This window comes from Papaver somniferum, chromosome 3 (assembly GCF_003573695.1).
Source record: "Papaver somniferum cultivar HN1 chromosome 3, ASM357369v1, whole genome shotgun sequence".
Classification (NCBI taxonomy): domain Eukaryota; kingdom Viridiplantae; phylum Streptophyta; class Magnoliopsida; order Ranunculales; family Papaveraceae; genus Papaver; species Papaver somniferum.
The window spans coordinates 92,212,054-92,284,142 of record NC_039360.1 but is presented as its reverse complement, the minus strand read 5'-3'; the positions used below and the strand labels follow the sequence as shown (position 1 = coordinate 92,284,142).

At 38.9% G+C, this 72,089-nt stretch overlaps 1 protein-coding gene and 4 long non-coding RNA genes across 6 annotated transcripts; all 5 read left to right on the top strand.

Annotated features, from left to right (window-relative positions):
* The first annotated feature begins 6,261 nt into the window (after positions 1-6,261).
* Positions 6,262-8,580, top strand: LOC113356825. Of its 2 annotated transcripts, XR_003363232.1 has the most exons (3): positions 6,262-6,996; positions 7,130-7,653; positions 8,349-8,580. It is a non-coding gene; the product is annotated as an uncharacterized LOC113356825 (long non-coding RNA). The 2 variants fall into 2 exon arrangements; XR_003363231.1 differs by lacking the exon at positions 8,349-8,580 and having other exon boundaries at positions 7,130-7,764.
* Positions 8,581-13,123: 4,543 nt separating this feature from the next.
* Positions 13,124-14,602, top strand: LOC113356824. Its single transcript, XR_003363230.1, has 2 exons — positions 13,124-13,890; positions 13,985-14,602. It is a non-coding gene; the product is annotated as an uncharacterized LOC113356824 (long non-coding RNA).
* Positions 14,603-19,593: 4,991 nt separating this feature from the next.
* Positions 19,594-22,540, top strand: LOC113356823. Its single transcript, XR_003363229.1, has 3 exons — positions 19,594-20,997; positions 21,650-21,734; positions 22,280-22,540. It is a non-coding gene; the product is annotated as an uncharacterized LOC113356823 (long non-coding RNA).
* Positions 22,541-46,852: 24,312 nt separating this feature from the next.
* Positions 46,853-49,821, top strand: LOC113356820. Its single transcript, XR_003363228.1, has 3 exons — positions 46,853-48,398; positions 49,009-49,091; positions 49,597-49,821. It is a non-coding gene; the product is annotated as an uncharacterized LOC113356820 (long non-coding RNA).
* Positions 49,822-57,672: 7,851 nt separating this feature from the next.
* On the top strand, positions 57,673-58,716 carry LOC113359738. The gene has a single exon (XM_026603323.1). The coding sequence runs from the start codon at positions 57,673-57,675 to the stop codon at positions 58,714-58,716; it is 1,044 nt and encodes a 347-aa protein (XP_026459108.1).
* Positions 58,717-72,089: the final 13,373 nt, after the last annotated feature.

Sequence of the window (72,089 nt, the reverse complement as noted above, 5' to 3'; positions counted from 1 at the left end):
TATCTAATAATGTTAAAATGGAGGTTTCTAAGATTTTGCAGATTAAAAGATTGGCTTTGAAGGATAAATATTTAGGAGTTCCCCTTCTGTTGCAAAGGAACAAGGTTGAATCCTTCACTTCTTTGCTTGAAAAGGTGAAAGGAAAACTTCCCCCTTGGAAATCGGAATGTTTAAGTCCTCCAGGTAAAACCACTCTAACTCAGTCTGTTTTAGGTACGATGGCATCCCACCAAATGTCTATTTTTCACATGCCTAAGGAAATAATAAATAAACTTGATAGTATTCAGATGCGCTTCTGGTGGAATAAAAAGGCTGGTGAAAGAGGTTTTTTTTCCAAAACCTGGAATGGCATATCCATGCCTAAAGAGGCAAGAGGTTTTAACATTAGGAAGATCATTGTTAGGAGGAAAACTACATTTACTAAAGGGAAAGCCGATATTGGGGTGGATTTAAAAAAATAACATGTTTGAAATGTCGGGAGAATGTTCTTGGAATGTTTATTTCCTGCATGTTAATTTTGATCAGGTATCGGCATCCCATAGGACACACAAATGTATAGTGTTGGATCCATAAGTTTTTCTTTTTTGTTTCGAAAATCACATACTGGATTCTCCCCCCATGAAGTTTGTCTTTCAAAGACGATCTTTCTCTACGGTATAGAATAACAAAACAGAAAAAGCAAGATAATAAATTATTGTTTTTGCAAATTCGGAGATGAATGGATTGCTTTGTTCACATTTTGGTGCTAAACGGCTGATTCTTGTAATCCTTTTCTCCTGGAAATTTAACGAAGGGTTGTAATTTTTGGCATGTAGTCATGAAAGAAGACATGCTAATGCCAGTAGAAGATGCGTTAATAATTTGAAACGAATTGGATGAAGAGGAAGAAGAAGGAGAGGCGTACGTCATACTATACGTCTAGAGTTTTACAAAGTTAAAATCCTAAAAGCATGATCATTGAACACTTATATCTAATTGGGAAGGCAATAAGCATATATACGTGACTACTGTTTGTTGCGATAAAATCCTGCGGAAGCGATTTGCACAGTTACAAACGGTAAGTATTGCCAAGAACACAAACTAAAGAAGAAAAGAGACGAGAATTTAACAAGGTTGAATCCTCCGGAAAAATAAGTGATTTATATATTATCGTAAGGGAGAATACAATAAACCCTAAGAGAAAGAAGAAATTTTAGCGTGTTTTTTTCTAGATTCCCTGCTAGGCTATTTATATACACATAGGTAGGGAATAGGGTTTCCTAACTTAGCTAGAAATTCTCTAAACTTTAGGATTAAGAAACCAATCAAGAGTTCTCAAACTCTTATCACACGGCTGGTTTTTGGTTCTTCCCAAAAACATCCCACCGACCTAGCTAACTTGTAGGATATAACCCACGGTTTGGAGTTCCACACGGACTTGAACTCCTCCAAAAATCAGTGTCCTATAAACTAGCCACCGTCCAACAATTCTCCACCTTGTATCATGCATTCATGCATGAGACGATCAATACACAAAATTTCCTTCGTCCTCCAACGTCGATTGCGCCATAGGATGCCTACGTATCATTTGCAAGGAATCAAACTGACCGTAGTTCACTGAATGGCCTTGCTAGAAGGCCTCCACCAGGTTCCTAAGAACATAGACCCCAAGGGTCTCACCAAACCTGAAGAATGTAGATCAATTTCGAGAAATGATGAAACTTGACCTCGGATACTACTTTAGTTAACATATCAGCTGGATTGTCTTTGGTATCGATCTTCACAAGTAGAATGTCTTCTTCTTCCAGAATTTCTCTAAAAAAATGAAATCGAACATCTATATGTTTGGTTCTGGCATGATGAACTTGATTCTTATCCAAGTAAATTGCACTAAGACTATCACAATGCACATGCAACTGTTCCTGTACAACACCCAAATCATCGAGCAAACCTTGTAACCATAGAACCTCCTTAAATGCCTCTGTCACTGCCATTATATACCCCTCTTAAGTAGCTGGGAGTGCCACAGTAGACTGCAAAATTGATCTCCAACTAACCGATGCTCCAGCCAAGGTAAATACATACCCTGTAGTTGAACGCCTCTTGTCCAAATCACCGGCATAGTCAGAATCCACATAACCAACACACATCTGATTGTTCCCATATTCCTTCACAAACTCCAAGCCAACATCAATAGTACCATAAAGATACCTCAAAATACATTTCGCAGCTTGCCAATGTCCTTTACCAGGATTATGCATATAACGGTTGATCATACTTACTGCATGTGAAATATTCGGCCTTGTACATACCATCGCATACATCAAGCTACCAATAGCACTATCATATGGGACTTGGGACATATACTCACGCTCTTCTTCAGTAGTAGGAGACATATCAGAACTCGACTTAAAATGAGGATCAAGGGGAGTATTTACAGATTTAGTTCCTTCGCAGATACCAAATTTCTGTAACACTTTCTTCAAGTATGCCCTTTGAGACAAACAAACTTTACCCTTCTCTCTGTCACGTTGAATTTCCATGCCAAGAATCTTCTTAGCTTCTCCCAGATCTTTCAACTCAAACTCAGTTGATAATTTTTGCTTCAAATTCTCAATCTCTTTCTTGTTATTCGATCCTATCAACATATCATCGACATACAAGAGCAAATATATGAAAGACCCATCACGTAGCTTCTTGAAGTATACACAATGGTCATAGTGACTTGTTGTGTATGTCTGGACAATCATAAACTGATCAAATCGCTGGTACCACTGTCTTGGAGACTATTTCATCCCATACAACGATTTCTTCAGCTTACATACACAATCTTCTTTTCCAGCAACTTTGAACCCATTCGGCTGAGTCATATATATATATCCTCCTCTAGATCATCATGTAAGAACGTCATCTTGACATCTAGCTGAACTAGGTCTAAATCATATTGTGCTACCAAGGCCAACAAAATTCGGATTGATGAGTGCTTCACAACCGTAGAGAACACCTCATTGTAGTCAATCCCTTCCTTTCGGGCACAACCTTTCGCAACTAACCTTGCCTTGTAGCGTACTTGATTCACCTGAGATCCTTCTTTCTTAGCATATACCCATTTGCATCCAATGGCCTTCTTCCCGTTCGGAAGCTTCGTAAGAATCCACGTGCCATTATTGTAAAGAGACTCCATCTCAGCCTGCATAGCAGCTTCCCATTCTTGATGCTCTATACCATGTATAGCTTCAATATAGGTATTAGGAATGCCTTCTTCAATAACTGGTAATGCATAAGCTATAAAATCATTCATCCAACCAGGTTTCCTTGTTTGTCTTCTTGGTTTGCTAGTTGTTATGGTCTCAGTGACCATAGCTTCTGTATCTTCCACTGCTTCATGTTCCTATTCATAAACATATTCACTATCATTTGGATCTTCAGTAGTTACCTCCCTTGTAGACTCCAAGCCTTCGGAAGTAGTCGTAACAGATACAGACTTAGCTGGAACTAGTGGAGTTGCATCAATCTCCACCTGCTGCAAAGGCTCACTAGTATTGTGCTTCTGTTCTCCACCTGCCGAGAACCCCAAGACTTTACCATAGACGCTTTATCAAATGTAACGTCTCTACTCATGACTATCTTCTTCTCAACTGGATTCCAAATTTTGAACCCTTTAACTCCTTTGTTCATACCCATAAAAATCCCTTTAACAGCACGACTATCGAGCTTGTTTTCATTAACATGATACCAAGCAGGGAAACCAAAGATAGGAATTGAGTCATAGTCATAAGCTGGTTTACCATACCACTTTTTCATTGGAGTTTTACCTTCTAACGCAGCTGATGGCAACCTATTAATGAGGAAGCACGCATATGTAACTTCCTCAACCCAAAACGTTTTACCTAATCCAGCATTAGATAACATACATCGTACCTTCTCCAGTAAAGTACGATTCATGCGTTCAGCTACCCCATTTTGTTGCGGTGTCTTCTTAACTGTGAAGTGCCTCTGTATTCCCTCATCTTGACATACTTGCAAGAATGGATCACTTTTGTACTCTCCACCATTATACGAACGAAGTACCTTGATCTTTATGCCAGTTTGAGTCTCAGTCGCCTTCTTCCACCTCACAAAGACTTCTAGGACTCCATCCTTATGCCTCCTGGTGTACATCCATACGTGCCTAGAATAGTCATCAATAAAAGACACGGACCAATGTTTCCCTCCCAATGATGCATTCTTAGAGGGACCCCAAACATCTGAGTGAACATAATCAAGAACTCCACTAGTGTTGTTGATTGATGTGCCAAAGCTTGTTCTTGTTTTCTTGCCTTTCACATAATGTTCACAAAACTCTAATTTGTAGGCAATAACACCTTTCAATAAATCTTGACGAATTAAAGAATGTAACGACTTATCACCTGGATGTGCAAGCCGCATATGCCATAACTTCGTGGTCTCCATAGCTGCAGTCTCGATGTGTTCAGAAATAGACAATCTCCCGTTATTGTACTCCCAGTTAAGTAGTACAATTTATGATGCCTTGTGCCCTTCATGATTACCAGTGATCCAGAGATTACTTTTAGAATGCCATTTTCAGCGACTAACTTGTAGCCCTTAGCTTCCAAAGTTCCGAGCGAAATTAAATTATTTTTTATAACAGGTACGAACTTTACTTCCTTTAGCTCCCGAACCATACCATCATGCATCTTGATTCGAATACTACCAATCCCAATCACCCTGCATGTGTAATTATTCCCCATACTAACTTCTCCATAAAACTCTTCAAAGCTTGAGAACCAGTCTCGATGAGGACAAATATGATAAGTAGCACCAGAATCTAATACTCACGTACTGTCAGTTACGATAAAAGTTGACGGTATCACAGTCAGCGAGAAATCCGAAGCTTCATCTGAATCTTCACTTGCCTTAGCAATGTTCTCCTTCTCTATCTTTACGCTTGATACAATTCTTAGCCCAATGGCCAAAGTCATGACACCATACACATTAATCCTTCTGTAGATGCGCTCTTGACTTCGAACGCCCTTTACCTTTTCCACGATCACCATTCTTCGTTCTCTTGTCTGTTGAACGACCTCTTGCAAAAAGAAAGTTATTTTTAGCTTCACTTAACAGGTCTTCACGGTCCATCTTCCTGAACTCCTCACCACGTAATGTTGTAGTGACCTCAGCATATGTCTTCTTATCCTTGTCGTGCATTAAATCCTTAATCACGGGTTCATACCTTTCAGGAAGAGAGTTTATCAGACACAAAGCTTGTTCCTCGTCGTTGATCTTCTCATCATAGTTAACTAAATCAGCAAGAAGTTTATTATGTGAATCCAGGTGCTCTGTTAGATTTGCACCTTTCTTCATGTTATAGCGATAAAAATTTCTCTTAAGATGTATCATATTAGCCAAGTTCTTCACAAGGTACTCCTTCTCTAGCTTTTCCCAGAGATCCTTAGCTGAAGACTCATGCTGATAATTAACTCTTACTGACGTTGCTAAACACCCTCGAATTGATCCAAGACATATTTTATTCATCTTGTTCCACTGCTTATCAGAGAGCTCCGCTGGCAGACTTTCTAGAGCTTCCTCTAGGTCAAGATGAACAAGCGCATCCGTTACGTCTGTTCTCCATAAACCAAAATTATTGGTTCCGGTAAACTTATCAACCTTTAGTTGTGATCAATATGAATACAATATTTCTTCTTTTGTTTCCTTATATTTACTTGTGGAATCCGAATGTTGTATCACCTCCTCGTCATCCGGATTAACCATTGTTCACAAACAAACAAATATAGATAAAAAACAAAACTTTGAGATCAGAATTACCTCAAATCACTTCGGAAAAAATAACCCCGCTGCAATATTACGAACACCCAAAATTCCAAGAAAATAACCCGAGCTCTGATACCAATTGTTGCGCTAAAAATTTAAGGACCCTCAAGCTCGTCAACGCTATTAAACTAGTCAAAAGACGTATTAGACGATAATAACTCGATTAGATTACCACAAACGTTAATTAATAAGAATTAATCTAATAGCGATCTAGATACGAAACTCGTACCGTTGAATAAATCTCGAAAGATATGCGTAATGGACTGATCGAACGTGTCATTCGGATATCGTATGGAGAAGATATTATCAGTTTTGTATGAAGGGAAAAATTAGTCATTTTGCTTTAAACCGCCTGACTGCCTTATGATTTGAAGGTGTGCCTTTAGCAATTTTTGTCGGCCTTATGAAGACCAATTCGAGAAGATTTTCTTCTTATATTTTCTTTCTTCTTCTTTCTTCTCCTTCGTCTTTTTTTCTCTGCTCTTTTTCTGCCGACGTTGAGAGATGAGCGTTGAGATTCGGTTTGAAAGAATCAATTGATGTGGGTATGCAGATGTTGAAGGTGATGGTGCTGCTGTGAATTAGGTAGAGAACACTTATGAATCGAATATATAAATCAAGGGAAACCAAGTTAGGGTTTGTGGATTGAGTTTAGGATTCGTGTGGAATTAGTTTGTGGACCGAGTTGTTGGTAGATGAAGATTAAGAGGGTTGTCGTTTATTTACTGAGATGAAGTAGTTTTGAAGATGAATTAAGAGTTAGGGTTTCTGAGAAATCAATTGGAGATCGATTAGGTGGTGATTAAGAGAAGAATTGAAGGTTGGGTTTGCATTAATTGAAGACCTGGATCGAGATTTTGATCTCAGGTGAAGTAGAAGCTCATGCAACCGTAATTAGAATTAGAGTTTTGTTTTGTATTTGAGATTAAGAAGTTAATTAAGGAATTAAGGTTTGATTGAACTGTAAATCGAAGAAGTAAATAGAATTATTGGATGGGTTTAGTCGATTTGAGAACTTGAATTAATGATTGAACATATTCAAGGATTTGGGGATTATTTAGGGGCTTCATCGTTGATATTCTTGGAATTGTTCAGAGGAGGTAATATCAGTTATGATTCTCAAATGAAGAGCTAGGGTTCATGGATTGAAATTACAAGTGAAGAAGGTTCTAAGATTTGTATGAGGTAAATATTCTCAACCAATTTAAGTACTTGTTATGTTGTTTAAAATTTAGAATTAGTATAACTAAATTGAGATAATTGAGTTAAGGTCTGAGTTGGTTATGGAATGATGGTTAGCTGTTGTTTTGAATTACAGGGTCTCTGTGAATTTAATTGCGAATGAGAATTATGAATAATGATGTTGGGGTAAGTGAACTGTATTGGAGTTGAGATGTTATTATTGTTGCCGAGGCTGTGGTGGTATTGATTTGATATTAGATTCATGTATGGAATTGTAGTTCAAACACGGAACTAGTGGTGATAGTAAATTAAGAATGAATGTACAGATCTAGAGTTGGTGTTGTTATTGTTTGTTAGAGTTTAAATGTTGTTGTTGTGACAGTAAAGTCATAATTTCCATGACTCAGAGAGGTTGAACAGAATGGGTTGTGGTGGTTCTGGTATTATGGGTTATTGGAGGTGGTTTGTTGAAGTGAGATTACAGTTGTGGTTCAGGTTGGATTGCAGTGTTGTCTGGATTGAAGTTTAGAGAACTGAGAATTAGAAGAGGTATGAAATGGTATAACAAGAATGAAATGAAGTAGGGTTGCAGAGTGTGTAACTGTCGAGTGATTGGTTGAGATGAATGTAGAAAGAATGTTGCAGCTACTTCTTTTGCAGGTAAGCAGTGTTTGAAGTTGTAATTGAAACTTGAAGTTTGTTTAAGATAAATGTATGGTTATTTGAATTATAGTTAAGAGTTGTGTTGCACAATGATTGTGCTTTAGTGTTCTTTGGCCTGAGCAATGGCTCTGACCTGTGCAAGGGTAAGGCATTGTGCCTTTCAGCCTAGTTAGGTATCTGAGTCAATATGACTGAGTCAATCGTGTGCTGACTCTGTGATTCCGATTTGTTACCTAAGTTGACTCAGTGGACCTTGACCGTTTTGATTACCATGGACTTGACCAGACCTTGGACGTTGACTGTTAATCAACCATGTTGACTGTTAGAGACTGTTAGTTGACCCTAGTGGACCAGGCCTTGTGCTAATGGGCTGAGTTTAGCGGACTTGGGATTAGACCTAGTGTCTTTGATGTATTAGACCCTTATGATATGATTTTGCCTATGGTTCCTTCTGCAAGGTTGTGGATACTCATAAGACTTAGCTAATCGACTATAGAATTAACCTAATTGGATTAGTAAACCTTACCTATGATAAAGATAGAGAATGAGAAGCTATAAATCCATAACGGGCTTAGAACCATTAGATAGACTTGTATGATTCTTGTGTGAGCCATTTTGGCTAGATTCTTAGACTTCTTGTATGGTTAATAGTTAGTCTGTATTAACAACGATCGATTCAAATGATGGACCAGTGGATCGTGGATCTCGAGGTAGGCGTGGCTTGTCATCAAAAGAGATGGGAATACTTTTAACTCTTTTGAAACCATTGTTTGTTTCTTTTACAAAAGTTTATGTTTAACAAACTCATGGATTGTATTTTCGTGCTTTAAATGCATTGTTTAATTTGTGTTATGATTGTTCTGTTGATTCTTTGAATCTTTCCATGAATTGGAAAGGGCTTGTAATGTTTGTCGTCATTATGAATTGTTATGGGAAATGAGAATTTCCACGCGTGGTATATAGGATACGCTCCTTCACATTTATACCTAGAGCTTTTATGATATATTGGTCAACAGTTTGCGAGTTCGGAATTGTCTACATCCATACATACGATTAGGTGTGGATTTGCGAGTTCGGAATTGCACAACCATATTATACATTGTTTGAAGAAGGAGTTTGGTCATATACATGTTTGTGCATTTCCAGTGACTTAGTGATGAGGTGTCAAACTCACAAAAAATATTTCTCTACTTCTCTTTAAACTAACTAGTAGTATACGGATAAGCAAGTTCGTTCCTAAGGGAGAGTTGAGTCTAAGTTGTCGATTCAATTTCTGAAAATATGAAGAATGCAAACAATGAACACAAAAAAAAAATGCAAATATGAGGATGGGAATGATTAGGGGTCTTTCTCCACTAGTGAACATGAATCTTCTTCAAAATACGTTTACTAACAATCTTAGACAAGTTATAAGCTCAACAAGTCTAATAAACTCCAAAGTCACTTCGTGAATAAGTTCTCTACTCGTATCTAGTCAATCAAGCCACTTTGAATAAGCTCTCTAGTGTAACTTAACTAATCGATATGTTCTATGAGTCAGATTGATCCTAACCACATGTTCATAGGCTCGACATGTTAACTTAGGGTTGTCAAATACACATCAAAATCCACAACATTCCATTGCAACGCTGATGCTTTGCTACTTGTGATTATATTACCATAACAATTACAGATTACGGTTCTAAAATCTAGCATTAGTATTGCAAACAAGTCATCTAATTGGCCACTCAAACAACTTGAAAACAATTCATGGTCATAAGCTTGGTAGACGACAAACAATAAAACGATATTTGGAAGAAAGATTGACTTGAATAAATCAACGAAAACTCATGTCACATAGCTTTAAAATATCCCTAACCAAACAAGAATTAGCTAGACATCGCGGTGGAGTTCATGGCAATTATAAACAGAAACAAAACTAAAATTCAATGCAAACCAATGACACAACAGTGTCCAGCTCGTGAAGTGATGTTGGTGAAGTGGTATGTTGTATGCTGTGAATTGTACAGATGCTTGTAACAAACTGGTGCTGATGAATTGTTGCCGTGAGATGGACTGCTGGTACCCAGGATTGCTGCAGCGAATGATAATGGAAGGTAGAGCTCGCGCCGTAGAGAAGCTGGTGATATGGATGCAAACAGGAAACTCCGCAAGCTGCTGACAGTGGTAGTGAACGGACTGTGTGGAGATGGTATGGATGGACTGGTGTGGGTGAAGTGAATGGAATATGATGGTGATGGAAGCGGACTGTTTGCAGTAGTTGCGTAGCTTGCTGCAAATCTGGACAGGACCTGGTGGTGTTGGATGCAGGTGGTAGAACTGGTGGGTATATGAGATGCAGGTGATGATGTATGAATGCAGGTGGTATGCAGATGGTGGTGGTGGTTGTTCAGCGAGCAAAGCTCGCTGAAACTAGGGTTGCGGCAGTTAGAGAGGGGGTATTCGGGATGATTTTTGCTGTAGCTTTTAGGTCTTCTTTTATAGCTCCATTCTTGCCGCGAACTTGTATCCCACGCAGACCCAATTTCCTGAATCATCTCATCTTCTAAAACAAGTCAAAATCTTCACCATTCATTACTTCAATCAGACGGCAGCAAGCTCACTTCTTTCCTGCCTTGTCGGTCATAAACTTTACCAAAACCAAGACAAACTCAGCCGTGTTCTATAGAAAATAAAACTCATTCTGCCCTCCTTTGTCAGTAAGAAAACCTTCCCAAAATTCAGTTCACAATCGATCAGCCTTTTATCGAGTCCTAGCTGCTGTCAGTAATCCTTGTACTCGGTCCTTGAACCATGGTTCGCTGCTACACGAGACCAAGGTAGAACTGCAATGTTTCTCAGACACAATTCTTGCTCATTTGTCGGTTCTGTCCAAACTTCTACTCCATGTTGTTCTGAACCTCTTGGATTTAATCTGCCATACGAGCCATAATAAGCAGCAACAATAATGGCTCAGCAACTCGGTTTCACTCCCTTCTTTCTCGGTTTAAAACTCATTCAAAAACCCTTACAAACTCGAACCAAGCCTAACCCAGTCTTCTACCTGAATTCGTACCACTTCCTGGTTCATTTCAACCGCGAAATCATCTCCCAGCTCTTTGTAAACAACCCATAAAACTCACGACAGAGCTGCAGAGAGACGATGCCAAAACTGAACGCTGAGGCCATTTTGCAAACACCTTGTATACGACTTGTAAACTGGTGAAGGTTATCAACTTGCTGTATATTGGAGATTGCACAATAACTCCTTCCTGAATGGCAGCAAGCATCAGTTTCTTGGCTGGCTTCTCTTGAGCAAATCTTCACTCAATCTTCTCATAACTCGCTGCACACTCAAATCAGAAAGAACCCAACTCATGATTCAACACAGATTCTTCAAAACACCCTCAATCTCATTCATTGATCGTCAGTAATCATCAGCATCGCAGGCACTTCCTCCATTGATTTCTCGGATCAAACCAAAACCCAATCTCCAGTACAGGCTTCTTCTTCATCTCGGTTTCAATAACTGAGCTAACCAACCACAGCCACACGAACCACGCCTAGTAGTGAAAACTTGGTGCAGCGCAAGAAAGTGAACCTTGGCAGAGAACTTGGTTGTTAAACAGAGTTGCTCGACCTGATTTTCACCTGCTAGGTTATAAGGCAAAGGGGATGGTGGCCCTTAACGAGCAGTTGGCTCTCTTTAGTAATTCTTTGGTGAGCAGTAGTGCTTCAGTATTTTTTTTGTTTGACACAATAGAGTGTTGTGTCTTTACACATTCAAATCCGTCAATTCCAAGTACACGATTCTAATCGGTCGATTCCAAGTTTGCCAATGCATAAGATTCTCAAAGGGAAAATTGAGATCCTTTTTCTCTTCTTTCATGTCCATGACTCCAAAATACCTGTAAAATGCAAAACAAGCATAATATCCGAAAGTACAAGAGAAAATAGCTAAGAAAGGCATAAGAAAGTGATACTCAAAAGATATATTTTAGGCAATTATCACTTAGTCACTTTGATGTTAGGGAAAACATGAATTGTTTTCCAAATCTTGCTCATGATTTCTTTAAAGTTAAATGTTATTCCTGCTGGGAAACCCATTTTAGGGATGATGTGCTCACTCATTCCCACTTTCAGTTTCAGAGACAGATCAGAGTTGCGCAGCGAAAGCTTCGAGGATTTGACTCCATTAATTAGTTAACTTCTGCTATGTTTATTACATTGTATATTCTGTTTTGTAAACCAAATGACTATTGTATATGTATCATTTGAGAGGAGTTCTTGTATATATATTTCTGAGCGGGGCTAGTTTTGGGTTAAATTTTGTAGCAGATTTCTAAATTGGAGGTTTATGTAAAGGATTTATATTCTTAGTGCCTCTTTATTTAGTTAATCTCTTGGATTACTCAGCTACTAGCTTAGGGGGCGCTACAATGTTGGTATCAGAGCTCACTATTAGATCTTATATGGGTAATAATAAGACTAGCCAGTGCAAGTTAGTGAACTAGATTTGTTTAGAACTATGTTGGGTAGTGAGATAAATCTTAATCACTAAAAGATATCATTAATTAAAATACTTATTTGATTGATTGATTTGTTTGTTTGTTTGAATGTTTGTATATATAATGAAGTAAATATTGTAGGTTGAAACCAGTTACATTATAATTTAGAAATTTCAATAGAAAACTAGAGAGTAATTAATGTTAATTGAATGACACTTAGATAATCCAGCATTGGGGAATAGTGAGGTTCCAAATTCTGGTGTGTTTGTGTTGTCTTTGTTCGTAGGAAACCATCGTCGAGTCTTGCTAACCTGGACAGGCCAACTACAAGCATGGATTACCATTCATATTAGGAGGACTTGCTTTTATTAGTGGACTGATATATCCCAAATTTTACTTATAAACTTTGTTATAGAGTATTTTACCTCGTAATTAGAACCAGTAACTTATTGAAATGCAAATTAGTATTTTGAACCTAGAGCCACAAATTTTAGTTGTAGAAAGCCATCTATGTTTATGTTTTGTTATGTTGTTTGCGCTTAGACAAGAGACGAGAATATTCTATAAGGTGGGGAGATTTGAAGACCTTAAGGGTGGTTTGATTTTCGAGGAAGAAAATATATAAGGTGGGGAGAATGTAAGGACCCTCAAGCTCGTAAATGCTATTAGACTAGTCAAGAGACGTATTAGACGATGATAACTCGATTAGTTTAACACGAACGTTAATCAATAAGAATTAATCTAACAACGATCTCTATACGAAACTCTTACCGTTGAATAAATCTCGAAAAGTTATGCGGAATGGACTGCTCGAACGAGTCATTCGGATATCATATAGAGAAGATATTATCAATTTTGTATGAAGGGAAAAATTAGTCATTTTTCTTTAAACCGCCTGAATGCCTTATCGTTTGGAGGTCTGCCTTTAGCAATTTTGGTCGGCCTTATCAAGACCAAGTCGAGAAGATTTTGTTCTTATCTTTTCTTTCTTCTTCTCTCTTCTTCTTTCTTCTACTTCGTCTTTACTTCTCTGCTCTTCCTCTGCCGACGTTGAGAGATGAGAGTTGAGATTCGATTTGAAAGAATCAACTGATGTGGGTATGAAGATGTTGAAGGTGATGGTGCTGTTGTAAATTAGGTAGATAACAATTAGGAATCGAAGATATAAATTAAGGGAAACCAAGTTAGGGTTTGTAGATTGAGTTTTGGATTCGTGCGGACTTAATTGTGTGCTGAGTTGTTGGTAGATGAAGATTAAGAGGGTTGTCGTTTGTTTGCTGAGATGAAGTAGTTTTAAAGATGAATTAAGAGTTAGGGTTTCTGAGAAATCGATTGGAGATCGATTAGGTGGTGATTAAGAGAACAATTGAAGGTTGGGTTTGCATTAATTGAAGACATGGATTGAGATTTTGATCTCAGGTGAAGTAGAAGCTCATGCAACCGTAATTGGAATTAGGGTTTTATCTTGTATTTGAGGTTAAAAAGTTAATTAGGGAATTAAGGTTTGATTGAAATGTAAATCGAAGAAGTAAATATAATTATTGGATGGGTTTAGTTGATTTGAGAACTTGAATTAATGATTGAAACAATTCAAGGATTTGGGGATTATTTAGGGGCTTCACAGTTGATGTTCTTGGAATTGATCAGAGGAGGTAGGAAGAGGCAATATCAGTTATGATTCTGAAATGAAGAGCTAGGGTTCGTGGATTGAAATTACAAGTGAAAAAGGTTCTAAGATTTGTATGAGGTAAATCTTCTCTACCAATTTAAGTACTTGAGATAATTGAGCTAAGGTCTGAGTTGGTTACGAAATGAAGGTTAGCTGTTGTTTTGAATTACAGGGTCTCTGTGAATTTAATTGGGAATGGAAATTATGAATAAGGATGTTGGGGTAAGTGAACTATATTGGAGTTGAGATGTTATTATTGTTGTCGAGGCTGGTGGTGGTATTGATTTGATATTAGGTTCATGTATGGAATTGCAGTTCAAACATGGAACTAGTGGTGATAGTAAATTGAGAATGAATGTACAGATCTGGAGTTGGTGTTGTTATTATTTGTTAGAGTTTAGATGTTGTTGTTGTGACAGTAAAGTCAGAATTGTCGTGACTAAGAGAGGTTGAACAGAATAGGTTGTGGTGGTTCTGGTATTATGGGTTATTGGAGGTGGTTTGTTGAATTGAAATTACAGTTGTGGTTCAGGTTGGATTGCAGTGTTGTTTGGATTGAAGTTTAGAGAGTTGAGAATTATAAGAGGTATGAACTGGTATAAAAAGAATGAAATGAAGTAGGGTTGCAGATTGTGTAGCTGTCGAGTGATTGGTTGAGATGAATGTAGAAAGAATGTTGCAGCGACTGCTTTTGCAGGTAAGCAGTGTTTGAAGTTGTAATTGAAACTTGAAGTTTGTTTAAGATAAATGTATGGTTATTTGAATTATAGTTAAGAGTTGTGTTGCACTATGATTGTGCTTTAGTGTTATTTGGCATGAGCAATGGCTCTGACCTGTGCAAGGGTAAGGCATTGTGCCTGTCAGCCTAGTTAGGTATCTGAGTCAATCTGACTGAGTCAATCGTGTGCTGACTTAGTGAATCCGATTTGTTACCTGAGTTGACTCAGTGGACCTTGACCGTTTTGATTACCCTGGACTTGACCAGACCTTGGACGTTGACTGTTAATCGACCATGTTGACTGTTAGAGATTGTTAGTTGACCCTAGTCGACCAGGCATTGTGCTAATGGGTTGAGTTTAGCGGACTTGGGCTTAGACCTAGTGTTCCTACTTTGATGTATTAGACCCTTATGGTCTAATTTTTCCTATGGTTCCTTCTGAAAGGTTGTGGATACTCATAAGACTTAGCTAATGGACTATATAATCAACTTAATTTGATTAGTAAACCTTAGCTATGCTAAAGATAGAGAATGAGAAGCTATAAATCCATAATGGTCTTAGAACCATTAGATAGATTTGTATGATTCTTGTGTGGGCCATTTTGGCTAGGTTCTTAGACTTCTTGTATGGTTAACAGTTAGTCTGTATTAACAACGATCGGTTCAAAGGATGAACCAGTGGATCGTGGATCTCTAGGTAGGCGTGGCTTGTCATCAAAAGAGGTGGGAATACTTTTAACTCTTTTGAATCCATTGTTTGTTTCTTTTACAAAAGTTTATGTTTAACAAACTCATGGATTGTCTGTTCGTGCTTTACATGCATTGTTTAATTTGTGTTATGATTGTTCTGTTGATTCTTTGAATCTTTCCATGAATTGGAAAGGGCTTGTAATGTTTGTCGTCATTATGAATTGTTATGGGAAATGAGAATTTACATGTGTGGTATATAAGATACGCTCCTTCACATTTATACCTAGAGCTTTTATGATATACTGGTCGACAGTTTGCGAGTTCGGAATTGTAGACATCCATACATACGATTAGGTGTGGATTTGCGAGTTTGGAATTGCACAACCATATTATACATGAGAGTTTGGTCATATACATGTTTGTGCATTTCCAGTGACTTAGTTACTTTGATGTTTGGGAAAACATTAATTGTTTTCCAAATCTTGCTCATGATTTCTTTAAAGTTAAATCTTATTCCTGCTGGGCAACCCCTTTTAGGGATGATGTGCTCACTCATTCCCACTTTCAGTTTCAGGGACGGATCAGAGTTACGCAGCGAAAGCTTCGAGGATTTGACTCCGTTAATTAGTTAACTTCTGCTATGTTTATTCTGTTGTATATTTTGTTTTGTAAACCAAATGACTATTGTATATGTATCATTTGAGAAGAGTTCTTGTATATATATTTCCGAGTGGGGCTAGTTTTGGGTTAGGTTTTGTAGCAAATTTCTAAACTGAAGGTTTATGTAAAGGATTTAGATTCTTAGTGCCTCTTTATTTAGTTAATATCTTGGATTACTCAGCTGCTAGATTAGGGGGCGCTACAGTGTTGGTATCAGAGCTCACTATTAGATCTTATATGGGTAATAATAGGACTAGCAAGTGCCAGTTAGTGAACTAGATTTGTTTAGAACTAGGTTGGGTAGTGAGATAAATCTTAATCACTAAAAGATGTCATTAATTAAAAGATTTATTTGATTGGTTGATTTGTTTGTTTGTTTGTTTGAATGTTTGTGTATATAATGAAGTAAAAATTGTAGGTTGAAACCAGTTACATTATAATTTAGAAATTTCAACAGAAAACTAGAGAGTAATTAATGTTAATTGAATGACACTTAGATAATCCAACACTGGGGAATGGTGAGGTTTGAAATTCTGGTGTGTTTGTGTTGTCTTTGTTCGTAGGAAACTATTGTCGGGTCTTGATAACCTGGACATGCCAACTACAAGCATGGATTACCATTCATAATATGAGGACTTGCTTTTATAAGTGGATTGTTAGATCCCAAATTTTACTAACAAACTTTGTTATAGAGTATTTTACCTCGTAATTAGAACCAATAACTTATTGAAATGCAAATTAGTATTTTGAACCTAGAGCCACAAATTTTAGTTGTAGAAAGCCATCTAGGTTTATGTTTTGTTATGTTGTTTGAGCTTAGACAAGAGACGGGAATATTCTATAAGGTGGGGAAATTTGAAGACCTTAAGGGTGGTTTGATTTTCGAGAACGAAAATATATAAGGTGGGGAGTGAAAAAGAGGGGGTCTAACAACACCACCCAATATTTCGCTTAGCAATATATATGGACTAACTCCGAAATACTTTCTAGAGAATCAACTAGACAGTCAGACTCAATCTAAGTAGAAGTATCTCAAGGAGTAAATATCTCTCTCTTGTTTTGATTTACTCGTGCTAATAGAAATCAGCGAGTCGATAATCAAACACAAGGAATAACTTGGACGGTACCAAAGACCAATGTCCAAGGATCAATCAATGACAATCAAACAACCAAAGGTTGGATTATACCAATTGATGATCTCAACGCACAGCTTGTATTATTTCAATTATAAAGATAAACAATATAATGCGGAAAATGAAATAACATAGACACCAGAAATTTTGTTAACGAGGAAACCCCAAATGCAGAAAATCCCCGGGACCTAGTCCAGATTGAATACACACTGTATTAAGCCGCTATAGACACTAGCCTACTCCAAGCTAATTTCGGACTGGAATGTAGTTGAACCCCAATCAGTCTCCCACTGATCCAAGGTACAGTTGCACTCCCTACTCCTCTGATCCCAGCAGGATACTGCACACTTGATTCCCTTAGCTGATCTCACCCATAACTAAGAGTTTCTACTACCCAAAATCGCAGGCTTTAACAATAAAAAAATCTGTCTCACACAGACAAGTCTATCAAAGGATCAATCTTTCTCCCACGGAAAAACCCTAAAGTTTTTGTTCCGTCTTTTGATATATAATCAAGGTGAACAGGAACCAACTGATAATCCGGTCTTATATTCCCGAAGAACCACCTAGATTAATCAATCACCTCACAACAATCTTAATCGTATGGTAGCGAAACAAGATGTTGAGGAATCACAAACAATGAGACGAAGATGTTTGTGATTACTTTTTATATCTTGCCTATCAGAGATATCAATCTCAAGCCAATCAATTTGATTGTACTCGTACGATAGAATATGCAAGATCAGATCACACAACTACGATAAAAGTAGTATCGGTCTGGCTTCACAATCCCAATGAAGTCTTTAAGTCGTTAACCTGGTTTTAAAAGAAGAAAACCAAAGGTTAAAGGAGAAACGACTCTAGCACGCAAAGCGGTATCACACGTAAGGTGTGGGGATTAGTTTTGCATAATACTAGATGTCTCCTTTATATAGTCTTTCAAATCAGGGTTTTGCCTTGGTTACAAAGCAATCAATATCCACTGTTAGATGAAAACCTGATTTAGATTCAAGCTAATATTTCTCAACCGTTAGATCGAAAACTTAGCTTGTTATACACAATTGAAATGCACGTTTCTAGGTTTGTTAATCGTACCCAAACGTATGAACTTGTTGGTTCAACAATAGTTAACCAAAGGTTAGCCATATGAGCATTTCATATCAACTATGTTCTTCTTCACCATAACTAGTTCAAATGACTCAAATGAACTAGTTAGAGAGTTGTTCAATTGCAAGGAAATCTTATGTAACTACACAAGACACAATTGAAGCAAAGATGATTTGATTCACTTGAATCGGTTCATGAACTTTATAGCCACGGTTTGCATATTGCAGTCCTTAGTCTTTATAATTTTAAGTTCAGAAATCATCTTCAGATATATAACCTTCTTAAGTTCGCAGACTAGGTTCGCGGACTTAAGAAACCGGGCAGAGTTCACAAACTCCAGCAGAAAATCTCGGCAAAGACTTTCCGCCGGTTGGCGGACTGGGTTCGCGGACGCATCTAGTTTGTCATCTCCAGCAGAATTTCTCAGGATGAGAAGTTCGGCAATTCGCGGACTGGGTTCGCGGAGTTGGCTCACGCCATTCAACCGGTTTCTCTTGATCAACAAAGTTCGCAAACTTCGGCTCAAGGAATAGAACTTATGCACATATGTGTTTCCACAACAATACTTATGTTCATCATTGTTATGTAATCTAAACTCTCAATCCAATCATTGAAACATTCTTAGAGGACGTTATACAGTTGTTACACCATTTCTCGTCAAAGCAATTTCCAAGATGATTGAAACATACTAGGTAAAGATAAATTTGGTCGAAGCGAAAATCTTACCAACACATATTTCGAGAAATAGATAGGCGAGGTAAACTCGGATCGAAATACCAAATGTGTATAATCTAAGTCTATATATAGCATACGAATTTTTGTCTCAAGAAGTAGGAGATAGAATAGATAGACTTTTGAGTGACAGATAAGTTCAAGTCTTCACATACCTTTTTGTCGAGAAGTTCAACCGGTTCCTTGAGTAGTTCTTCTACTGTATGATGAATCTCCATGAAGTCCTTGAGCTCAACTACACTTTCTATCCTAGTCCGAGACTTAGCTATAGTAGACTAAAAATCAAGACTTATAGTTTTGATCACTAACATTGACAAACATGCTTGAGATAGCAACGCATGCGAGGTCAACCGAGTAGTGCTCTAACAGGGAGAATGTAAGGACCCTCACGCTCGTCAACGCTATTAGACTAGTCAAGAGACCTATTAGACAATAATAACTCGATTAGTTTAACACAAACATTAATTAATAAGAATTAATCTAATAGCAATCTAGATACGAAACGCGTACTGTTAAATAAATCTCGAAAAGTTATGCAGAATGGACTGCTCGAACGTGTCATTCGGATATCGAATGGAGAAGATACTATCAGTTTTTTATGAAGGGAAAAATTAGTCATTTTTTTTTAAACCGCCTGACTTCCTTATCGTTTGGAGGTGTGCCTTTAGAAATTTTGGCCGGCCTTATCAAGACCAAGTCGAGAAGATTTTCTTCTTATCATTTCTTTCTTATTCTCTCTTCTTCTTTCTTCTACTTCGTCTTTACTTCTCTGCTCTTCCTCTGCCGACGTTGAGAGATGAGAGTTGAGATTCGATTTGAAAGAATCAACTGATATGGGTATGCAGATGTTGAAGGTGATGGTGCTGATGTGAATTAGGTAGAGAACAATTAGGAATCGAAGATATAAATCAAAGGAAACCAAGTTAGTGTTTGTGGATTGAGTTTTGGATTCGTGTGGAATTAATTTGTTGACCGAGTTGTTGGTAGATGAAAACAAAGAGGGTTATCATTTGTTTGCTGAGATGAAGTAGTTTTGAAGATGAATTAAGAGTTAGGGTTTCTGAGAAATTAATTGGAGATCGATTAGGTGGTGATTAATAGAAGAATTGAAGGTTGGGTTTGCATTGATTGAAGACCTGGATTGATATTTTGATCTCAGGTGAAGTAGAAGCTCATGCAACCGTAATTAGAATTAGGGTTTTGTCTTGTATTTGAGATTAAGAAGTTAATTAGGGAATTAAGGTTTGATTGAACTGTAAATCTAAGGAGTAAATAGAATTATTGGATGGGTTTAGTCGATTTGAGAACTTGAATTAATGATTGAACAGATTCAAAGATTTGGGGATTATTTAGGGGCTTCACAGTTGATGTTCTTGGAATTGTTCAGAGGAGGTAAGAAGAGGCAATATCAGTTATGATTCTCAAATGAAGACCTAGGGTTCATGGATTGAAATTACAAGTGAGGAAGGTTCTAAGATTTGTATGAGGTAAATCTTCTCAACCAATTTAAGTACTTGTTATGTTGTTTAAAATTTAGAATTAGTATAACTAAATTGAGATAATTGATCTAAGGTGTGAGTTGGTTATGGAAAGAAGGTTAGATGTTTTTTTAAATTACAGGGTCTCTATGAATTTAATTGGGAATGGAAATTATGAATAAGGATGTCGGGGTAAGTGAATTGTATTGGATTTGAGATGTTATTATTGTTGTCGAGGCTGGTGGTGGTATTGATTTGATATTAGGTTCATATATGGAATTGCAGTTCAAACATGAAACTAGTGGTGATAGTAAATTGAGAATGAATGTACAGATATGGAGTTGGTGTTGTTATTATTTGTTAGAGTTTAGATGTTGTTGTTGTGACAGTAAAGTCACAATTGCCGTGACTCTGAGAGGTTGAACAGAATGGGTCGTGGTGGTTCTGGTATTATGGGTTATTGGAGGTGGTTTGTTGAACTGAGATTACAGTTGTGGTTCAGGTTGGATTGCAGTGTTGTTTGGATTGAAGTTTAGAGAGTTTAGAATTAGAATAGGTATGAACTAGTATAACAAGAATGAAATGAAGTAGGGTTGCAGAGTGTGTAGCTGTCGAGTGATTGGTTGAGATGAATGTAGAAAGAATGTTGCAGCTACTTCTTTTGCAGGTAAGCAGTGTTTGAAGTTGTAATTGAAACTTGAAGTTTGTTTAAGATAAATGTATGGTTATTTGAATTGTAGTTAAGAGTTGTGTTGCACAATGATTGTGCTTTAGTGTTCTTTGGCCTGAGCAATGGCTCTGACCTGTGCAAGGGTAAGGCATTGTGCCTTTCAGCCTAGTTAGGTATCTGAGTCAATATGACTGAGTCAATCGTGTGCTGACTCTGTGATTCCGATTTGTTACCTAAGTTGACTCAGTGGACCTTGACCGTTTTGATTACCATGGACTTGACCAGACCTTGGACGTTGACTTTTAATCAACCATGTTGACTGTTAGTTGACCCTAGTGGACCAGGCCTTGTGTTAATGGGCTGAGTTTAGCGGAATTGGGCTTAGAACTAGTGTTCCTACTTTGATGTATTAGACCCTTATGGTCTTATTTTGCCTATGGTTCCTTCTGCAAGGTTGTGGATACTCATAAGACGACTTAGCTAATAGACTATAGAATCAACCTAATTGGATTAGTAAACCTTAGCTATGATAAAGATAGAGAATGAGAAGATATAAATCCACAATGGGCTTAGAACCATTAGATAGACTTGTATGATTCTTGTGTGAGTCATTTTGGATAGATTCTTAGATTTCTTGTATGGTTAACAGTTAGTCTGTATTAACAACGATCGATTCAAAGGATGAACCAGTGGATCGTGGATCTCGAGGTAGGCATGGCTTTTCATCAAAAGAGGTGAGAATACTTTTAACTCTTTTAAAACCATTGTTTGTTTCTTTTACAAAAGTTTATGTTTAGCAAACTCATGGATTGTTTGTTCGTGCTTTACATGCATTGTTTAATTTGTGTTATGATTGTTTTGTTGATTCTTTGAATCTTTCCATGAATTAGAAAGGGCTTGTAATGTTTGTCGTCATTATGAATTGTTATGGGAAATGAGAATTTCCACGTGTGGTATATAGGATACGCTCCTTCACATTTATACCTTGAGGTTTTATGATATGTTGGTCGACAGTTTGCGAGTTCGAAATTGTCGACATCCATACATACGATTAGGTGTGGATTTGCGAGTTCGGAATTGCATAACCATATTATACATTGTTTGAAGAAGGAGTTTGTCCATATACATGTTTGTGCATTTCCAGTGACTTAGTCATTTTGATGTTTGGGAAAACATGAATTGTTTTCCAAATCTTGCTCATGATTTCTTTAAAGTTAAATGTTATTCCTGCTGGGAAACCCCTTATAGGGATGATGTGCTCACCCATTCCCACTTTCAGTTTCAGAGACAGATCAGAGTTGCACAACGAAAGCTTCGAGGATTTGACTCAGTTAATTAGTTAACTTCTGCTATGTTTAATATGTTGTATATTTTGTTTTGTAAATCAAATGACTATTGTATATGTATCATTTGAGATGAGTTGTTGTATATACATTTCTTAGCGGGGCTAGTTTTGGGTTAAGTTTTGTAGCAGATTTCTAAACTGAAGGTTTATGTAAAGGATTTAGATTCTTAGTGCCTCTTTATTTGGTTATCAGAATGTGATGTGTGGAACCCTCATGCCTAACTCTACAGGTTTGCAAGTTTATGCTGAGATTTGTAAGATTCTTTTCGTGTTGTCCTTTATTTTTCGTTTCTTTGTCATTTTTGTGACAAAAAGGGGGGGAATATATGGAGTAAACAGGTGATGCTGGCATTGATATTTTATATTGATTGGCATCGCTAGGGAAAATTCAATTGGTACTTGAATGTTATATCTAACGAAAGAGTGAAAGCACAGAGTAAGGGGTAGTAACATGTCATATAAATTGGTATAAAAAAGACGTGCGGATTGAATATCTACCTATCTTCCTTAGGGGGAGTATGTAGGATCAGAATCCCGCAACAATAATATCTTAGCGAAATTATCAACAACACAACACAACAACATCGCAGAACAATTTCAGAAATGATATAATAAACGACGTCAGCTAAAATCATGAGAAAGATGTGATGGTCCTGCGAAAATTAGAAAGTTTGCGAGATTAAGATTTGTAAGGTTGCAAGAATATCGCAAGTCATATCCGAAAATAAAGGACAGATTAGCTGTCAGCCACTATGTATTTCCCTATAAATAGTCGTTCAGTTGTAAAGGAAAGGAGAGAGATCTATTTTGAGTAAGAAACAAGTAAATATGAGAGAGAAAGTCTAGAGCAGAGGTCATTCTTGATTCCTTTATATTTTCTTGTAAGAATATTCAAAGATTGATTAATAAAATTAAGAGTGTAAATCTAAAAAATGAGCTGAGTAATAATGAAATCATATGGGGGGTGTAGTGTAGGATTTCCTGCAACTACATAATGGCGCTAGAAACAGGGAAGTATTGAAGATTATTCTAGAAAAAATTGAAGATTAATATTGAGATTTGTGAAGATTTAGAGTGATTGATTAAGAATTTTACATAATTTCCTGCAATATTCTTAACATCGAAGAAATGACTAGAAGAAGAAATACATCCGAATAACCGACTACTGTTAGAAGAAGCAAGAGAATTGCTGGGAGAGAAAGAAGTGAAATGGGAGAATCTACTAGAATGAGAAGTAATAGAGAAAATTAAATTCAACCACCAATTCAACAAACACTAGTACAAGGGAGGAATACAGATTATGATAGGGTGAGTATACACACTTGGCAATCAAATTCGGCAGAAGAAGTAGAAGAAGAGCAACAAAACAAAAACCATAGAAAGGTAGAGAGAAATCAAGAAGCAGATGAAGGAATAATTCATGGAGATGAGGAAATTGGAGCGTTAGAAACGTTGAGACGAAGAATACATGAAGAAAGAAGAGCTGAGGCAGAAGAACGTGCAAATCTAACAAGGCAAAATCACGAATTAAGGATGGAGAATATAAGACTACAGAATAAAAGATCGAAAAGTATTACAAAATCATATTCAAGATCGACTAGAAGAGAAATGAGGCGAAACTCACCCACAATCAATGCTGGAAACAATATTCAAGAAGAAATATCAAATCCTAATGAAGAATATCGCGAAAATAGAGAAAGAGCTGATGATCATTACGTTCCACAAAATGAAACTTTTGATGATGGGCAAAATGATAGAAATCAAGAGAATGGACAACGTCAGGGACGAAATGACCAAGATGGCGAAGGAAATCGAGAGGAAGGAAGAAGAATTTTACATGAAATAGAAACTCAAAGAAATCAACAAACGATTGAAGAAGAAATTGAAAGACATTATGTTGAACAAGCACGTTTAATCTACGAACGTGAAAGATTGAGAGCGGAAATGGAAGAACAAGATCTTCAGGAGACAATTCGCCAGAACAATCACGACAATCGAGAAAGAAGGCGTACACAAAACTGGAATAACGGTAATATCAATGAAGAGTACAATAGAATAAAGAGGATGGATGAAAGGCAGCGAATGGAATTAATAAGAAATGAACAAAATCATGAAGGGGAAAACGAAAGACATAATCATCTGCGAATTCAAGATAGAGATGAAGAAGAAACTCGCAGAAAAAGACGATATGAGGATAATGAAGAAGAAATGCAAAATTTCGCGAGAGAAGAAAGACATGAACGCAGAAGAAGAGAGGTGAAATTAAAAAGACCAATGGATCAAAATTCAGGTGTAAATAAACAAATCTTAAAAGAGTTAGAATAAATGAGAGGAATCCTAAATAATAGAGAAGAAGTAGGCAGAAGACAATTGGATGAAGCTATAGAAGAAGCTGCGAAAATTTCATTTACAAGGGAAGTACAATTAGGAGGAATACCACCGAAATGCAATTTACCCGCATTAACCAGCATTTTTGATGGAACAACTTGTGCAATTCAACACATTAAAGCCTACGTGAGGTGCATGTTGCAATGGGAAAATCATGATGCTGTATTATGCAAGTATTTCGCATCCAGCTTAACAGGGGAGGCGTTAAAATGGTTTGAAGGTCTACCAAAGAATAAAATAACATCCTTCAATCATTTGCAGACTACATTCCTATGGGCATATATAAGTAATAGTTCTTCACGACCTGGTATAGAAGATGTGTTTGGATTAAAACAGAGGATTGGCGAAAGTTTGAAGCACTTGACTAAAAGATGGAGAACTATGTGTAGCGAAATGGCTGGCCGTGTGGATGAAAGATATCTTATATTATCATTTATCAATGCTATGTTCGCAACAAACCTATTGTACGTCCAATTTTTAGAGTCAAGAATACGATCACAATGACTGAATTGCGAGAACTTCAAGAAGAATACATTGTTCTAGAGGAAATGCAAAATGAAATGGAATCATATCCAGTTGCGAACACCAGCTCACAAACAGTGAATGAAAGCTTATTACCCAAGCTAATAAACACTGTAGCGAATACTTCGCAAGTACAACAAGAGAAGGTGACGGGTAACAATCAACAGAAACTGGTGGCTATGGGAAGCCGAGATCAAGAGGAGTATGAAAGAGAAAGAAATTTCTACAATCGTGGTGGAAATAACAAGATTCAAAGACTCGATCAACCACAAGAAACTTATGGAGGTCAAAGACAAAACTATAATAGAGGACAAGGAAGTCACAAGGTAGTATGGGAAGAAATCAAGATGCCACCTCTAAATGCAAGTGTGGAGAAAATATGGGAAGCTATAATTTTGATGGAAAATATACCAACACCATGGAACATGGGAACGAAACCACCTCCAAACCACAGAAGCCATGAGTTTTGTTCTCATCATCATTTTCATGGACATACAACAAATGATTGCTAAAATGTAAAAAGAATTATTTTGAGAATGATAGATCAAGGAAAACTAAACCACTTTTTGGTAGGGCACCCACAATCTCAACCATTGCCACCACCACCAGAGCATCACAAAGTAAACACGATGAAAATAAGGAAACATTCTTCATAGAAGTTGGTGCAAAAGCAAAAAATCTATTTTGTCACTCTATCGTACATTCATATAAGACAATGGAAGATTTTTATGACAATGTTTTGAGTAGAGTGTTCGCAAGAGATAACGATGGAAGAGAAATTATGAATATTGTGAAATCTCGCCACTAGAGGAATGGCAGAAACATATTATTTCTTTTGCCGCAGAAGAGATTCCCGAAGGTGAAGAGGTGCATGATAATCCATTGGTAGTAAAATTAGAAATTAATCCAAAACCGAAAGAAGATGAGGATGATGAAGCTGAAGATTCATGGGAAATTAATAGAATTCTAATCGATATTGGAAGCTCTGTGAACATCTTATTTTATCATACTTATAAAACCATGGGAGGAAGAGATGATGATCTTACACCATCAACATATAAGATATATGGTTTTAATGGTACTGCTAACAAGCCTAAAGGGGAGGTTACTATGCGAATTCCATTGAAGTGGATATCTTCCGAAATCTTATTCTGTGTCGTTGATGTAGAATCACCCTACAATGCGTTAATTGGTCGACCTTGGCTACATAGGATTCTATGTGTAGCTTCAACTTTCCACCAGTGCATCAAATTCCCTCACCCCAGTGGTGTAGGAATCATAAAGGGAGATTGGGTTGAAGGAAAGAGGTGTTACGAAACTGAGATAGAATCTTGCGAAGGAAGAGCAAACAAGAAGGAAAACTGGCGGTACAAAATCAAAGATACACAGAGAAGTGAGAGGTTGATGGTGGATGCAATCGAAAGAAAAGAAGAAGAGGTGTTGCGAAACTAATGCTAGCTCTGAATAAAAATGATGAAATACCACTACCAAGGAAGCAGTAGTAGAAAGTAATAAAGAAGCAGAGGATGGCAAAGGTAATAAAAACAGGAAATATATGAATGATTAAGTTGTTGCGACACTCTCGCAATAAGTAAAATTCTCAAGAATACATTTTATTGAATGACAAAATTGAGATTGCGAAATGAAAATAAAATATGATGATATACGAGACTCTCGCAGAGATAATGAATTTTACAGAAGATAATCAGAGAAAAATGATAAAAGAGAAAGAGGCGAACCTTTATGGCGTACACCCTAGTTCGCGAATACAATTTCGCAAGAGGCAAATGTAAGACCTAAAGTACGTCATATAAGGGGGTACCTGTTGCATGGCTCAGGGAAAGGCTACACCGCTACCGGAACCTGAGTCATGGAGATTTGGGGTTAATAAAGCCCATCCGGGAGAGGCACCTTGGATTCTCAGCTTAAGCATATGACTTAGGTTGGGCGACTAAGTTAATAAGGACTTTCCCAAGGAGTGCATATCTGATCAAGGCACCGAGGTACACGGTTGAGTCAAGAGTGTCAGGAACGTTTGAAGCGTACTTTTCCACACTTGACAAGTCTTGGCTTATACTGCACTCGGCCTGAAGAAAAAACCCCACTTAGGGTGCAGTCTCGTAACCATAAGCCCTATAGGTAAAAGGGATAAGAGGATGCGAAAACAACTGGTTGTTGTTAAGACTGGATGGGAGGAGCTAACCTTGTATGGTAGAAATACGCCTCCTTGAAGGGGCAACCAGGGGGGAGATAAGGGTGGCACCCTCCATTAGGGAGTTGATAAGTGTCTTAAGACGCAAATGTCATGAGGCTTTTTATTCGCAAGGATATTAAGGCTTGTCATATTTGTGCAACAATCCTGAAGAGGCAATAATACAAAAGAAAAAGATAAGACGAGATCAATGGGTTTTCGCATGAAAGTGCGAAGACGTCCTGCGGTTTCGTCGTAAGACGACGATGTCATGGGGCTTTATTTTCGCAAGAATATTTAGGCCTGTCATATTGTCGCAACATTCCTGAAGAGGCCACAATACAAAAGAAAAAGTTAAGGCAAGATTAATGGGTTTTTGCATGAAAGTGCAAGGACGTCCTACGATTTTGTCGCAATGACAAGAGGTGGCATAATAAGACATTTAATTAGGAAGGCAAAATAATACCACGCAGGAATGAGATTTTGAAAAGAATCAAAATTCACTTCGCATAAGATAGCGAAATTATACATAATTAACTGCGAAATTGAGGCATAAAATAAGAAAAATTTATAAAATCTCTCATTTGGATACAAATACAGGGGAAAGTATGGGAATGAATGAAATTAGAAAATGTTATTTGTCTCCATATGATAGATTTACTCAAAGATTCAAAAATTAATGATTATATTGATTAACTGTATTGCAAGGAAGAATTGTTTTAATGAATGCAGGTCAAAATGAAAGAAACACAAATATACAGAAAGAAGGAATAAATGTACAAGTATTACACAGAATCAAAGAAAGAAACAAAGACTACTTCTTAGTTGATCCTTCATTATCTTCATCAGACTTGTTTCCTTCTTCGTCTGCGTCAGAATCTTCACCACCATCAGATTCTTCATCATCAGCTTCGCTATCAGAAATAATCAGACTGGGAGTATATTATGATCAAAATCTTCTAAGAGACAAGGATAATCAGAATGAGGGATATTATGATCGTCACAAACCATTTGGATAGTTTGATTGCGAAAATGCATAGCATCATTCTTAAAATTCGCAACAGTGATCTTGATTTGATTCTTTAATTTGGAGTACATGTCGTTGCGAGAAGAAAGATTCTGTGCGAGTTCCTCCTTTTCAGCTTCGAGTTCCTCAATCTTTTCACGATATCTACTTTCAGAATCTGCGAGCAAAAGATAATCAATTATTAAGTTGATGAAAATTCATAAGAAGCGAAATATTAGTAAAGAAGAGCAGTTAGTAACCTTCTCTGTCAGAAATCATATCTTTAATCAAGGTTGTATGCTCAACTTGGAGACTAACATTTACACCTAAATCTTTTCTGGCATCATCTAAGATTTTCGCAGCCCAAACAAATTCATCCTCATTACTTATAAGAAGACGAGAACGAATTTGGTTTTCCCTTTCAAAGAGCTCGATGTTCTTGCGATTAGCTTCATCTCGTTCAAGTTGAACTTCAAGAAGAGTCTCTTGGAATTTCTCCAAAGCCTTAGCACCTTGATCAGAGATGCGATCCTTATCATCTATGAGACCGCTAATTTTGGTTCTTAACTCATTGGTTTTCTCTTTAGAATCAAGAAAGAGACGCTTAAATCGGTTGGATAGGCCTAAACTAGATCTATGATCAATTTCTAAGAGGCGAAATTTAGATCTAAGCTCGTTCAGAGAAAGAGATGAAATTCTATCATTTGAGAAACTATTTAAGGAATTATTAAGACACTCAAGAAGGGTATCATTATCTAAGGCATTAGGAAATGAACGAAGAAGGGTAGCTTCATCAGAAAGACCATAAATGTCTGCAAAAAGGATCATTTAAATAAGATAAAACAACAGGATGAATGAATTAAGGGAAAAGAGAAAAGTAACATACCGTAAAGTTGATTATTAGCTTGCTGAAGACTAGAGATTTTGTTCTTATATGAAGAAGAATCAATTTCTAGTTGTCTATTTTTCTCGCGAAGACCTTTAACTTCAGCTTCCAATTCTTCATTCTTTGTGCGAAATTGAAGATTCTTCTTTTCAATATTTTTCGCGTCTCCTCTCCAGATCTGAGGCAACAACAAAAGAAGCTTTTCCAGCCTGCGAGAAAATATAAAAAGTATTAATATAGAAAGAAATTTTGAGCTATGACAATGAAGAATTAAAAGGATGAAAGTATACCGGACTATTAAGAAAATGCAAGAAGTCGGGAGTCACTGATCTAGAAACTCCACGAAGAGAACTATCGCCATCCAGTAAAGGGACATCGCAAATTGTAGCGAGAGCTTTACAGGTATTAGCGAATTGGCTATCTCTCATTCCTTGCAGAGAATCAGAAAAGAGGCCAGAGAGCTTAGCCATAGAAGATTCAGGTGGAAAATCTTCACTTGCGGCAAGATCATCATTATCCTCATCATCCTTGTCACTTTCAGAATTTTCATGAGAAGGAATATTTGAAGGATAAGAAGAACGGACTTTACTTTTCTTTGAAGGAGGAGCAGTTGATTTTTCTCTGCGAAGAGCACCTTTACTTTTATCACCAGTCTTCGCAACATCAGCAGGTTCTTCTATTTCAGCAATAATCTTCACACACAGATAGAAATAAGAAAGGGAAGCAACAGTATACTGTTTAAAATCATAAGAGAAAAATTTCTTACCTCATCTGTATATGAGCGAAGAGCTAACAAGGTACTACCCCTCCCAGTCCTGTTATAACTATCTTTAAGTTTTTGGATCTGTAGAATATCGCAAGGGTCAGCGAACAAAAGAATAAAGACAAATAAATAAATATAAAGTGGGCAAAACTGGAAGAAACATACCTCTTTCTCCTTCTCGGGCCAAGAGAATACCCAAGGTTGATAGGTAGCGAGATTCTCAGGAAGAATATTTGATCCAGCAATATAAGGCCCTCTTAGCATCAACGGAAAAACACACCATTTATCATCTTTGGATTGGCGAGGAGTTGTGTTCTTACCAGAGTGCCTATCAATATCTTGCATAATAATTTTCGCTTCATCAATGTTATCTTTCCTTTTCAAACGAATATCCCAGCGAGTATTCTCTTTCTTCATGGAGATCAATTCATAATTTTCAAAGAAGCTCGCTGCTGTATATTTCTCAGCAATTATTTCTAAGTCTGCGAATTTAGGATCCCTAAGTTCTTTGGAGTATATAGATCCTTTACCAGCACCACGATTAGCGAACTCTAGCATTAGACGGATGCAATCCCCACACAACTGGAATACAGCTCGCGAAAATCCCGAATAAGCAAGAATTTCATAGAACAGAGGGATATCTGGGTCGTAAAGAGGAATGGGAAGACCTGCGAGAATTTGAACTAGCGAAATTATGATTTATTGATCATCACAATATTGATCAGAAAAAAGTTTGATAGAAAGAATTGATTTGGCACTTTCACCAGGAATGGTAGAAAGTGTGAAACCTTTCTCTACAAGATCTTTTTGAACGTCTTTTAAGTTTTTCTCATGTTTATGGCCACTTGGAGGCATATTTGAATATAGAGTATGGGAATGGAGGAAAAGTAAAAAGATTGAAGAAGGAAGAACTACAGTAGCGGAATTTATGGAAGAACAATAGAGTTGCAGAGATGATAGAATTAAAAGAGAAGAGAAAGTAAAAAGAAAGTGAAAAGAAGAGTAAGAAGAATATATAAGGAAGATTTTTTACTCGAAGAAATAAACACTATTAAGATGAAAAGACATAAGCGATTGAAAATCAGCGGTTACAGAAGACGTTTCAAGAAACTGATGGAAGAAAGAATACGTGTGATAAATGCAGGATATGAAACGATGGATAAATGCGGCATTTCTCACATCATTCTCTACTTCGCAGAAAAAATATGATAAGAGGCAAGATGTAGGATCAGAATCTCGCAACAATAATATCTTAGCGAAATTATCAACAACACAACACAACAGCGTCGCAGAACAATTTCAGAAATGATATAATAAACGACGTCAGCTAAAATCATGAGAAAGATGTGATGGTCCTGCGAAAATTTGCGAGATTAATATTTGTAAGGTTGCGAGAATGTCGCAAGTGATATTCGAAAATAAAGGACAGATTAGCTGTCATCCACTATGTATTTCCCTATAAATAGTCGTTCAGTTGTAAAGGAAATGAGAGAGATCTTTTTTGAGTAAGAAACAAGTAAATAGGAGAGAGAAAGTCTAGAGCAGAGGTCATTCTTGATTCCTTTATCTTTTCTTGTAAGAATATTCAAAGATTGATTAATAAAATTAAGAGTGTAAATCTAAAAATGAGCTGAGTAATAATGAAATCATATGAGGGGTGTAGGATTTCCTGCAACTACAGAGTGATTAAGATTTTTGATTGTGGTTGTTGTAGTAGTAAAGATTCGAACTCTAAGACTTGTTAAGATTAATTTTAAAGGAATAAAATAGAGAGTTACTGGGTCTAGGATTCGGCCAAACTCATATCAATAGGTTCAATTATTCATTCTCAAACAATTATCGCTCGACAAATAAAACAACATCGACTCTTATTCTTGCCAAGGTAGATTCTCCAAACATTAATTATAAATCGTAAGCATGGGACATCAAACATCTAAGCAAGCATGACCCATCTAATAAAATAATAACTAATTTTTTCAAATCATAATTCTATTTTAATTAAGTGCAAAAGTCAAATAAAAAATAAAACAAACTCACCCAAGTATGAAGTCCGGCTTCCTCCGTCGACCCAGTGTTGGGGTTTAGCTCAACATGGTGAAAACACTCTCAAAATAATATTTCATTTCTCAAAAAGGTGTTTACAAGGAGAAAAGGTATAAAACAGGGCTTTTCTAACAGTTATAATTGCTACAGATACAACAATAAACTGTTACTGACGTTGTAGCTTCTACGACTGTCACTATGTGTCGCAACCACTGTAGATACACGACCCACGGCTAAGTGTCGTTGTCACTGTTGGAAAACGACTGTCTTTGCAAGTCTGTTCCTCGTTCTTCGCTGTTTTTCTGCTGCTGCTGCAGAGAAATCTGCAGCAATTCTCTCGACTCTGTAGCCTCCCCAATCACTCGATCTCATTCTAGGATTCCCAGCAACTTATTTATACCCATAGCAACTCCAAATCTCTCGAGTAAATGCAAAATATTTTTGATTATTCTCCATGCAAGGTACGAGTATTTTCTTCCTTTTTTTATCTCCTCACGCGCTCTGCTGGTATTAACATGTTCCAATTACTTTGATACACGACTCTTGAATAAATTGAACTCCATCCAGCCACATGCTACCACCAAGAATATCTCAACAAAATACCAAAAATATCTCTCGAGAATATTCTTTCACTGTTTCAACCAATCTCCACGTTGCAGCCATATTTAATCAATTCCAACACACATACCTTCCCTGTTTGAATGAAACAGGTCATTCTGCAACCAATTCCGACCAAAAATCCGATTAAATTTCAGCCAAATCACTTCCACATATACACGCAGATACAGTCAAACCTGTGAACCCTGTTTTCTTTGGATCCAACTATCCAGCCAACCTGGATTGATTCTAAGACCCTTACCGGCCATGTTTCACCTAATGGAGTTATCCCAAACAAGTATAGCCATTAAATCTCACTACAAAGATTCAAATTCTAATACCCTAATTCTGGTCCGTGGAGAACAACTTTTCCGCCAAAACTGTGTTGCTTCAGATCCATGATTCTAGCAAACCCAGCCAAATTTTATGAATTCCATCAATCATACCAACCCTGTTAAGCTTTAACAGACTCACCCAAGCAGTTTCAGCGATTGAATCTCATTATTCACACCACAAACACAAACCCTAATTCTGTTCCGTGAAGTTCAAAATTTCCCGCCAAAACTCAAAATTTGAATTGTTGAAGATGAAGTGCCCCTATTCTGAACTGGGGTGCGAATAGCATATGCCTTTTGGGGTGACCTGGGGTGCCCCTTAGTAATTGAGGTGCCCGTTATCCAACGGTGAGAGTCCGAATAACACGTGTCCTCCGGGGTACAAAAACCACTTTTCGAGCAACTTTCTCCAAAAGAGCTTATTTCACAAAAACACCTACAAACAAGTTTATTAGTGATAAAACGAGTCCCAGCTAATGTATTTATGGGAGAAAATGTGTCGCACTTTCGTGCTCATCACAGAGTAATAGCTTTGTTATTATAATGTCAACAACGGCATTTTCAAGGATTGAATGTAAGCAGTTTTACTCTGCTGTTGAATCGGGAATCAAGCGGATGTGTAATGAATTCTTGTAATTTTTTTATCCATATGATGTAAGAGTTTAGTCACTAAAATTGACAAAGGAGGAGATTGTTAGAGCATTCCTTGGTTGAACCCACCAAGAGTTGGTATGTCAAGTTTGGTTTTCATATATTAGTGAATCAAAACTCATGTTCAGAGTCGCTTGATTATGTACTAGAGTGAACTTCGTATAGGTTAGCTTGAAAGCATTAGGATATGAGACATTACAAGGATTACGAAGACTTGAATATGTGAAGAATTACGGAGCTACAACAACAACAATCATCCTTCCAGTCGAGGTTAGTGATATTTGACTTGAACTGTTTCATTCACGTATCTTTCAAGTGGTGCATATTGAAAACATAACTGCGAAGTATATTTGAACTCTAGATAGACATAGTATTAAGGAATATAATACGAGGCTTATTGCTTAACCATTAAACTTTGTAGATAAGATATCGTCATAATCATTTGAATTCTATTGTGATTATGTATGGGTATGAGGTGAGGATTTCATCCTAGGGAACAATGTTTACATGTGTTCTAAGGAAGTAAGTTCATAAACTTGTTTGTGAACCGAAAAAGGAAATTTCCATGAGTTATTGGTCTTGTTATTCATTGAATATCTTATGAACAACCAATATGTGTGGTAGAGTATAACCGCTCACAACTTGTTGTGTTCTTGGTAGAACTATTCACAAAGTCCTGACTTATGTATTGGTAGAACTTTTATTAGTAAAACCAATCTTAAGTAATCACCTGTGGTATGATCGGATTATGTCTGTCGTGGGGAAAGGGAACCGATCCTAGTAAGGGGAAGGGAACCTATCCTAAGGTGTGCAGTGCATCAAGGGGAACCGATCCTTGTATGGGGTGCAACAAGGTTTATAAAAGAAAGGGGAACCGATCCTATGGACATGTGCAACACATATAAGTTAGATACCATATATATGTGGGGAACCGATCCTAGTACCTAGTCAACCAATCTTTGGTAAGCTAGTATGACTATGCTTAGTACTCACATGGAGGTAGAACCGAAACTTGTTTTGGTAGAACCGTTAAACCCATGATTGTGATTGAATGTTGGTTTGATCAATCACATAGTTCTTGAAAGTCAGATGAACAATTCTAAACTTGTTTGGAAGTGTGGCAAATCGGTTTCAAGGTTGTAAGTGTGAAAGAGAACTTAGAAAGTAAAGATGTCCACAAACTTTGAACACATGTTGAGAATGTTTATTTCTATAATTGTTCAAAGATATTCCTTAACGGCTAAGGGAAGAGAATTCCAAGATCAAAACATAAGTAAGTTAAGAATCTTTTAATTAAGGTTATTAACTTCATTTTGTAGGGAAATTCCAGAATTAGTAATGTGCATTTACTAATTAGATTTTCCGAGAGATTTCGATCGTTATTTTTGGACAGAGCATTTCCAGGAATTATGAAAACCGAATCTATGATTTTATGAATATCTTGAGAATATTTTCGGTTTTGGAAATTCTTTGGTGTCCAAATTTTCTTGTCTATAAATACACGAAGTTTGCCTTTCTAGCAAACTAATCCTTCGTAAAAATTGACTTCCTCTTTTGTCTTTGTTACTGGTGTAGCGGGAATATCGGAGAGGATAGTAATCTAATTAGGTGAAATCTCTTACGGCCGCTCGTTTTAAAGTTTTCTTTGGGATTGAGAAGCTCTAGCGCGACCCATTGGTGGGAAACTAGATAATTGCGGTTTATCTTTGTTTTCGATTGATTTGATTGACTAACGGTAGTTGAAATCTGATTGCACCTAGTTTGTTTATGCTTGAGAATCTTATCTTCTGATATAAGATTCACTCAAACTAGTTCAGATTTTCGACAGGAATCTTTAGACTGTTTTGAGTTCTAAAGACGATCTTGTGATAATCCATTGTTAACAGACTCCGTTCTGTGCGTGATTGATCACAAGAGATTCAAGTGATTGTGTGCAGGTGTTTATTGAAGATTTAAGAAGATTTTAAGACAAAGAAGATATTGAAGATCTGACTTGGGTTTTATAATCTTTGGCGTGCACAATACTTGTTTGGGAAAAGAGAATCCAATTAATAATCGGTTTATCCTTGTGGTAAATTTGATTGATTAATTGAGTAGATCGGCATCAACACGTTTCCTTGTGACTAAAGGTGTTGTTGGCTTAATCTTAACCGATTACCTTCGGGTGATTGAACATAAGATAGATCTAGACCCGACGAAGAAGTTTATGTTAAGATAAATGGAAGAGCCTTTGTCCGACTCATATCACTTAGTTGAATAGAGTTGTTACCAAACAGATTTCTTGTTCCTTTACTATTTGGAATACGAACCAAAGGGATTGTTCCAAGTACGTGACTTATTTATAAATTGGAGGCGTGGGAATACAGACAGAACTAGGTGAACTATAGGGTTAGTTACTTGGTCTCAACTATACGAAGTTAGTGTAATTTTGTGTAGCGGCTTAATCCTGAGAGTATTCAATTCTGGACTAGGTCCTGAGGTTTTTCTGCATTTGCGGTTTCCTCGTTAACAAAATCTTATTGTGTCATTTACTTTTATTTTCCGCGTTATAATTGTTTTATTATAACTAAAGTAAATTACACAAACGTTAATTCTTATTTACTTGATAAGCAATCCTATTGTGCCTGGTTAAGTCCGAAACTTTGTATCAAGTAAACATACTTCGTTGTTGTATTGTCTCGATCTCGTATCCATAGACGATCACACAAAGTGTGAACCGATTAGTTGTATTGTCTCGATCAGTCCATAGACAATCACTTTCGGAGAAAGGACTTATGTGTAGGAAAAGTTTTAGCTTGAGGTATATTTGGGTACCCTCGCCTTTTCAGCTAGAAAGTCTCTAGACTTTAGGATTAAGAAAACCAATCAAGAGTTCTCAAACTCTTATCACACGGCTGGTTTTTGGTTCTTCCCAAAAACATCCCACCGACCTCGCTAACTTGTAGGATATAACACACAGTTTGGAGATCCACACGGATTTGAACTCCTCCAAAAATCCTTGTCTTATAACTAGCCACCGCCCAACACTGTTTTCATTTACATACTGCACAATGGACCCAGATTCCGTGGGTGCATCTGCTATCTCACAAGCTTCAGCTTTTCGCTAAACATGAATTCTCCGCATCATCGTATAGCTTACCGGGGCTTTCAAGTCTAATAGTTCATCACCATGTTTTATGTCGACTTTTTCATCAACCAACATATATAGACCTGTAAATGATTTATAGATAAGAGGAAAGAGAAATTTAAATCCACCCAAAGTTAAGTTTTCCCTATAATAAAAGTGACTTTCCCCCTATTAATTATCAAGCTCTCTTAGCTAAGCTCGCTTGGAAACTTTTGCATGAGTCTACAGCTCTTTTAATTAAAATTATAGAAGGTAAGTACTTCTATAATACTAATCCTATGAATAGTGCAATTAGTACCCATTGTTCATGGGTATGTAGGGTATATGTAAAGGATTGGGATTAGTGAAACAATATTACTGTGTTGAGGTTGGTGATGGCACTAGTATCTCCATATGGAGAGATAAATGGATACCAAATAGAAATGCACCCCCTGGATCCCCATATGTTTCAATAGATATGAGAACTGTAGATCAACTAATTGATAAGGGCACAAAGACTTGGAATCAGTCTATAATTAGATCTCTGTTTGATCAGAGCACTTTTAATGACATTTTAGCAATTAGAATTCCTTACACATGTAAGAATAAGCTTAGATGGAAACCTCCAACAATGGATTATTTTCAGTCAAATCAGCATGTAGAGCAATCCTTAATTCTACAACTAATGTCTCGAATCTGATTGCAGTTAGTACTATTGTTTGGAAATCCTTGTGGAAGAGTAAGCTTCCTCCTAGAATATTACATTTTTTTTTTGGAGATGTCTCCATAAGTGTCTAGTTACCAGAGACAAAATTGCGAAATTTTGTTCTCACAAAGAAACAACTTGTCCACTTTGTAACTCTGCAAATGAAACTATTGACCACTTGCTTTCTGATTGTATTTTTACTGAAAATGTATTAAATGTTGTTGATAGAAATCTTGTGAATTACGATAATAAAGTATGAAAAGACGAGAGTACCCAAATACACCACAATCTTTTAAATATCAACCTATAAGTTTGGTATCTTAGGTGATCGTCTATGGACGGAGTCGAGAATATACAACAAGTCATATACCTCTTGTGATTGTCTATGGACGAGGTCGAGACAATACGACAACAAGATGTTTACTTGACAATAGTTACGGTAAAAAACGATTGACTATTAGGATCAATGTCAAGTAATTCGGATTAACGAACAAGTGTAATTTACTTTAAATTATAATAAACAAATTATAATTGCGGAATAATAAAGTAAATGACACAGTAAGATTTTGTTAACGAGGAAACCGCAAATGCATAAAAACCCCGGAACCTAGTCTAGTTTTGAATACTCTCAGAATTAAACATCTATACAAAATCTAATACCAACTTCGTATAGTTGAGACCAAGTAGACTAACCCTATCTACTTAGTTTCCTCAATATCTCGCTGCCTTCGGCTTCTAGAGTCATGCACATGAATTGCTACTCCTTCGGATCGTATTCGAAACATCAAAGGAATGAATTTTTCTGGTAACCACTCTAATCAATCTTTGGTAAAAGATATGTTGACTTGTTGAAAAAGGCTCTTTTGTTAAACTAATAAACTCATTTGTCTAGTTAGATCAATCTTTGACTACCAAAATAACCAATTTTTAGATTCCCAATCTAATCAATATAAAAATCAAAGAGTAACTATAAAGTTATGCGGATCTTTCACAACTAGACAATCAAGTCTATCAAAGATAAACACGATTCTAGTTGGATCCCAGTCGATCAAGGTTTGTGCAATCAAAATTCACAAGATATGAAAACTAATTAGAAAATCTACTTTGTTTTCAAATCTTCAATTGCTTTCTCGATAACCTGCACAACACAACTTGAATCCTATTGTGATTAATCATACAAAGAACGAAGTCTGTTAGTAATGGATTATCACAATATGTATCTAGATCCACAAATGGTTCTAAAGATCCCGTCGATACTTTGATCTAGTTTGAGTGACCCTTATGTCAGAAGAGAAGGTTCTTAAGAATAATCAAACTAGGTGCAATCAAATTTTCAACAATCGTTCTCATTGAAGTGTTACAACACAATTTACTTGAAGCTCAGCATCGCATCAAGCAACATGATGATAAGAAGAGAGTCGAAAGGGTCTTTTTTGATGGAGATTGGGTCTACTTGCGTCTGCAACTATATAGACAATCTTCAGTGCATATGCTTAAACTCTCTGCTAAATTTTTTGGTTCTTACCAGATGTTGGAACGTATTGGACAGGTATCCTAAAGAATTTAACTACCTCCTACTTCACGTATACATCCTATTTTTCATGTTTCGCAACTAAAGAAGAAGGTTGGCCAGGGTACCCTCCCACATACAAGCTTAACCTCCTTGGATAAGCATGATTTAATGAAGGTTAAACCAGTGGTAGTGGTAGATTATCATGTGATTCTCAAGGGTCGTCAACAAATTCCACAGGTGCTTGTGCAATGGTCTCATGCTGCAAAAGGAGACTACTATTGGGAAAATACAACTTTTCTTACAGTCAAGTTTCCTAAGTCTATCCTTGAGGACAATGATAAGCTATAGGGATGGGCATTTTTCATGTCCCATAACTTGTAAGGCTCACTATCTTATTCAATGTGCTTATGGGTTACCCATGTATAAGGGCACCCCAGTGTTGGTAGTTAGTAGTAATATGTGTAGATGACACATGTGCCTTTGTGTAATGCCCTATTATTATAGAGACTCTTCTCTTTTCAGTTTATCGAATTGAATATGTTTTTTTGTTCTACCGCCTCCTTTGGGTTTATCCCTTCAATCTTACAGAGTAGAACTTGTAGATTGAGCCTGATTCTCATTTGTAGTGTAAGTAACTACAAAATCTTTCCAATGAGGTAAAATTTGTAAAACTCTAAAGCAGTTTTTTTTAAAAAACTCTAAGACAATTCTTTTTTAGATACGTTATACTCTAGTTTGTTTGTCAATTATACCCCTTGAAAATAGGATACATATAGTAATTGGACTAAAAGGGAGGGGCAATGTCTGTTTTTTAAGTCCCAAAGCCTATCACCAAACATTTTCAATCTTTTTATCGAATTACACATTTGGTGAGGCTTCATTTTCCAAAAAAGAAAAAAAGAGCAATCCTCAATGAAATCCAAAGATTTCAGTTTTCCCTTGTATACGGACAAAGTTCTAGTCAACCTAATTTGACGAACAGTGTTGAATCCGTTAAACCTGGTTGGCACTAATTCGTTCTCAAATTACATGGTTGTCCCGTCATCCTTAGGCTGGTGTAGTGGATTAAAACATGGGAATGAAAGCGACAGGTCGCAATTGCTAAAGCCTTTAAAAAAATTGTTCCCTTTCTCTCTGCTCGAAAGCAGGGAAGGGCAGCAGGGATTTCAATATAAGCAAGGATTCGATCCTCGCCAGAAAAAGAGAAAAACGAGGATTAAATCCTCGCTTACTCTTTAATTATATTAAAAAAACTAATAAAATATATTAATATCAGATTTTGGGCCACCTTAAGAGTATTAAATAAATAAAACACTCTTGGGGGAGGATTGCTTCCTCGCCCAAATCTAAATTATTTCCCCCACCTTACACTCAGGCCTCTCTTCAGCGTGAGGTGGCGTCACTGTGCAACCCCTACCTTCCCTCCTCCACCACACTCAGCCTACTCAACCAAAATCTGAATGGGTGAAGTAAAGTACCTGTATTTGTTAATTTGACCTGACACCCAATTTCGATGGACTAATTAACTATGTATCGGTCTTATTCGTTTCTCCCACAGTTTACTTCGTATTCTTCTATGGATTCAAAACCTAACACAGGGTTTGGAGCGCGATGAAAGGGGATTCGACTTCAGGTGACCTAAATTTAGTATCGTAGTTTCATGTGATTTTTCTGATATGAAGTGTGTGTTTGTTTTAGCTTACTGGAAGGATATTATATAGGGTTCTATTGGAAACCTATTATAGGGGCTCCAAGAAAAGAGTTTTGAGGGCTCCTAAGGATTCAAATATCCTACAATGAAGATTAGGGGACCTAATTCATAAGAAAATACTAAAATACCCTTAACCTATTAAATATTGAAACCTAAAACTAATTTTTTTTCATTCCTCTCCTTTTAACTCTTCCATTTTCTTCTTCCCCATCACCTCTATCGCCTATTTCTTCGATTAATCATCAATTCTCAAAATATATCATTATCGGTTGACACCACTTAATCCACCCACAATGACTTTAATAAGGTAAACGGGCCGCGAGTTATAACCCCAAAGGTGTCACTATCCATACACAAAAACTCCACCAAAACAAATTGTTCACAAAAACCCCATTTAACATAAACTGTCTATATTACCCTTCTACTATTTAAATCACATCAACAAAAACAAAAATCAACCACACCTTTAAATTTCATTATATTATCACCACCAACAACAACCCACCACCAGCAACACCACCACCATTGACCATCACCGCGCAACCACCACCGTCCACCACCGCCGACCACCATCACCCGTCGCCGGCACCGCCAACCACCACCGCCGTCGACCACCACCGCCGCTGTCGCCGAACACCACCTCCGACGCCACCACCCACCGACGCCCACCTCCGCCGCCACCAATCACCGCCGTTGACCACCACCGCCGCCACCGACCACCACTGCGCCACCACCAGAAAAAATGATGAAACCAAAATTGGTTTCACCGAAATTAGATGAAACCAAATAGAAAAAATGATGAAACCAAATTTTGGTTTCATCATAAAATAAAGGACAAAGAAGAAAGAAAAAAAATGAAACACAATAAGATGAAACCTGCCACCACCGTCAACTGCACCACCCCCATCGCCGCCCACCACTACTATTAACTCCTCAACTAAGACTAGTTTCAACAATAAACAATCCACTTCTGTCTCACCATCAAAAATTGGTTTTCATAGAGATCAATATTCAACAAAATGAAAAAAAATACAAAGAAAATAGGTTTCATCATTTTTCCACATAATGTCATTTCACCAACATAACTTCAATGATGAAACCAAACACGACGACTTCCAAGTCAGGTAGAATAAACTACGCAAAATCAGGTGAAACCAAAATTTGGTTTCATCATAAATAATTCTCATCGTTAAAATCTTTGGTTTCATGATAGAAAATTAGTAAGTTTTTGATGGAACCAAATTTGGTTTCATCATAAGTTTACTGTTTTCACCTGCCAAAACTGTTAGAATTTGATGAAACCAATTTTGGTTTCATCATAAATCTGTCATTTCCCCAACACAATTTTGATTTCGACGATGAAGATGTATCATCATTTGCTGGTGATGATACATCAGAAGGTGGTGTTGTTGGTGGTTGTAGAGGATTGAATGCGGGTGGATCTGAAAGTATTGTGTTGATTGTAGAGGATAAAAGGAGAAGGAGGAGGTGTTGTTGGTGGCGAATTTGAAGGTATTAATGGTTTTAGATTATTGAAGGAGGAGGCTGAAGTAGTGATGATGATGTTAATGGAGGAGACGGAGATGTTGGTGGTGGCGGATCTGGACATAACAACTGGTTTGGTGGTGGCGAAGCTACTGTGGGTGATAAATATGAACAAAAAAGTAGAAGAAAAAGAGAAGGAGGTGTTCGTGGATGAGATAGAGGTGGTATTGGTGACGGATCTGCACATAGCAGCTGATTTGGTGGTGGCGGAGCTACTGTTAGTGATAGATCTGAACAAAAATAGAAGAAAAGGAGACGGAGGTGTTCGTGGAGGAGACGTAAGTGTTGCTGCTGCTGGTGACGGAGGTGTTATTGCTGGTATTCGTGGAAATCTATTGTTGCTGCTGGTGGTGATGGTGGTGGGCAGAAGGAGATGGAGATGGAAGAAAGAAGAACGAAACAAAGGAGAGAAGAAGAAGAAGAAGAAGAAGAAGAAGAAAGGTAAAAAAGGTATGCTTTTTTTAAGTAACAAAAACTAAATTTACTCATTATTATTTGACTTGGGGTTTTTGTGCCACTTTTTAACCAAATGGTTTTTATTTATTAAAAATAATATGGCTGGATTTTTTGTACCACAAGTTTGGTCATCTTGGTGTTTTGTGACTAGTTTTGTAAGGTAAAAATCAAAAATCCCATCTTATTTCATTAGTTTTAATGCATGGATAGGCGGAATCGATCGAATTAGGTTTTCGGAAAATAGTTTCAGAACTGTCTACGGTGGGGAAACCAAACCGTACGCACTGTCTATGGTTGGTAAACCCAACCGTATGTCATCTACGGTTTGGAGTTATGAACTCCAAATCGTATATTCTGGGTTCAAAAATCCTACGGTATGAAAAATCATACTTCCATATCATAACTTGTACGTACGGTTGGGAAGTATGAATTTTCCCAACCGTAGGTTAGCTTATAGTTCAAAGTTGGGGGTTTTCAAAAGCAAAAATAAGTGATGGGTTTTCTTAGTTTTTTCTTTTTGTGATCGTCTTCTTTATCGCGAAGTAGAATATGAAGAGAGAAAAAAGAATAATATGGTATTTTTATGATCCTCATCTTCATATGATTTATGAATGAAAAGAGAAGGAGAAGATAACAGATTTAGTATTTTGTATATGATCATCATTTTTATCATGATGAAATTATAATCATCATCTTCATCATGATTTATGAATGAAAAGAGAAGAAAAAGGTAATAAATTTAATTTTATAATTCATTGAGGGTAATTTAGCCACTGCAAAAAATAGTTGGATACGGGGCACTGTTGATTACTATTTTATAACCCGATTTTGTCATCTTGTAAGCCCTCAAAACCCAATGTTTAGAGCCTCTATAATAGGTTTCTTCTATTTATTCTCAACTATTCATCTTTTTCTTCTTTCTTGAATTAACTGGGTTTGGGTAATTTATTAAAACCTAGTCTTGGAATTCTTATTAAGCTTCATGATTTCATTATGATTTTGAGAAAGTTAAACCCAGAATTCAATTTCGTCCATTATGATAATGGAAAAAACATAATGTGAATAAATCAACTGAAAAAACATTATGATGAAATGTGTGAGGTCTGCCATCTGTATGACTAGAAGGTATATCATAATGTGCTCTTTATTTGCTGATTGTATGTATAAGTTGGCTTATTAGTCGTGTTTCTCGAATTTTTATTAATGAATTTATTATATCTGCATGGCAAAATAGTTGAAAAACTTATAGTGATTGCACCAATATTGGCAATATATGTGTGTTTTTCGTTAAGCTAACCAACTAAGCTTTTAAACCCTGTAGTTGGCAAAACTTTTAAATGACCAATCACGAGGAATTGCATACATTGTAGAGTAGGTGAGTTATCATGTTGATTTATCAGAAACTATTTTGAGATAGTTGAGTTCTGTGGTAGGCTCGTTTTAATTACAGTCTCTTTATACGACTGAATCCCGTACCCATTTTGGTTTGAACCATAGAACATCATACCCAGTTTATTTTATACGACCGTTCTAGTGTGGTACCTAGTTTATTTTATATGACCGTTTGAAAAATAAGTGTACCACACTAAATCGATAGTATTGATGTCTGTATATTTTATGAAGAAACGTTACGGTATCACTAAGCCACCATTGTATCTCTTTAGCTTATAATCATCTCTTTTGTTGATGGTGGACTCTCCACTTTGCAGTGTTCTTTGGATTTGTCTTAGGGTTGGTGTATCTGTTTTGTTAGTACAACAGTTATCCTGTAATTTGTCCTTTCAGTGTTGTAAGTCACTTCCTAATACAAAGTGTAATAGTGTTTGAAGTGTCTGTTTTCCTTCTTAAGCTCTCCTAAATTAGTTTAAGAAGCTTAAGATGTCTTTGAAAGCTTTCTCATAGTTTCTGTAAGTGTTGTCATATAAAGCACATTACCTTGTCTTAGTTGTAAACTTTTGGTCCTGTTATAGCTCAACTGTCTCTAATATGTTGTTAGTAAACTTAGTAGCAGTAGTTATCTATGTCTTCTCTGGGAATCTCCACCTTACGGAACAAGATGGAAAAAAAGGAGATAGACGGTTATCGTTAGGGAAATACACATCAACATATGGACACAAGTGCCTGACTTGCACCTTCAATCAAGCGCATGGAGCATCCCTACCATCAACTAAACTCTTATGGACTTTGTTGTGTCCTTCAAAAGTACAACTTTTCTTGTGGAAAGCATTGAACGAAGGCCTTCCGACCTTCGACTCCAACATCTCCCCCCGATGCAACTATGATCTGAAGACCGATGTTCACGCTCTGTTCTTCTGTTTTTCTAATTTAGATTCATGGCATATCGTTTCAAATATAACAAATGAATCTTCGGGTACTATATACCCTGTTGTAATCGCCTTTTAAGTAATTAATAGAATGCATGCTTCAAAAAAAATATCATCTTGTCTGGCTACAGCTCCAACACTTTAGGCCGATACTTAGACCAACTGAGCAATATCTCAGTTCCAATCCGATTCCCACAAGTATAAGCGTGGAGCATCTATTTTTTTTTGACTTGTTTTAGCTTATTATGCAGGCAGCCGCCCGCAACACGTTTAAGCTTCCTGTAGGAAATACAAGTGAAATATTATCACCGGACGATAAACGGCTAACTAGAAGATAAATGACATTAGCGATACAAACAACCAATATGCTACTTGATGGACCGAAGAGACGGGGGCTTAATTAATCGTGGTCTGCCTTGTTATTCGATTAATTATGTTGGCCGCACCATCTGCTTGACTACTACATATGAAAGTGAGAAAAATCACCAAGGGTAATAGAGAATTGTGTTTGTTCACTAGTGCAAGACTTGGATCCCGCTAGAGCTGGGACTTGTCCAAATTTCTAACCATAAAAATTTTGTGGTGTGTTTTAATTTCCACATCTCATTTCTTGTTGTAGATACCTGAAAAAAATATCAAGGAAGAGGTGCGGCCTCCCCATATCCATAAGAGAGCATGAGACAGTGTCCCACGCCATGGAAGACATCAAGTCCTCCCTATATCCTAAAGGGGGTGTTATAAAGCAGGCTATCCCCCACAACATTCAAGTGCACGTGCAGAAGTTATGAAAGACAGATCTTCTAGAAGAATCTGAAGTACAGTTGTACAGTCAGAAGTGGCAGTAGCAAGATAAGGGAAATAGGAAAGGACACATACCTGACATCCCCCATTTGAGGAAATAATTATAAATAGGGGTCTTTTCCCAATGAAAGGACTCAGTGATATCATTGTGGGAAATTGTGTTCTACTTCTAGGAACTAGTCTCTACACCCTACTTCTATATGTACCTTGTATATTCCCTACCGTGTACATTTTAGCGACCACAGTGGGAGACTAGGTCACTAGATTAGCGCACGATTCATCGCATGGACACTGACAGATTCACACGCCAGGCTCAGCCGCATGTGTATGGACCACTTACTGAAGAAGAACAAATGTTGTTTGATATAGAAGAGAATAATCGCCAAAGACAAGCTCTACTGGCGAGGTTGGCATCTATTGATCCGCAGCCAGAGGAAAATCACGATGACGCCTTGGACTCACCATGATTGAACCGTGGAGGCGACTTTGACCAAGATCAAAGATTCCGGACCCCTCAAGGGCGATCACAAGCTAATCAATCCGCCATCCAGCCCATGACTGAAGAGCAAGCTCGAATCGCCTTGACGTACGGGAAGTTTACTAATCTACTTGAAGAGAAGTATGGCTTCAAAACCCAGGCCAGCGCCTATTGTACGGACCCTCAAGCTCGTCAACACTATTAGACCGGTCAAGTATGAATTAGCTGATAATAACTCGATTAGTTTAACACAAACGATAATTAATAGGAATTAATCTAACAACGATTTAGATACGAAACTAGTATCATCAAATAGGTCTCGAAAAGTTGCGCAGAATTAACTACTCAAACGTGTCATTTGGATACCGGACGAAGAAGATATGATCAGTTTTGCATGAAGGGAAAATTAGTCACTTTGCCTTAAACCGCCTGGCTGCCTTTATCATTTGGTAAGGTGCCTTTAGCAATCTTGGTCGGCCTTATCTCAATCGAGAAGATTAACTCGTTCTCAGTTTCTTTCTTCTTCTTCTTCTTCTTCAGTATTCTTCTTCTTTCTCTTTCTTCTTCTTTTTTCATCTCTCGGTTCTTCCTCTTCTTCTCTTTTTGTCGATTTCAGTTGAGCGTAAATTACATATGAATGATTATTAGAAAGTGTATAGATCGAGGGTTCGAAGGAGTAAGTGATTATGCTGTGGTTAATTGAACACGGGAAGAAGATGATAGTGTTGTTTCTGTAAATCGAAGTTAGGGTTTCTCAAGATGAACTGGAAGTTCAATTAGTGTTGAATAAGAAGAATTAAGGAGTAGGTTTAGCCGATTTAGAAACGGGGTGAAGTTAATTGGATATTACAGAGCAGTTCATGAACAAATGGAGAATTAGGTTTTGTAAGAGTAACTCGGGGAAGCTATAAAAGATGAAATTGATAATTAGGAAAGGGGATTTGAGATGGGTATTGACCAATTGAGTGAATTAGGGTTAAGTATGAAGAGTAATTCGATATTGATGGATGATTTGAGTTTTATGAGTTGTGATGAAGATCTAGTTTGTGGTGGTGTTACTGGTAGTCGAATTGAGAACCAATTGATCTGATGGGGTGATGATGATCTTGAGATGAATTACTGAACCAAGCAAAGGCAAGGTAGAATCGGATTCAACTGCAGGACTCAGTGGTTCAGTTGAAGTTGAACTGAGGTAATTGCTCTCTCAATAATTTAGTAAGGTTATTGATTTCAATTAATAAGTTTATATGCTATGGATGCTAATGATGATTATATGATGAAACATAAGTTTATAGTATGTTGAATCAGGTGAATGGGTACTATCTGAGTTGGGGATTGGATGAGCTGTTGGTTATGAAATTAGTGTTGTTGTTGGTAAGTACAAATGGTGGTGATATTGGTTTGGTGTTGTGGTTGTTAGTATTATGATTGCAGTTGAAATTAAGCTGATTGCAGGTTTGTGATGTGAATAGCAGGTTGGGAGGTTATGATTGATATAGTGATGATGTTGTTGTTGAATCTATTGTGATGTTTTGGTATGCAAGGAAAGGTTTGTTGTAGAAAAATTGTAATGGTTCTGTCGAGTTGAAGTTAAAGATTATGGAGTTAGTATGGGGAGTTGTATCTGATTATGGAGCTGGTATATAGTTGAAATTCTGATAGTGTTGTTGTGTTGCTAATGACTGAGTTGTGGTGATGTTTGAGCTGGATTACGAAGAAGTGTGACTAAAGTTAATTCGTGGTATGTACAGGTTGATCTAAGGCTTGCAGTTCATGAGAATGGGGTTACTGAGTTTATAGCTTGTACCACAGGAACTGAAAATGGGTTGGCTGGTGTTGTAGGAAGAAACTAAATGTGCAGAGTGTGGAGAATGGATGGCTATGAATTATGTAGATGACCTGCATCTAGTGGATTGAACTATAAGAGTTATGACCCGGCAAAAGAAGAATTTGTGATTGAAGTTTTGGAATGGGGTTTAGGTGTGTGTGGAGTTGAATCTCTCTTGTAGGAGGTTAGAAATGCAATTGCAGGTAAAGTTGTATTTGTGTTCGTCATTTTGTAGATTATAAGTTGTTTCGATTGAATGAAATGTTTAATGTTTCAATTTATAGAATCAGATAGGTTGAAGTTATGTAACTGTAATGGAATTAGGCATGTTAGTCATCCTAGTCAGTTTAGATGACTCACCTGAATCAGTCTTGGTGACTGAGTTAACCCACTCCTGACTCATTGTCTCTGTCTTGAGTTGGATCGTTGACCAATTCCTGTTTGACCTATTTTACCTTGACTAGTTGACCCTGGACTTGACCTTGAACTGACGTGGAATGTTAGTTGACCCTTTGACCATCATTGACCATTAGATGACCCAGTTGGGTCGGACCTTGTGCTAATGGGCCTATTTAGTATGCTTGGGCTTGGGTTTAGTGTTCCTATTTGATGTAATGGACCTTTATGGTCTGAATCAGCATTTGTTTTCTTCTACAAAGTTGTAGATGTTTATAAGACTTAGACAATGGATTATAGAGCCAACCCAATTGAATTAGTAAACCTTAGCTTTGGGCGTAGAACCATTAGATAGACTTGCATGATTCTTGTGTGAGCCTTTTGGCTAGATTCTTAGACTTCTTCTGTGATTAACAGTTAGTATATTAGCAACGATCGATTCAAAGGATGAACCGGTGGATCATGGATCTCGAGGTAGGCGTGGCTTGTCATCAAAAGAGGTGGGAATCGATAACGAACTCTCTTGTATTCATTATTGTTTTAAAAATCAATCTTGGTGTTGTGAAATTCATGCATATCTTTGTGTGCTTTGTGTGGTATGAGATGTGTACCGACACAATATCAGTATTCTAATGAGTGTGGTTAGCACGAATATTACCTAATGAGTGTGGTTAGCACAAATATTATTCTTCCTTTATATATCAGTATTCTATGGCTAGGACGATACACCGCAATATTACCTAATGAGTGTGGTTAGCACAAATATTATTCTTCCCTTATGTGCGGCAACACACATCTCATACATGAATGTTTACTGTTATTTATGGATGTCTATGAAGAAGTTTCTACTTTGTGTTTTACTGTCTTTTCGTGTATTGTCGACTTTCGATATAACCTGCATTGTTTTTCGAATCATAATAATGATTACTTGAAAACTTGTTGTTATTCCTACGGGGCACCCATTTTAGGGATGATGTGCTCACCCATTCCCACTTTCCTTTTCAGAGACAGATCAGAGTTGCGCAGCGAAAGCTTTGAGAGTTGATATCGTTATTTGGTTAACCTCTATTATGTTTATTATATTGCATGTTATAATTGTAAACCAAATGGCTATTGTATATGTATCATTTGAGAGGAGTTCTTGTATATATATTTCTGAGCGGGGATAGTTTTTGGGTTAAGCTTTGTAGCAGATTTCTTAATTGAATGTTAAGTAAATGTTTTAGATTTTTAGTATCTCTTTATCTAGTTAATCTCTTGGATTAATCAGCTGCTAGCTTAGGGGGCGCTACAGACTTGGTATCAGAGCTCACTATTAGATCTTACATGGGAAAAGATAGAAATAGCCAATGCCAGTTAGTGAACTAGATTGGTTTAGAATTGGGTTGGGTTGTGAGATAAATCTTAATCACTAAAAGCTATCAATAATTAAAAGATTTTGTTTGATTGATTGACTCGTTTGTTTGGTTGTGTGTATAGTTAGTGAAGTAAAAATTGTAGGGTAAACCAGTAACTTTAACTAATTGGGATTTGGGAATAATTAATTTAAAAAATATGAACACGTACACAATTTAATACGAAAATTAGTGAGTTTAGTATTATTGATAGAATGTTACATAGAAATTTATTGAATACCTTGGCTTATACATAGAATCAACAATTTCTAACTTCATAAATGTTAATATATTCTTGGAACTTAGTAATATGTGTAAGAGTGGTTAGAATAATAGCCAACCATCAATGTATACAATCAAAATATTATAATAGTAATTCTAAATGAAAATTGTAGTAATAATAATATTTGGATGCTTAGAGTAATATTGAACTTAAAAGAAAATAAATTCGTACATTAATAAGACACATTTGAAAATAATAATAGTAATATTTTGATAAATATATCGTTAAATCATTCTAAAATAGTACATGAATTTAAAAGTTATTTAGTATTGTTTCAGTTGGAATTAAAATTCGATTTCATTAAAATAAATAAGTAATAATGATTACAAATAAAAATAAAGACATGTGCTTTGATGTCACTGGGGTTTCACCGTTCTCTAAAGGAGGTAACCGCAGTTTTACTCCAGGCCATGCCATCTCTGCAGCCATTACTCGCAAACGCAACAAATATGTTTCCCTATGTTCGTCCTTTGGTTATGAATTCGGTGTTTTGGCGTTCTCGACTTTGGGGGAGTTGAGTGATGACACCATTGCTTTCATGAAGAGACTGAAGAATTGTATGGCTTGTCATGATGTAAACAATAACTTAGGCAGTTCTCCGTTTCATAGGCTAGGTATTATTATTCAGAAAGGCGTGGGTGCGCAACTTGTCGCGCGCCTCCCAGCCAAATCTTTGTCATTAGACGTTTGCCTTGAATAAAATCCTTTGTGGCATCTTTCAATAAAAATAAATGAATAAATAAATATATATAATAAATAATAAATAAAATAGATTTTGATGATAAAATTGTTTAAAATAATGTAAATTATTTATATACTTTACGAAGTAAATTTATCATAATTACACTAATTAAGATAGAAGTTAAAGACTAATTAATCTTAATAAATTATTATTTAGTTAATCCAGCACTGGGGAATAGTGAGGTTGGTAATTCTGATTTGTCCAGGTGATACTTGTTACGTAGTAGGCACTGTCGTGCGTCATGAACCTAGACATGGCAACTGCATTCTTGTATCACTAGGAATGGAAGAGAGACTTGCTTCTATTAGTGAACTGATAGATCCCAAATTTTACTTAGAAACTTTATTATAGAGTATTTTCTCTCGTAATTAGAACCAGTAACTTTTTGAAATGGAAATTAGTATTTTGAACCTAAATCCACAAATTTTAGTTGTAGAAGCCATTTAGGTTTGCGCTTTGTTTATGTCGTTTGCGCTTAGACAAGAGATAGAATTATTCTTTAAGGTGGGGAGTTTTGAAGACCAGAAAGATGGTTTGATTTTCGAGGACGAAAATGATTAAGGTGGGGAGAATGTAAAGACCCTCAAGCTCGTCAACACTATTAGACCGGTCAAGTATGAATTAGCTGATAATAACTCGATTAGTTTAACACGAACGATAATTAATAGGAACTAATCTAACAATAATTTAGATTCGAAACTAGTATCATCGAATAGGTCTCGAAAAGTTACGCATAATTGACTACTCAAACGTGTCATTTGGATACCGGACAAAGAAGATATTATCAGTTTTGCATGAAGGGAAAATTAGTCACTTTGCTTTAAACCGCTTGGCTGCCCTTATCATTTGGTCAGGTGCCTTTAGCAAACTCGTTCTCAGTTTCTTTCTTCTTCTTCAGTATTCTTCTTTTCTCTTTCTTATTCTTTTCTCTTTCTTATTCTTTTCTCTTCTTCTCTTTTTGTCGATTTCAGTTGAGCGTAAATTAGAGATGAATGATTATTAGAAAGTGTATAGATCAAGGGTTCGAAGGAATAAGTGATTACACTGTGGTTAATTGAACACGGGAAGAAGATGATAGTGTTATTTCTGTAAATCGAAGTTAGGGTTTCTCAAGATGAACTGGAAGTTTAATTAGTGTTGAATAAGAAGAATTAAGGAGTGGGTTTAGCCGATTTAGAAACCGGGTGAAGTTAATTGGATATTACAGAGCAGTTCATGAAGAAATGGAGAATTAGGGTTTGTAAGAGTAACTCGGGGAAGCTATAAAAGATGAAATTGATAATTAGGAAAGGGGATTTGAGATGGGTATTGACCAATTGAGTGAATTAGGGTTAAGTATGAAGAATAATTTGATATTGATGGATGATTTGAGTTTTATGAGTTGTGATAAAGATCTAATTTGTGGTGGTGTTACTGGTAGTCGAATTGAGAATCAATTGATCTGATGGGGTGATGATGATCTTGGGATGAATTACTGAACCAAGCAAAGGCAAGGTAGAACCGGATTCAACTGCAGGACTCAGTGGTTCAGTTGAAGTTGAACTGAGGTAATTGCTCTCTCAATAATTTAGTAAGGTTATTGATTTCAATTAATAATTTTATATGCTATGGATGTTAATGATGATTATATAATGAAACAGAAGTTTATAGTATGTTGAATTAGGTAAATGGGTACTATCTGTGTTGTGAATTGGATAAGATGTTGGTTATGAAATTAGTGTTGTTGTTGGTAAGTACAAATGGTGGTGATATTGGTCTGGTGTTGTGGTTGTTAGTATTATGATTGCAGTTGAAATTAAGATGATTGCAGGTTTGTGAAGTGAATGGCAGGTTGGGAGGTTATGATTGATATAGTTATGATGTTGTTGTTGAAGCTATTGTGATGTTTTGGTATGCAAGGGAAGGTTTGTTGTAGAAAATTTGTAATGGTTCTGTCAAGTTGAAGTTAAAGATTATGGAGTTAGTATGGGGAGTTGTATCTGATTATGGAGCTGGTATATAGTTCAAATTCTGATAGTGTTGTTGTGTTGCTAATGACTGAGTTATCGTAATGTATGAGTGGATTACGAAGAAGTGTGACTAAAGTTAATTGGTGATATGTACATGTTGATCTACGGCTTGCAGTTCATGAGAATGGGGTTACTGAGTTTATAGCTTGTACCACAGGAACTGAAAATGGGTTGGCTGGTGTTGTGGGAAGAAACTAAATGTGCAGAGTGTGGAGAATGGATGGGTATGAGTTATGTAGATGACCTGCATCTAGTGGATTGAACTATAAGAGTTATGACCCGGCAAAAGAAGAATTTGTGATTGAAGTTTCGGAATGAGGGTTAGGTGTGTGTGTGGAGTTGAATCTCTCTTGTATGAGCTTAGAACTGCAATTGCAGTAAAGCTGTATTTGTGTTTGTCATTTTGTAGATTATAAGTTGTTTCGATTGAATGAAATGTTTAATGTTTTAATTTATAGAATCAGATAGGTTGAAGTTATGTAACAGTAATGGAATTAGGCATGTTAGTCATCCTAGTCAGTTTAGCTGACTCACATGAATCAGTCTTGGTGACTGAGTTAACCCACTCCTGACTCATTGTCTCTGTCTTGAGTTGGATCGTTGACCGATTCCTGTTTGGCCTATTTGACCTTGAATAGTTGACCCTGGACTTGACCTTGAACTGACGTGGACTGTTAGTTGACCCTTTGACCATCATTGACCGTTAGATGACCCAGTTGGGTCAGACCTTGTGTTAATGGGCCTGTTTAGTATACTTGGGCTTAGGTTTAGTGTTCTTATTTGATGTAATGGACCTTTATGGTCTGAATCAGCATTTGTTTTCTTCTATAAAGTTGTAGATGTTCATAAGACGTAGACAATGGATTATAGAACCAACCCAATTGAATTAGTAAACCTTAGTTTTGGGCTTAGAACCATTAGATAGACTTGTATGATTCTTGTGTGAGCCTTTTGGCTAGATTCTTAGACTTCTTGTGTGATTAACAGTTAGTCTATTAACAACGATCGATTCAAAAGATGAACCGGTGGATCATGGATCTCGAGGTAGGCATGGCTTGTCATCAAAAGAGGTGGGAATCGATAACGAACTCTCTTGTATTTATTATTTTTTTACAAATCAATCTTGGTGTTGTGAAATTCATGCATATCTTTGTGTGCTTTGTGTGGTATGAGATGTGTGCCGACACAATATCAGTATTCTAATGAGTGTGGTTAGCACGAATATTACCTAATGTGGTTAGCACAAATATTTTTATTCCTTTATATATTAGTATTTTATGGCTAGGGAGATACTCCGCAATATTACCTAATGAGTGTGGTTAGCACAAATATTATTCTTCCCTTATGTGCGGAAACACACATCTCATACATGAATGTTTACTGTTATTTATGGATGTCTATGAAGAAGTTTCTACTTTGTGTTTTACTGTCTTTCCGTGTATTGTCGACTTTCGATATAACCTGCATTTTTTTTCGAATCATAATAATGATTACTTGAAAGATTGTTGTTATTCCTATAGGGCACCCCTTTTAGGAATGATGTGCTCACCCATTCCCACTTTCAGTTTCATAGACAGATCAGAGTTGCGCAGCGAAAGCTTCGAGAGTTGATATCGTTATTTGGTTAACCTCTATTATGTTTATTATATTGCATGTTATAATTGTAAACCAAATGGCTATTGTATATGTATCATTTGAGAGGAGTTCTTGTATATATATTTATGAGCGGGGCTAGTTTTTGGGTTAATCTTTGTAGCAGATTTCTTAATTGAATGTTAAGTAAATGTTTTAGATTTTTAGTGCCTCTTTATTTAGTTAATCTCTTCGATTAGTCAGCTGCTAGCTTAGGGGGCGCTACACCTATACTATCACGTTACCTATTCCATCTGAGATCCTGTCTAGACCAATGCCTGCTAAGTATAAGACGCCAAAGTTCAAATTGTTTGAAGGAAGCGGCAACGCGACAGAACACATGCACCGCTTCACAATGTCGCTTAATGAATATGCTCAAGACGAGGTTGTGTGCATGAGAGAGTTCGGAAAAACTTTGACAGGAAACGCCTTCACTTGGTATATTTCTTTGAAACCCAATAGCATCCGGTCATGGGATGAGATGCGACAGGCGTTTATGTAAAAGTTTTACTCCAAGCCTGTAAAGATTTCCATTTTTGATTTGGGGAACACCAGACCGCGAAGAGGAGGGAGACTTAATCCCTTTGCAATACGCTTTAGAAGCGAATCTCTCAAATGCCGAACTGAGGTGCTTGAAGAGGAGTTGGTGAAGATCTGTATATCTATGCTTGAGCCCAAGACACGTCGAATGTTTGAGAACGCTCAGTTAACAATGTTCGCTGATCTCGAAGAAGCGTTCGCTAGAACCAATGCGACTAACGAAGAAATTGAAGCGACTAAGAAATCCTGGTCTCATTCGGTTGCATATGCTAAGGAAGATATCTCGGGGGCGTCAAAGAGGCGAGGGCCACCTGGCAATGACAACAGACGAGGTAAGAGGAGAGCAGAGAAAGAAGCGCCTGATTTCCCGTGCTCATATGAACAAGCAGTTGGGCTATTAAAAGAATGGATCATGAATGGCGACATCACTCTCCCAGAGCCTAGAAAGGCCCCAACTAAAGCGGACAAGCGTAGTCCACGTTACTGCCTATTTCACAGAAGAGTAGATCACCCCACTAGGGAGTGTCGAACCTTCAAGTGGGCGATTTACAACAAACAACGAAATGGTGAGGTAGATGTGGAGGGCGACAATGCCATACAAGACAACCCGCTACCTGACCATGGAGTGGCAGCCCTAACTCACGATCCTAGAGAAGAAGAAGTGTGCTCAATGGATGTGGCTGGAGGCGAAGAAGTATATGCAGTATCATCTAGCGGCACGACTGAACAAATAGCTGAGACGGTGTCAAGAAAGATGCTATTCGCGAATTTCTTTGATGCTCTAGGCTTCGACACCGCTCAAAGGCATTTGGCTTCAATATTTCTGACTAGGATTGCGGCTAGGGAAGACGTGAGCGCTTACTTGGATAGAAAGTATCCACTTCCCACTAACGTTATAACCTTTACTGAGGAGGACAGGGCAGTAAATAGCGATCATACACGCCCACTGTATCTCACTGCCAAAGTAAGAAAGGATACCTTCAAGCGGGCGTTCATCGACACTGGTGCGTCACTCAACTTGATACCTCTACATATTCTGAAGAGCATTGGCGAAAAAAAGGCCGAAATCAAGAAAATCCAAACAAGGATCCAGGGCTTTGGCGGGCTAAGCCAACACACAATTGTGACAATTAATCTCGAAATCAAAGTCGGACCAATAAATGCGATTGAGCCCTTTCATGTAATGGATGTCAACACAGCATACCATATTCTATTGGGAAGGTCGTGGCTGCATAAACATGTAGTAGTGTCATCTACTTATCACCAATGTATCAAATTCATTCTTAAAGGAAAGCAGAAGAGAGTCCGAGCGACTGAGAATCCGTTCTCCGCAGACGAGGCGTGTTACGCAGAGGCGGCTTTCTTCGATGGGTTGAGTGAACCAAGCGAAGTTGTGACTCGTATTCACTCGATCCCGATTCCTTATTGGGGAAAACTTATCAAGAAGGAAATTCCAGCCAAGGGAGAAAGAAAGACTATGTGGAGGCGGACAAGCGACGTTTTCGAAAAGTGTCCCGCCCAGATGGGCGTCACGTATATCGATTATATCAATCAGCCGGGGACGCCTCGGCAGCAGAAGTCAATCTCGCAAAAGCAATGGAAACTTTAAAAGTTGAGGATGTTCCCCACGCCTGGGAAAGGATGTCGAAGAACGCACAACCCAAGCATGTAGAAGCAACGAAAAGGTGAACTTGGAAAAGGAAGAAATCCCGAAATGGATAGATCTTGGGGCGGATCTATCGGATGAAGAGAGTCGAGAAATACACGAGTTGTTGAAAGAATACATGGATATTTTTTCCTGGTCTGATGAAGACATGCCTGGTTTAAATCCCGCCTTGGTCTGTCATGAACTCAAGGTCGATCCGAGCAGTAAGCCAATAAAACAACCTCGACGCCAATTCCATTATGAAACAGAGGCACAAATTAAAGATGAAGTAAAAAGGTTGCTAGACGCAGGATATATCAAACCTATACATTATCCAACATGGCTTGCAAACATTGTGCCAGTAGAGAAAAAGAACGGGACCATTCGATGTTGTGTGGATTTTCGAGATTTGAACCGCGCCTGCCCGAAGGATGAGTTTCCTCTTCCCACCATAGATACGACAATGGATGCGACATGCGGAAATGAATTGTATGCGTTCATGGACGGACAAAGCGGTTATAACCAAGTTAGAATGAAGGAAAGCGACGCCGCCAAAACAGTGTTCTCCACGCCCATAGGGAATTTTTACTATGTTGTCATGCTCTTCGGGTTGAAGAATGCTGGCGCAACTTATCAATGGGCGATGACGTCGATTTTCCACGATATGAATCATGAGATTGTCGAAATCCATGTGGATGACCTCGTCGTTAAGGCGAAAAAACGAGGGGACTTCGCCCAGCATCTTCGTCGAGTCTTTCAGCGGTGTCGGAACTTAAACTTGAAAATGAATCCAACCAAGTGCGCATTTGGCGTCACTACTGGAAATTTTTTGGGATATGGGAGGAGCTAATCTCATTCCGATTTACTACCTCAGCAAGACACTGAAAGATGCAAAACTGCGATACATTCCCGCCGAGAAAGCATGCTTGCCATTAATTCTAGCGGCGCAGAAAATACGCCACTATCTCCTGAAACATAAATGTTATGTAGTAGCAGCGGCTAACCCAATTGTCTACTTGACAACCAAGCCAATCCAATCAGGCAAACTTGCATGTTGGTCGATGCAGCTGTTGGAATTCGATTTCACACCAATACGACCTCAAGGGGTTTGGGGTCAAGCGATCGCAGACTTACTTGCGGAACTTCCAGGATCAGATACTTCTGAAATACACACTGACCTGCCAGGCGAAATCGCTTCGGCGGAAGAAACACCGCCCCAGAAATGGAAGATATCTTTTGATGGATCCTCTTATGGAAGTAACGGGGGCGCTGGAATAATCTTTGAATCCCTTGAAGGCAACATCAAACCGTACGCTTACAAGCTCGACTACCCATGCACCAATAACGCTGCTGAATACGAGAGTTTCCTCATTAGGATGCAGATGGCGCTGGAAATGGGAATTAAGGACTTGGAGGTTACGGGCGATTCAAGACTCCTTGTAAATAAAATGGAAGGCGACTTTCGCATGAAAGAACCAACACTAGCAGTTTATCGAGATAAAGCTCAAAGGCTAATGCGACGTTTCGACCGCATTGCCATAGAACACATGGGACGCCTGGTAAACAAGCATGCAGAAGCATTAGCAACAATGGCATCAAAGCTGCAAATGTCGCAAGGGGATAGAGAGGTCATCACCATCATCAAGAAAACTTCACCCATGGCCCTGAAAGAAAGAGATGCTATGGAAGAACTGGACTGGCGCCGTGTGATAATAGCAGATCTAAAACGCCCGCCGGAAGAAAGACAATTATCGTGGAAAACGCTAAAGGCTTATACGCTTCTAGAAAGAGATTTGTACTTCATCACAACGGGGGACGGATTGTGCCGTTTCCTTGGACCAAATGAAATTAAAGAGAAGCTGGAGGAAATACACGCTTAAACATGCGGGCACGCCACGTCCATAATGCTACATCGGCGCATCCAACGAGCCGAGTTCTACTGGCCAGACATGGTTGAACAAGTGAAAGCTCTCCAAAACAGTTGTGTAACTTGTCAAGGATCCCCTCAAGAAGCCGAAGTTTGTGTTTCCGAGGAGGATGGAGAAGACTGGCGAGAACCTTACATCGAATACCTAAGAAACGGTAGCTTACCAAGCGATAAAAAGGCCGCCTTTAGGTTAATCAAGAAATCTGGCAGATACTTCGTCCTGGATAAGAAATTATTCCGCAAAAGTTTCAGTCATCAAACTCTGACATGTCTTGGCAATGCGGAGGCCCTCCAAGTCATGGAACTAACACATGATGGCGAGCATCAAGGGAAGGCGGGACTGTTTGCGCAAATCTACGAAGCGGGCTATTACTGACCTACGATGGAAAGCGACACAGCTGATTATGTCTGAAAATGCGAGCAGTGCCAGATCCATGGAAATTTGATCCACGCTCCGCATACCACACTGCACAATATCGCCGCACCCTGGCCCTTCCATACTTGGGGGCTAGATATCATCGGTCTCATCACGCCAAAATCCTCTAAGAAACACGAGTACATTATAAAAACAACAGAATGTTTTACAAAGTAGGTAGAGGCAATCCCACTAAAGAACACTACCGGGGTTACCATCGCCACTTTCATCAAGGAACATATCATCACTCGTTTTGGTATACCTATGTGCATCATATCTGACAACGGTACGCCCTTCGTCAACAGCGACGTGAAATACCTACTAGCCGCCTTCCATATCAAGCGAAAGAAGTCTATTCCTTACTATCCTAAGGGAAATGGGCAGGACGAGGCAACTAATAAAATCTTGCTTCGCATTCTCAGTCGAAACTTGTACGATAATAAGCGACTATGGCATGAGGAACTGCCCATGGCACTCTGGGCATACCGAACCGCCAAAAGGTCCTCCACCGGGGCCGCACCCTACACCCTAGTCTATGGAGAAGACGTCATTATGCCAGCAGAAATTGTCATCGCGTCAGCTCGAGTAATTGCAACAAGTGGCCTCCAGGTTGAAGATAGTAAGATATTCCAAGTCTTGGAAACTATTGAGGAAAAGCGAGACATTGCACATGCCCATGACGAGAAATATCGAGCACGAATGGTGCGAGCCTACAACCAGAAGGTTAAACCAAGAAGCTTTGTTGTAGGCGACCTGGTCCTCGCCATCTCGCACCATGTCCCTCGAAATGAGAGCGCTGGAAAATTCGCACCAAATTGGGAGGATCCGTTCAGGGTCATCGAACCGGCAGAGAGCGGCTATTACAATATCGAACACGCTGACGGTACTCCCATCAAGGGAAATCCTAACGATAAAATCAATGGAAAGTGGCTAAAGACCTTCCATATGTAAGCAATTCGTGAAACGAATAAAATGTGTTTTTGCTTTTCAGATTTGTAATAACAAAGAATAGTACCATTTAAATCCTCCTCGCCCTTCCTTACAATAGGTGTGCATAAAATCCTCCAAGTACCCACTTTATGGGACAGGAGTGCCTAAGAAACCCCCTCCACACGCCTCACACATGGCCCAGGGTGACTAAAACCTTCATCTTTGATAAAAGGAGGAGTGCTTAAAATCCTCCAAACACCCACTCTATGAGATAGGAGTGCCTAAGACCCCCCCCCCCTCGCACATGGACCAGGGTGATTAAATCCTCAAGCGAAGGACACTATGCTCCTACCAAGGAATGGACCTGGCGTCCACAAGGACACAGGCCCTAATGATGTTTCCAAAAAAAAAAAAAATAATAATAAAGGAAGTACATCTTTTTGCTCCCACTAAGGCATGGTCCTGACGCCTCCAACGTCACGGGCGTCCCAATAATATTTTCATTGATGAAAATTGTTCAAAAAAAGGGGGAGAACACATCTTTTTTTCCCCACTAAGGCGTGGTCCTGATGCCTCCAACGTCACGGGCGTCCCAATAATATTTCCATTGATGAAAATTGTTCAAAAAGAAAAACGAGGAGAGCACATCTTTTCCCCCACTAAGGCGTAGTCCCGACGCCTCCAATGTCACGGACGTCCCAATAATATTTACATTGATGAAAATTGTTCAACAAAAAAAGGGGAGAGCACATCTTTTTACCCCCACTAAGGCGTGGTCCTGACGCCTCACAGGTGTCACAATAATATTTCCATTGATGGAAATTGTTCAAAAAAAATGATGAGGAGAGCACATCTCTTTTCCCCATTAAGGCGCGGTCCTGACGCCTCCAACGTCACGGGCGTCCCAATTATATTTTCATTGATGAAAATTGTTCAAAAATAAAATGATGATGAAATGAAATGAATGAACAAGGAGAGCACATCTTTTTGCTCCCACTAAGGCATGGTCCCGACACCTCCAACGTCACGGATGTCCCAATAATATTTCCATTGATGAAAATTGTTAAAAAAAAAAAAAGAGAAAAAGAAAAGAGGGAGCGAAAACATCCTCGAACATTAATAATAAACAATAATTTTACACGTAACATAATCGCCTAAGGAGTTACATCAAGCAAAGACCGAGCACCCCTAATTGCACTCTCTAGAATACCAGAAAAAACACGTGCACATACATAATCATCATAATTACTATCTATCCGCTCAAAACACAATTGCCGCTACTCCAACAAGGGAAACGTTGCAGGAACAACATTGATAATAGCCTCTTGCAACTCTTGTTCAAGCCTTACCAAAAGGTGTGAGAAACGCCTGTTCTCTTCCACGAAGTATTCAAACATTATACGCGCCGACTTAGCCGTCCGTTCAAGGTGACTAATCTCTAGCATCAACTCCGCCCGAGTCATCATGGCTAAGCCAAAAGAGGTTTGAAAGAAATGAACTAGCACAGCACTATACCGAAGACTATTTAAAAAAATAAAAATAAAAAGAGAGAGGAGAGAGAGAAAGAAAAAGAAGAATCCCTAGCAAGTTCCCTAAACCACTTGCATCAACCTTGCAAGTTGGCCAACATTGTCTGATATTTGGTAATCTCCTCCTCCACCATGGACAAACTACCCTGAGCTCCCTTCACCGCTTCACATGCGTTCATCCGTGCAATCCCAGCTCGCCTAAAACCACGATCTACCTTACTAAAAGCAGCTTGAAAAATAACCCCTTTCTCTACCATGCAATAAGTATCAGCGCAATCAGACCAATCTGAACGTGCCTTATCCAAGCCTCGCTCACACCTCTCCAATTCTTGCGCACATTCTTCTCTGATCTCGCTCAAGCGCCGATTATCCTGCCCATATACTTTCTTCCGAGGATTCTGGGGCGTAATAGAAAGCGCCAAAACCCATTCTCTGACAGGGCGAGTAGCATACATCCAAAAAATGAAACAAAGAAAGAGAACGACCTAAATAAAATGAGAACTAAATGTGTACACATATATCTCACTATCAGACACGTGTATATAAAAAGGTACGTGGAAAGCATGCAGGCCAAAACATCAAAACATGATGCGTCACGAAACACCGAATAAACCCCGAGGAGTTACTTTATCTCATCCCCAAAAGAGGAGCTAAGATCAACGGTGGAGAGAAAGTTAGCTGACACAGACTGACAGGGGCAGAAGACACTTGTCTGACACGAGCAGACCCCTCAACTACCCACATTAAACACTCTGAGCAGTGTACGTGTCGACCAACCTGTGGAACGAGCGAGGATGCCTCTGCGGGATCAAGGGGCAAACGCAGACCTCCGCGTGATGGACGCAAGGACACAAGAAGACAAGGTTCCAACGGTCTTCAGAGATGGGTCCCACGTTCTAACCTTATAAATACCCAATCTCCACCAAGAGGAAAGGGGATCGAAAATATCAGGAAGGGAAGGAGAGAGAGAGAGAGAGAGAAATAGTAAGGGTAAGTTAATCCCTTAGAGGAGAGAAACATGTAAACCCCAAAAGTCATTCAACTATTCGTGTAACCGTGAAGAACATAGTAAAACAACAAACCCCGTGGATGTAGGCCTTAGTGCTGAACCACGTAAACCTTGGTCTTATTTACATTTCAGCACTTTACATTCATTTAGCTCCGCGCATGTTTGCTTATATGTTTTGTTTTCCTTAATACTTATATCCCATGCACAAACGCCACGCATGGAGTTGTTGGATGAGGCCATGATAAACCCGAAGGTTTTGAGCCAATGAATCAACACCAGGGTACCATCATCATAATCTCTTTAGATGTTAATGATTGATTGTGAGCGTTCGGACCCCCTCGTGGTTCGTGTGCTCACAATTTGGCGCTAGAAACAGGGACTTCGTCCCGGTAAAAGATTTATCTTGTCCTGTGATTTCATTTTAATTTGGCATATGATTGCTCTGATTTTATCAGCTCGGACCGTATAGATCATTCGTCAACTGTATTATGTTCAAAAACCCACATTTGGTCTTCGATAAGAGTTATTGTTCTAAGCGGGTTATTGTTCTAATCCATCGGATTTACAATTTTCGTAGTTTTTATACTAAGGATCGCCTTTAATAAAACTCTAACCCGTATTTTATAGCCTGCGGGTATTAATTCCCTCTTGAAAAATTGTATTTCGCCAACTAACCCGCTTCACGCGGATATTCCCGTTTCTGTTGTTTGAAATAACTTATGCAGAGAGAACGTGTTGTGAGTAAAGAAGGCAAGTTTACGCGAGATTTCATTATCAATAAAGGGCACGTGATGGAAAAGACGCAGGAAGCAGGAAAATCCAAAGCATTGTCAAAAGAAACACCCAGGACAACCCCGATCATCACCCGAAGCAAGCAGAAAGGAGATAAAGCTAAAATGACCAATCGAAGGCAAGATACTGCAGAAATCACTTCACCCATGAACGTTAATTCAGTTGCAGCGGCGGCTCTCAGAGCAGCAACGATAAAGTACGGGGAGGTTGCGGTAGTCCCGAAGGCTGCGGAGGCTAGCAATACCTTCGCCATGAGTCAACTTAATCAACCAAGAGAAAGGGTGGATGAATCCAGAACATTCCAACCCGCGCACCTTCTAACCTTTGGAATGCCGCTAACAAATAATCAGAATCAAACCATACCGGCGGCTCTGGCACCGCAGAGGGGCGCTCACTCCAATTTGGAAACACCAGCAACCGAAGCTGAACCCCTGCCACCTTTAGTACAGACCATGGAGGAGGGCGGCACCACGGCTGTAGCGGCACGCGCTGGGACTCCCAATCAGGGGTCCAACCAATCACACCGACTAATGGCTGAGCTTGAGGAACTGAGGAAGAACCAGCAGGTTTACGCAGAAGCTGTAGCTCTGTTGGCCAGAGAAAATCAAGATTTAAAGGAGCGGATTGCTCTAAGCACGAAGACCAGCCAACAACTTGATGAAGCAAGCTCCAAAGCACCAGAGCCAAACCAAGACTGTAGAGTCGTCCTAGCGGCTAATGAAGACGCGACAAGGAGACGTAGCGTATCCGACCCGGATTATGACGATGGAGAGTCAGACGGTAATGAGCTGAAGAATTTAGAGCACCAACGCCCAATGGAGGAACTACGAGATGAGATGATGGCAGAGATCAGGTAATTAAAAAATAAACAAGGTGGGGGAAGGTTAGAAGAGGTCATGAGAGAAGCTAACTCCACGCCCTTAACGCATCGCTTGGCCAACACCCCTATTCCACTGAAATGCCCTATCCCGACGTTCGAATGCTATGATGGATCCAGCGACCCTGCTGCACATGTTCGGTACTACAACCGTGTCTTAGCTAGATGGGGTCAGAACGACGCCGTACTCTGTAGATACTTCCCGTCAAGCTTGAAGGGATCGGCGTTATCATGGTTTGATAATCTGCCACCAAACTCCATCCACTCATACGACCAACTCGCAGAGAAATTCTTAAGAACATACATGTACAACAAGACTGTAAACACCGGGATGGATAAGCTCTTTTCACTAGCAATTGGCTACAAGGAAACCACGAGGGAGTACACAAACAGATGGCATAAGATCTGCCAAGCCATAGGGAGCGTGGACCCAGTGGTAAGCATCAACTGCTACAAATGGGGCTTAGACCGAATGAGTCCCCTATTTGTTGAAATTCACGGGAGCGTGCCCAAGACAGAAGAAGATCTCCGAATAATTATCGAGAAGCACGCTCGACTTGAAGAAATTCAACGGGAAACCCGAGGGCATATCCGCAGAGGTCTCACCGCACCAATTCAGCGGAACAAACCAATGGGGCCAAAAGGGGTTGCTCAGATGAGAGACCTCACGAAGATAGGAAGGAACGGAGGGATGAACGAAGAACAGGCGACCGAAAATTCGAAGATCAAGTTTACACGAAACTCAACGCTAGCTATGCTCGTATCCTACGAGAGATCAAAGGGAGGGAAAACTTAGAGTGGCCATGGTCTAAGGGAAAGCAGCCCCCGAGATCCGAGAAGTCTAAAGATTACTGTGAGTATCACTGTTTCAACGGACACCAGACCGAAAAATGCAAGAACCTTAAAATAATGATCCAAAAATTAATTGATGCGGGAGAGCTCAAACATTACATACGAAAGGAGGTTACCGAGGACAGATCCAAAGGAACCAAACCAGTCCAACTTCCGGAAGAAAACCGAACAATCAACACCATCTCGTGTTCCGAAGCCACAGGACCCTCACTCACAGCGCAGATTGGAAAAAGGTTACGGAAGCAATTCGAAGACCGCTGCGAGTTATATAAGGTCGATGGGATAGCGGTGGACGAACACGAAGAATGGATGGAATCTCCTGTCATCTTCGATGCCGAGGATATCGAAGAAGATATGGAAGACCATAACGATCCCTTGGTCCTAACATTACCAGTAGCTGGATGTAACCTCAAAAAGATCCTCATAGACGGTGGAAGCTCTGTAAATGTCCTATTCTATGATGCATTCAAACGGATGAAGCTCCATGATGAACAGTTGATGACCTCTTATCACACCATCTACGGATTCAATGGAGCAGCCACGAAGCCCTTGGGAGACATCGTGTTACAGGTTAACGCAGGGCCCATGAAACTGGATACCCGATTCAGTGTGGTGGACACCCCTTCCCCCTACAACGCCATTATTGGACGACAATGGGTACACAAGCTCAAAGGAGTTGCGGCAACATACCACCAATACCTCAGATTTCCAACACCTGAGGGAATAATGGAGATCAAGGGAGATCGAATCGCTACGCGAGAGTGCCAGGCCACTCAGGATCATATCAACAATGAGCAAGAAGAGCAGCGAAAAATCCGAAGAGTAAGAAATCAAGAAACCGCGAAAGAGAAATCCGTAGACCTATTCCTTAAGGAAACTACAGGAAAAGGCTTGACGAAAGATGGTAATGTCCAAGGCTCGGAAACAAGTACCTCAACAACCAGCGAAGAGCAGAAACACGCTAAATAACAATTAAAGAGCGCCCCAGTCCTCGGAAACCCGAAGCCTGTGTTCACACCAGTAGAACCCATAAAGGAAATCAACATAGGAACGGAAGAAGACCCGAAGATGGTCAAAATTGGGACCATCATGGACGAAGTAAGAGAACATTCTTTAACCAAATTACTTAAGGAATATGCGGATGTGTTCGCCTGGAAGTTAGGAGATATCCCGGGGATTGACCCAAAAGTAATCCAACATGAACTACGCATCAAACCGGGCACGCCCCCGTTCAGGCAGAAAATACGAAAAGTGGCTCCAGAATATCATGAGGCGGTAGAAACAGAACTTCGGAAGCTACTAGATGCAGGATTTATCAAGGAAGTCAAGTACCCTACCTGGATCTCCAACATGGTCATTGTTCCTAAGAAAAATGGAGGGGTTAGAATATGCATCGACTTTACTAATCTCAACAAGGCATGTCCAAAGGACAGCTATCCCCTGCCGAGCATAGATCAACTGGTTGAAGCAGTTGAAGGGTACGAAGAGCTGTCGTTCATGGACGGATATTCTGGTTACAACCAAGTAGCCCTGGCAGAAGAAGATCAGCCACACACAGCGTTCTATACCCCACATGGCCTTTATTGCTATACCAGAATGCCTTTCGGGCTCCGAAACGCAGGGGCAACATACCAAAGGATGGTCGATGCTATCTTCAAGCCATGGATTGGAGGAACCCTAGAAGTCTACGTGGACGACATGCTCGTCAAAATCAAGCTGCGTAAAAATCACCACCAGGACCTGAGGAATATCTTCGAAGCAATGAGACAGCATCACATGAAAGTGAATCCGGAGAAATGTACTTTCGGTGTCACCTCGGGGAAGTTCCTCGGGTATCTGGTGACGAAAAGGGGCATCGAGGTAGACCCAGCGAAGATTCAAGCCATAGTAGAGATGCCGTCACCAAATAATCTGAAGGAAGTGCAGAAGCTCAATGGGTCCATAGCAGCGTTGGGCAGATTTATTGCACGGTCTTCGGACAAATGCAAACATTTCTTCAATATTCTTAAAGAGGGAGCAGGTTCGAATGGACCGCCGAATGCGAGGAAGCATTCCAAAAAATCAAAGAACATCTAGCTTCAATCCCGATCCTGCAGAAGCCAGACCCTGATGAAGTTTTGGCACTGTACATAGCAGCAACGGAGGACGCAGTCAGCGCGGTATTAGTCAAAACCAATACAAACGTAGAACAGCCTATCTATTACGTCAGCAAGACACTCAATTCCGCGGAAAGAAATTATACTAAGATTGAACAACTCATCCTCGCACTGGTATGGGATACCCAAAAACTGAGAACCTACTTCCTAACTCACCTCGTCAGGGTACCATGCAAAGCACCATTGGATGCAGTCCTCAAAAGCACGGGAAAAGTGGGCCGAATAGCCAAATGGAACACCCATCTGGACCAATTCAACATCATTCATGAAATTCAACATTCTCAGAAGTCCCAAGTGCTGGCAGATTTCTTAGCAGACCTCCCCCTAGACAACGACGAAGAGATTAAGGGAATACCAGAAGCCGAGGAAGAAATCAAGGATCCAATGGATATCCTCGAACCTGCGAGTCATAGACAATGGGAAGTCTTTGTCGACGGATCTAAAAATAAGGAAGGAGCAGGAATAGGTATTGTCATTATCACCCCAACTGGAGAAAGGATTATACAGGCACTTAGATTGGAATTCAAAGAGCATACCAACAACATTGTTGAATACGAAGCTGTCGTACATGCCCTACGTATAATAATAGAGATGGGGTAACCGATGTAAGGCTGACAAGTGATTCGCAGCTTGTCATACGGCAAATAGGGCTCGAGTATAATGTGTACGATGACACCCTTTCAGCTTACATGGCCTTGGTCCAAACATTGGCATCACAAATCCCGAACATTAAGTTCCGGCACTTATGCAGAAGGGACCTCAGGCACGCGGATGCCCTAGCATATATATCATCCATGCTGAGGGATAAAAATGCCGAAGGTATTAAAATAGCAAGGGTATACGAGCCTTCGATTGCATCTCAATTCTCCTTCGCTACCAATCAAGATGTGATGGAAGAAAATATCGAAGACCAGGTAGGAGAAGACACCCATAATGACTTTGATGAAGAGGACATCCTGTCAAGAGAAAATCAAGACGAAGACTTCAGCAACGAAGATGACTGGAGGGTGACAATACATGCCTTTCTCGAAAAAGGAAGCTTACCTGCGGATCGGAAACAAGCTAGGAAGATGCTCTCCAAAGTGGGAAGATATGATCTTCGAGAGGGGGTCCTGTATAGGAAATCCTTCCTTGGACCATTACTACGTTGCTTGTCCCGGAAAGAGGGGCATCGAATTCTAAATGATATCCATTATGGTGACGCGGGGAATCATAGCGGCATGAGATCACTAGCTGACAAGGCAAAAACACAAGGATATTACTGGCCGACCATGATACAAGATGCTGCGAGGATGTCCCGACGATGTGAAGAATGTCAGCGCTTCGCGAAAAAAATCCACGCGCCGGCAACAATGTTAAACTCTGTCGATAGCCCGTGGCCATTTGCAAAATGGGGCGTAGACATCGTCGGGCCTTTCATCGAAGGATCAGGGAAGAGACGATTTTTGATAGTAGCCACGGACTACTTCAGTAAATGGGTGGAGGCTAAGGCCTTGTCCAGGATCAGAGACGCGGATGTGTTCACTTTCATATTCCAGAACATCATTTGCAGATTTGGTATACCTGCTGAAATTGTATCTGATAACGGCAAGCAATTACAGGGAAAAAAAATAGACATGCTCTTCGACACTTTCAAAATAAGAAAGAACAAGTCCACCCCCTTATACCCTCAAAGCAACGGACAAGCGGAAGCTACCAACAAGACCCTCGCCCTTATACTCAAAAAACAATTAGACGAGCATAAGGGAAGATGGTGCGAACAACTGCACAATGTCTTATGGGCATACAGGACAACACGAAGATCCGCTACCGGGGAATCCCCGTTTCTTCTAACTTATGGAGCTGAAGCAGTCATACCTACGGAAATCCTCATGCCAACCACGAAGACCGAAGCTTGGGAGAAAAACCTCACAACAGATATGATGTTAGAAAGGTTGGACGACTTGGAAGGAAGAAGGGAAGTAGCATTGCAAAAGATGGAAAATTATCAACGAAGACTAGCAAGGGAGTACAACAAAAAGGTAAAGCTACGGAATTTTGTAGAGGGACAGTATGTGTTGAGAACAATTCCACGGTATCAGCAAGAAAAGAAATGGGTAAAGTTAGCACCTACATGGGGAGGACCTTTTATGATCCACGACATTGCGGGTAATGGTTCCTACTACCTTCGTAATCTAAAAGGCGAGGTCCTCCGGCATCCTTGGAATGCTAAATGGCTCAAACCATACTTCCCATAGAAGCAACGCAGATTTGAATCTGCTTGGAGTGTACCAGAAGAAGAAAGGAGCCTGACCGCTCCACATGTTTCTATCTCTGGAAGAGGAATTGCAGACCTCAACTTATCAATCAAACAAGCTTTCAAATTATCAAGTCAGTGGAATCTACCTACAATATTGGGGAAAGTAGTTAATCTACAATCTCTCAGGGCTCCCCCATCAGTGTCCATAAGTGTAGGACCAGGGGGAAGGCACCCAGCAGAAAGAGATACCCAACCAATCTTAAGGCAACGGGTCGACGGAATGGGTGCGTAAATATTTTAAATCCCATATCCTAGAACGTTGCCCCGGCCCCCACCGTCTGGGAATCCTCTGGCCCAGGATTCGCCAGCGGGGTGACAGGTCTCAAGACGATCACGAAGGTACCTTCCTTCAGTATCGCACTCAAAAACACTTAAAAACTTTTGTTTTGATTTTTCACAAATACTTAAAATAAAAACAAAACAACATTGTAGGTATATCAAGAAGAGAATTCATTTCATAAAGGGTGATTACAAGAAGTGAAAGGCCAAAGTCAAGGATACACAATCAAAAAATATTCCTTTTACAGGATCATCAGCAAAAAATATCCTTGTTACATGATTACAAAAAGTATAATGATGCCGCGGATCCTACAAAACGCTGCGATCTCTACCTAAGTGGCGGCCCCATCGGCAGGATTATTCCGAAGACTTGATGGGACGCTCCCACCAGAAGAGGGGCCCGAGGAGCTGGGCAAGGCAGAAGGAACGGGACGACGAGGATAGTTCTTCACGAGACCATGTTCATTCCTTAGGCCAAGTTCTATCCTCTCCAGCATCTTGTTCGTCTCCTCAGCCAATTGACAACGAGCCTTGTGTTTAATAACTGTTGTCCGCTGTTGGGCTTGGGATAATAACGAAGATAGCCGATTCACTTCTCTAGAAGAAGCACCAACGGCCTCCTCGCGGGTTGCTGCTAAATTCTTGAAGTGATTGGTCTGTTCTTCCTGCTGCGCTAAGGAAGATTGAGCCTTTTCAAGTTTTTCATTTGTGACGCGAAGGCGTCCCTCGAGCTCTGAAAAAGACAACACCACGGAGTTAGCGTAGAAAAAAAAACAAGGTCACACTCGATGAAATGGGATTATACCTTCGACACAAGCCGAAGCCTCTTCATACTCATTAACAACCGCATCTCGCGCTTCATCAAGATGATCATATTCCGCGGATAATTTCTTATAGTCTAGTTGAAGGTTGGTGAGAGTAAATTGACAGGCATCTAATTCTACCTGCTTCATCGAGTCCATATGACGAAGGTGGTCGACCTCTTTATTTATCTCTGAGACCCCTTTGCTGAGTCTGTACATGCACACTTCGAGATTCCTCTCAGACTCAGCATGACGAGCTACGTCGGCACGAGACGCGGAAAGAGCATTGCTGAGAGCGTAGACTTCAGCACGAGCATCATCTCTTTCTCTGTCAAGACAGAGCATATTATCCTGGACCCCTGAAAGAGGAATGGATCGAGCCGTCTGTAATTCTTCTTCCAACAGCTGAATCCTAGATTCCAACAAGGAAGTGCGCTCACGGGCTTCCCGCAGATTATCACGGGTCCACAGCAGTGTGCCATTAAATAAAGCACGATCATGGTTGTACAGATTTTGCATGTCGACCATCTGAACATGCCGCGCGCGCCATACCTCAGCCCGAGCATCCCATTTCTTAGCTTCACTCTTAATTTTCTCAACCAAATCTCTAATACGAGATTTTTTCCGAACTCTTTCGTTTCGAAGCCATATCAGCTCGGGGACGCCACCCACTGGAGATAGGGTGGGGAGACTCAGATAGAAAAACTAAGAGATAAAAGAATGACGACATACGGCGAGGGAAAAGAACCAAACCTGTGAAAGTGGAAACTTGGCTACGAGTTTGCTCTAACTCAGCGCGCACTGTAACAAGTTCTGAACGAAGATCAGCCTCTGCTTCACCCAGATTTTCTTTCTCCTTAAGGATTTTCTTCAGCTCTTCTATTTCCACCTCAGCCGCAGATAATTCCTTTTCTCGGTGACGAAGCTTAGCCTCGAGCTTCAGAGATTTCGCTTTGAAGAACTGATACAGCACGTGGTTACAATGCTCGCTCCTCATCATCTACACATCAAGATGACAAAACATTATTTCACCGAAGCGTCTGATCGTCACGTAGAAGTATGTACGAAAATTTACCTCCAGCACACGCTGCTGCGGAAAGCCATATTGATACCCGTCGGCGATAGCCATCATATCGGCAACGGAAGTAGGAGGCTCCGGCACGAGGGTAGCTTCGGGAACAGTCAACCTTTTTCCCCAGGCTTCAGACACCTGCGCCTTCGAAGACATCTCCATCATGCAACGGGTATACGCGGTTGATTCCTTTTCCCCAGCAACAACAGGAGCGGGATGAGAGACAAACAGAAGATTCTTTTCCTTAAACCAATCCATGATGGCGTCCTCACCCTCAGACGTCGGTGACTGGGAAAGACTATCGGCAGGCGCG

Bases quoted from the DNA above. Each gene is read 5' to 3' on its own strand.
- LOC113359738 (XM_026603323.1), top strand. From the start codon at position 57,673: ATGGGAGGAGCTAATCTCATTCCGATTTACTACCTCAGCAAGACACTG.